The 69,485-nt window shown below is 33.8% G+C and overlaps 9 protein-coding genes across 10 annotated transcripts in view; 5 read left to right on the top strand and 4 right to left on the bottom strand.

Moving 5' to 3' along the window:
• Positions 1–1,986, top strand: part of LOC122606887 (chaperonin CPN60-2, mitochondrial) — a 6,568-nt gene extending 4,582 nt beyond the window's left edge. Inside the window, exons 14-18 of the mRNA XM_043779773.1 lie at positions 1–19; positions 123–226; positions 680–785; positions 1,445–1,523; positions 1,619–1,986. The exon at positions 1–19 is cut by the window's left edge and continues 81 nt beyond it. Coding sequence (XP_043635708.1) covers positions 1–19; positions 123–226; positions 680–785; positions 1,445–1,523; positions 1,619–1,724 — 414 coding nt within the window. The 3' untranslated portion in view covers positions 1,725–1,986. The remainder of the gene's footprint in view (positions 20–122; positions 227–679; positions 786–1,444; positions 1,524–1,618) is intronic.
• Positions 1,987–10,265: 8,279 nt separating this feature from the next.
• On the top strand, positions 10,266–16,534 carry LOC122606892 (transcription factor PIF1-like). 2 transcript variants are annotated; one of them, XM_043779779.1, is made up of 8 exons: positions 10,266–10,777; positions 10,858–11,626; positions 13,978–14,076; positions 14,157–14,222; positions 14,313–14,378; positions 14,750–15,145; positions 16,003–16,053; positions 16,143–16,221. In XM_043779779.1, exons 1-7 carry the CDS (start codon positions 10,689–10,691, stop codon positions 16,003–16,005), a joined length of 1,488 nt encoding a protein of 495 aa, XP_043635714.1. In that variant the 5' UTR covers positions 10,266–10,688; the 3' UTR covers positions 16,006–16,053; positions 16,143–16,221. The 2 variants fall into 2 exon arrangements, with proteins under 2 accessions (XP_043635714.1, XP_043635713.1); XM_043779778.1 differs by lacking the exon at positions 16,003–16,053 and adding an exon at positions 16,300–16,534 and having other exon boundaries at positions 10,271–10,777.
• Positions 16,535–17,700: 1,166 nt separating this feature from the next.
• Positions 17,701–20,644, bottom strand: LOC122608169 (zinc finger HIT domain-containing protein 3). Its single transcript, XM_043781260.1, has 7 exons — positions 20,398–20,644; positions 20,280–20,311; positions 20,115–20,159; positions 18,620–18,709; positions 18,406–18,494; positions 17,999–18,049; positions 17,701–17,910 (listed from the first exon to the last, which is right to left on the bottom strand). The coding sequence occupies exons 1-7, from the start codon at positions 20,481–20,483 to the stop codon at positions 17,875–17,877; spliced, it is 429 nt and encodes a 142-aa protein (XP_043637195.1). The 5' UTR covers positions 20,484–20,644; the 3' UTR covers positions 17,701–17,874.
• Positions 20,645–21,956: 1,312 nt separating this feature from the next.
• On the bottom strand, positions 21,957–27,285 carry LOC122606990 (26S proteasome regulatory subunit 4 homolog A-like). The gene is made up of 6 exons (XM_043779906.1): positions 26,680–27,285; positions 24,174–24,419; positions 23,538–23,707; positions 23,245–23,461; positions 22,673–22,813; positions 21,957–22,306 (listed from the first exon to the last, which is right to left on the bottom strand). The coding sequence occupies exons 1-6, from the start codon at positions 27,175–27,177 to the stop codon at positions 22,223–22,225; spliced, it is 1,356 nt and encodes a 451-aa protein (XP_043635841.1). The 5' UTR covers positions 27,178–27,285; the 3' UTR covers positions 21,957–22,222.
• Positions 27,286–28,396: 1,111 nt separating this feature from the next.
• Positions 28,397–29,092, bottom strand: LOC122608178 (glycine-rich protein 5-like). The gene has a single exon (XM_043781267.1). The coding sequence runs from the start codon at positions 29,032–29,034 to the stop codon at positions 28,612–28,614; it is 423 nt and encodes a 140-aa protein (XP_043637202.1). The 5' UTR covers positions 29,035–29,092; the 3' UTR covers positions 28,397–28,611.
• A 2,251-nt stretch (positions 29,093–31,343) lies between these two features.
• LOC122609357 lies at positions 31,344–31,760 on the top strand. Its single transcript, XM_043782407.1, has one exon. The coding sequence runs from the start codon at positions 31,344–31,346 to the stop codon at positions 31,758–31,760; it is 417 nt and encodes a 138-aa protein (XP_043638342.1).
• A 2,666-nt stretch (positions 31,761–34,426) lies between these two features.
• LOC122609356 (secreted RxLR effector protein 161-like) lies at positions 34,427–34,864 on the top strand. The gene has a single exon (XM_043782406.1). It carries the CDS (start codon positions 34,427–34,429, stop codon positions 34,862–34,864), a length of 438 nt encoding a protein of 145 aa, XP_043638341.1.
• A 16,098-nt stretch (positions 34,865–50,962) lies between these two features.
• LOC122609355 (B3 domain-containing transcription factor ABI3) lies at positions 50,963–54,565 on the top strand. The gene is made up of 6 exons (XM_043782405.1): positions 50,963–52,774; positions 52,873–52,965; positions 53,065–53,165; positions 53,334–53,386; positions 54,120–54,196; positions 54,428–54,565. Exons 1-6 carry the CDS (start codon positions 50,963–50,965, stop codon positions 54,563–54,565), a joined length of 2,274 nt encoding a protein of 757 aa, XP_043638340.1.
• A 3,300-nt stretch (positions 54,566–57,865) lies between these two features.
• On the bottom strand, positions 57,866–62,295 carry LOC122609353 (LRR receptor-like serine/threonine-protein kinase RGI2). The gene is made up of 2 exons (XM_043782404.1): positions 59,409–62,295; positions 57,866–58,402 (listed from the first exon to the last, which is right to left on the bottom strand). Exons 1-2 carry the CDS (start codon positions 62,293–62,295, stop codon positions 57,888–57,890), a joined length of 3,402 nt encoding a protein of 1,133 aa, XP_043638339.1. The 3' UTR covers positions 57,866–57,887.
• Positions 62,296–69,485: the final 7,190 nt, after the last annotated feature.

Genomic DNA, 69,485 nt, shown 5'->3' with positions numbered 1-69,485 from the left:
GAAGAAGGAATTGTACCCGGTATATCAAGTCTATGTGTTATCCCAGTCTATGTTTCTCTATTCGTACCATGCCTAGTTAGTATCTCTTTTGTTTTTTAATTATGTAACTTGTCTATGTGCAGGAGGTGGTGTTGCTCTTCTGTATGCTTCCAAGGAGCTGGACAATCTTCCCACTGCCAATTTTGATCAGAAGATTGGTGTTCAAATAATTCAAAATGCTCTCAAGGTATATGCTTTGTAGTCATCTACCAAAACTCGTGACTTCAGTATGTGCTTTTTTTGTCGTTTGGGCTCTTGAATTTTTAGTTTTCTTGCCGTCATTGGCTAACTTGGTGATAGAACCCAGAATTTAAATAATGATAACTGTATGATAAATCTGGGAATTACAAGATAATAGCCAATTTGAGATGGCAAATCTCCAGTTTTAAGGTAAAATTATCCTAATTTAATATATTAAAACCACACAATACAAAGTAGATGACCAGGATATTTATAAGAAGTCTGCTAAATAACTGCTCCTTGAAAGTAGCTAAAACTGCTTGTCCACTACTTATGTTTTCCTGCCAAAAAATGTGTCAAATAAACATTCCTGGAATAAAATTATTTGATCCTTTTCTGACACGGTTCCTAGCCTTGGGATCCTATCACTTGGTGTTTAACTTTGGTTATCTATTTGAAGGCACCGGTGTACACAATTGCATCCAATGCTGGAGTGGAAGGTGCTGTTATTGTTGGAAAACTATTGGAGCAAGATAACCCTGATCTTGGATATGATGCTGCTAAAGGTCTCTCTCTCTCTCTCTCCACCATGCCCTTATATGAACACGCAAATGTTTTGAGTAGGTTAAAGGGGTTAGTTTTTTTTTTTCTTTCTAAAGTGATTCTGCTTAGGTTAGTGTTTTGTTGGGTGAAAACGGGTTGGTTGGGATTTAGTGTCATTTAAACACTTTTTGTATTGCATTGGAGTTTATGTACAATCAACTCATTAGCACATATAAAACTACAGTAACAAGCTAAGCTAGTGGTACCATCATCAAGTGACCACATGCCCACATAGGCCCATCCGCCCATAGATGAAGACTATAATCTAAAGGTCACAGGTTCGAAACTTGCTAAAGGCAAGTGGAGAAACTATATCTTGTGATCCATGTGTGAGGATGGTGACTTACCGGGCCTAATTTCTATGCGGTGTGCGCTCTAGGTACCAAGACAGTACATGGACCAGAGTGTTCCCACCCATTATTACTTTCATCATATGTTCTTGTTATTAGTGTAACCCATAAAAATACATGATTGAATCAACTCTTTCATGAGTAAATGTGTAGAAATTACCATCCCTGGTAAAAGAGTAAATGCTTGCTCTCTTGATTTCTACTTGACACATCTTTGTTTGCATTCATGCTCTTAATGGGATTTTGACGAGTACTTATTATCTTGGAAATAGGTCAATACGTAGACATGGTCAAGGAAGGAATCATTGACCCCTTGAAAGTGATCAGGACTGCATTAGTGGATGCTGCAAGGTAACTTTATCTTCTAATATTTTACGTCCCTTCATATAATCACACTTTTCCTTTTTCACGTTTAAAACCCGATTTTCTCTTCTTGCTATATGAAGCGTGTCATCTTTATTGACTACAACGGAAGCTGTAATTGTTGAACTTCCAAAGGCCGAGAAGGAAACACCAGAAATGGGTCCAGGAATGGGAATGGGTGACTACTGAAAGGAAGGGTAACTCTTAACGTTGTAACGAGGCCTATCATTTTTTTCCTCATATTTTGAGAAATTAAACTGTACAACGAATCAAAATAGTGTTTGGTAATGGTTGTTTACATCCATTCTCTTTACTGAATTGAGCTATTAGGGTTTTCTTTATTTTATATATATGATCCTTAGCAAATTATCATATAATCATCGACTAGAATTTACAACATTGTAACAGAATTTTTGAACTGGTGATATGAAATGAAATATCCTTCAATAAATTCGATGTTATATACATTACCCTCTGTATTCACAGTCTTGTGCTTGTAGAGATCTATATTTAGCCTAGTGTAATGTGGGCTGATTTTAAGTGGCCGGTTTAATATGGGATTGTTAACTGTTCCACATTATCAAGTTTAAACTGGGCAGGGTTGGCTAGTTTTGATAAGAGGTATACCGGGTAATCTTTAACATAATTATGCTTATTCTTAAGTTATTTGTGGTAACGATGCTTAACGTGGTTTTTGACCTTGATTTGTATGATATCTTTTTACTTCTAATATATATTTCAGTTTTAAACCATTTAGAGTTAGAGCGACTCGGATTTGGTTAAAACTGCAACATCTAATTGAGGGTTTAGTTAGGCGTGCGTCCAATGATTGGTTGTATAACTGGTCCTGCCAGATGTTGACATCAGGTTGTGGTTCTGAGGACTTGGTCAGGGGTACCAAATGTTCTATTGAATTTTATCTGTTATATAATAATATCTACAAATTGGACAGAAAATATTTAACAATGATGAGGGTCTAAGGTGTTACAAATGCTACATACAGGTACGTATAAGATTCATAACTTCTATTCAGGAGACTTGAGTCCATGATGGTTCATCTAAGTGACAAAGATGACAAATTGTATGTTACAAATCTTACAAAGTTTAATGTCGGCTTAGAAGTGTTGGGTCGAGATTATGTGCGACACTACCTGTTAACACCCTAATCTCTCCTGATTGCACAACTAAGATTGTGCTGCCTTTTCTACAATTGTATGAAGAAGATAAGGGTAGTAAAATAAAGTAATGTACACATGAAATTCATATAATTGGCAAAGTAAGGAAGGTTTATGACCTAATATCATGACTTTTCTATATTTGGTGGGGTTGTGGGGAAACATATTGGGAGAAGGTTGAATCTGGGGCACATGCGAAGGATCTGGTGTCCATGTTGTTATGCATATATTATTATATCCACTTCCCACATTCACATAATGCAATTTAAAATCCTTTTTAGCAAAATGATTGTGTTCCCATAAGCACTATTTCCCATAATAGTACATATATTTGGTACATTCTATGCAAAAATTCATCTTGTCTATTTTGGAAACTATTATTAGATTCAACTTTGACCTAATACTATAAGTTTCATCGTTATAACATACAAGATATTTATGGATAGATAGATTTTCCAGAAAGATCCCCCATTATCGAAATACATAGTCATATAGGAAGTTCAAAGTTTTAGGGTAGGATCTACTCTTATGATCATGTGGAAAATCTAGATCGTATTGTTTTGTATCGTTGTACTCCCGATCTTTAGTACCTTGTTAGATTGTTCTTTATCAATAATATCATATTTCTGCTGTTTAAAAAAGAAAAATAGGAAGTTCAATGTGACAAGCATCCAAAAACGGAAATAAATTTGATCGATCAGTCACAATCGTAGACTATGCCCCATTGTTTGAATACATAACGCGCGATTTAGTTAAAATAGCCATCATGATATGAAAAGATCGTCAAAATCGATAAACAAAATGTGCAAAATTATTAAGGGAGATGGTTAGGTCAAGTGGAATTTGGGTTGAATTTTAAGATTACACCGTCAAAATATGTCTTGGTTTTAAACTTGATTTTTATTCAAAATCCTCCCTTGATGGACCAAATTCTTATAGTTACTTTACTCATTAGTTAGAAAAAAATGCTAGATGAAAAGGTAAATAGAAATAATTTTCATATTAAAAACTTACCCCTAAATTTGATGGGATTGCTTAACGAAATCTCATAAGACTTCGACGCTTTGTTTAGCAAAATCTAGTTGGTTATTACGAGTTATTTACCAATAAATCAAATAACATGACTAACCTTTTGAGATATATCTAATAATACTATGATGCCCTTGTTGTCATTGTTTTAAGGTATACATAGCACAAACTTGGACAAAGGGTAATGGAAGGAACCTAACTACTATCTTTTGGTTATTTATACACAGAACTTGGATAATGCCAATGTAGCATATGACAAACCATATGTAGTTCTTATACGTTAATAACAGACCATGTTGGTCGAAAAACCAACATGTTGGGTCCTCATAACATTATTATAAATATTTTGAAAGGTTAATAATCGAATGTCGGTTTGATTACATATTAAATATCATACGATTAGCCTTTTAAATATATCTAATAATACTACGCTGCCCTAATTGTCACTGTTTTAATATATATATATATAGGGTGAGGATCCTGGAAGAAGGGGTGTTAAGGAGAGAAGGTCCTATTGACCAATCAGAACGCGACATGTGTCTAAATAAAAAAGAAGCGCGGTGGTAATTTCGTAAATAATTTAAAGTTTTGTGAAGCTTGGTCAGCTTCAACTCTCAGTGGGTTGGGTCAGCCTGAGTTGGATCAGCTTAGTTTGGGTTAGCTTGATCAGGTTGGGTCAGCTTATGGTTTGAGTGAGTTTGGGTCAGCTTGGGGTTTGGTAAAGTTGGGTCAGTTTGGGTCAGCTTGGGGTTGGGTCTGGGTCAGCTTGGGGTTGGGTCAGTTTGGGGTCTGGGTCAGGGTTGGGTCAGCTTGACACACAATCTACACAAATGTAAATTATGGATTTTGGGTCAGCTTGGGTTCTGGGTTGGGTCAGCTTGGGTTCTGGGTTGGATCAGCTTGGGTCAGGTTGGGTTAGCTTGGGGTCTGGTCAGGTTGGGTCAGCTTGGGGTTGGGTTAGCTTGACACAATTTACACATAATCTACACAAATGTAGATTAATCTACACAAATGTAGATTATGGGTTTTGGGCCAGCTTAGGTTCTGGGTTGGGTCAGCTTGGGGTTGGGTTGGCTTGACACAATTTACACATAATCTACACAAATGTAGATTATGGGTTTTGGGTCAGCTTCGGGTACGTGTCACGTTGCATCAGCTTGGGTTCTGGTCAAGTTGGGTCAGCTTGAGATTGGGTTAGCTTGACACAATTTACACATAATCTACACAAATGTAGATTATGGTCAACTTGGGTCACGTTGGGTCAGCTTCGGGTCTGTGTCAGGTTGAATCAGTTTGGGGTTGGGTTGGGTCAGCTTAGGGTTAGGTTGGGTTAGCTTGGGGTTGACCAAGCTGACCAACCAAGCTGACCTAGAACCTGGGCTGACCAAACTGACCCAAGCTGACCAACCAAGCTGACCACCCAAGCTGACCCAGAACCCAGGCTGACTAAAAGTTTGATTTATTTACAAAAATGCCACCGCGTAATTTTTTTTAAAAACGACGTGTCACACTCTGATTGGTTAATATAACCTTCTCTCCCTTCTCTCCTTAACCTACCTTCTTATTTGATCTCTCTCATATATATATATATAGGGGGACAATCAAATAAGAACAGATTTAAAATAAGAACGGTGAGAACACCTTAAAATCATCATTTTGATGTATTAAAAGTCCATAAAACTGACATAGTGCATAACTAATTATCATTATTTAAGTGTTTAACAACACATTGATTCATCAAAATCGAAAAAATTACGTTTTTTGTTGGATGCATCATTTTGATGAATATGTATCCAAGATGGATGCACAAAACAAAAAACATGATTATTTCGATTTTGACGGATGAATGTGTTGTTAAACACTTAAATAATGATAATTAGTTATGCACTATGTTAGTTTTATGGACTTTTAATGCATCAAAATGATGTTTTTAAGGTGTTCTCACCGTTCTTATTTTAAAAGTGTTCTCACCGGAGTGTTACCCCATATATATATAGATCCTAACTATGACCTTTTGTCTTTAGGGATGCATTGAATTTGGATTCCGCCAACGTAAAATACAACAAACCATATGTAGTTCATATGTACGCTGATAACTAACTATGTTGGCCGAAGAACCATCATGTTATACACTTACACGTAATTCCTTACGATATATAAGTCTGTCATTTTGAGAATCACATCAATAATTCTAACGGAATATGATATAATAGTTCACATTCTATAAATATCACTAACATAATTGATGGTTTAATAGGTTGAATTCTAATGTTGACGACCTAGGAGTCATGTTATGCTAACATCTATCTATTATCATCTTCATAATATAAACTATTTTAATCATATTTTTCTACCATACCTATTTATAATGTTTACGATAAATATATTAAATAAATAGTTGAGTTAATTGCACAAATTATTCTTGTGGTTTACACATTTTTGTAATTTTCATCCCTCAAAGTTATTTTTTAGTAAATTTCATCTTTCATCTTTTTACTTTTTAACACTTTACATCCTTTTGAGGGATAAAAAACACGAAGAGTGTGCAAACTTTTTTAGCACCTTACACTCGTCAAAAAGATGTAATTCACTAAAAATGTAAAGATAAAAGACATAATTCACCAAAAATAGCTTGGAGGGATGAAAACCACGAAAATGTATAAACCACGGGGATGATTTGTGCAATTAACTCTAAATAGTTTTACAATTTTAATTAGGTATATTATATGTATAAAAGCAAAGAAAAAAAGAAAGAAAAAAAAGAAATGCATTCTACATTACTCAAAATATCGTAGCATACTAACAAAAAAAAAAAATGTCGACTTTCATATGGTTATCCAAAAATTAGACTTGGTAGCATTAACAATTCACAACAAATAATTCCAAAATGATAATGATATTGACAATTCAACCCTACAATTTTGATTTTAACTTGAATGGACCCCATTGAATTGACGACTACAAAATTTATGGCCCCTCAATAGTAGAGCTGATAACAATTGATTCCTTCCCTTTCCCCTTGCCATATATTCTATTATAAAATTGATTATTTATGAAATAATTCAATCTATGTAAGTTCTATAACGAGTTAACAACTATGTTATACTCGTATAAGATTCAATGCTTATATGAAAGTTGCCCATACGATAAGATTGAATTAGCCATTCAGCATAAGCATTTAGTTAATTAACAAAAAGAGTGATCAGTAACAAGTAGAAAACTTCTTATCTTTGCATTTAAAAATTAAGAATTAAATTTTAACTTTTACAAAATGATCGAAAGTCTCTCTGGAATCAGCAAAATAAAATTAATATAACTATAAGTAGTGTCTATAACTGTATACATATACATGTTTACTTCCTTTATATCTTAAAAAAGTCGAAATTGAATACGGTTGTCATTTATCCAATGATCAATTTTTACAAAATGATCGAAATGGAATCAGCAGAACAAAATTAATATAACTATAACTGTATACATTTTTACTTCCTTTATATCTCAAAAAAGTCAGAAATTGAATAAGGTTGTCATCTAAATGATAACACAGCTTACCAAATGTTACTAGCGTACCCGCGCGATGCGACGGTGGTTTGGTGGTGACGACGAGTGTTGATGGTGACGCGGTCTTTGTGAACTGTTGTTGGTGGTGGGTGTAGATAATTGATTTAATGTAATTGATGTAAAGAGGTAGTTGAGATATTTTAAAAAAATAAAGAATTTATGATATTAATTAGTTTATCAAGAGTAAAATAGTAATTTTGTGTCTAACACTTTTATGAAAGAGATAATGACAATCATTACTCGTAAAAGATAGTATAGATAAAGAACAACCACACAAACATAATGACAACGTTGCTCTTGTACTAGTACATGTTTTAGATGACACGTGTTGAATAGTTTTCGTTATATCATAGTGAAAAACATAACATATCGCAACCAACTTTATATGTTACTTTTGGAGTTTTGAACACTGAAAATCACTTCTTTGATAGTCTGCTATGCCATTTAATAAAAAATAATTTAAATGTGATTTATCTGTATATAATATATATATATATATATATATATTATATATTACATTCCAGTGAGAACAGTCTTAAAATAAGAACGGTGAGAACACTTAAAAAACATCATTTTGATGCATTAAAAGTCCATAAAACTAACATAGTGCTTAACTAATTATCATTATTTAAGTGTATAACAACACATTGGCTTGTCAAAATCAAGAAAATCATGTTTTTTGTTTTGTACATCCATCTTGGATGCATATTCTTCAAAATAATGCATCCACAAAAAACGTGAGTTTTTCGATTTTGACGGATCAATGTGTTGTTAAACACTTAAATAATGATAATTAGTTAAGCACTATGTTAGTTTTATGGACTTTTAATGCATCAAAATGATGTTTTTTAAGTGTTCTCACCGTTTTTATTTTAAAACTGTTCTTATTTGATTGTCCATATATATATATATATATATATATATATAATAAATGTTATTTATAATTATTTAACACATTTATTTTTATATCGTGATAATGTTTAGCTTTGTGCATTTCAAGAAATTCGAAGTTTGTAATGTTGACATATATATCTCATACGCGTAAACTTTTTTTTTAACAACCTCTATATTTTCATACTACAATGTTTAAAAAAAACAAGGAAACTCAATCACCCGCTAACGATATGTGGACAAACCTATTCGAAACTCCGTTTCCATCAACTGTTAATTTTTCATTTTCACTGCAAACGAGTAACCCATCGGCCATCGCCAAGAGGTTTTGCGTCTTTCTCGGGCGTTAATCCACTATGACAATCTTTTTTTAATCCATCAGGATATCAGCATGTCCAGCTACAATAATGTAAATTTTTTCAATGTTAATTTTTTAAATAAACATAATGTTGTTTATTTATTAATGATTTTTTTTATATAAATTTGTGATTAATATCTATATGTTTTATTAAAATTAAAAAATAATAAAATATTGAGGAAGAAATAAGGAAGAAGTGAAGAAGAGGTATTGTTGGGAAAAGTGTGTCAAGAAATTGAGATGTAAGAAATAAATGATGTGACTATGACGTAGCAACGAGGAAAATGTGAGGAAGTGTTCACAGTTGGAAAAGGCCTACTGCACCATTAAAATTCTTGTACTACTATAATATGGAAATTTTCAAGCACCACATTCTTTTAACGGCCAATAAATAATTATTATTTCGTATGTTTAATAATGGGATTTTGAATATGGATAAGATGATAAAGTACATAAGTAGGAGTCAACTATCTAAACTAATTGACTGTTAATACTATATTAGCTTATTAAGTAGCAATCACCAAGATTTGGTTTGTGTCAGATGAGTATAAATATTATTAAATATTCCTTAACTACTTTTTACATGTAAGTACCTATCATACTATATAATAATAAATAATAAAAAAGCACCTATAAATAGAATAAAGTCGTCAAATTCTAATACCTGTTAACTAGTATTGCTATTAGAAGAAATGTGACATTACTTTATTTGAGATAAACGATAACCTAATATAAAAAGAATTTGACTTTTATAAAATATATCAAACAAAATTCTTGGTACATTTTTCTCAAAAATTCCACTAACAATGTTAAATCCCTATATATCTTGTTTGGTTTTCGGATTATCGGAAAGTATTATTATTTACCATTAGTCGTGATTCATTAATGGGTTCAAAGTAACCCACTTATGCTTTTAAAATCCACACGAATATCAATTACACTTCCCTAATGTAACCAATCTAAAAGTTGTAGCTATGTACATAAACGAGCAGATAAAGTTATTAAAAAACCTCTTAAAAGAGAGAAAAAAAAAAGAATTAATAGATATATATCTTCATCTTCATAACTAAAATACATTAACTGATAGCATTTGCTCACATGATGTTAATACATTCAAATTTTTTAAGTAAAATGTGAGCCAATAAAAGAATTAGTCTACCCATTTCGATTTTCCCAATTAATATCATATACAATATGCAAACAAAACATTTATCTGCAAATATTTACTCGTCAAACCTGAAATACTCGTGAAAACTCGGTATCAATCGGGACAAAATCAAAATACCAATACCAGTACCATATTTATGTAATTGGTACGGTATTCGGTCCTCGGTTTGGATTGTTTTCAGTGTCATACTAGTTAGTACGCTACGTTTCTGGTACCGATCTCATTCTTACACATCTTAAGGATAGGCAACAGCGGTAGTGGCGTGTGTTAGTGGTGGCGACACTGCTGGTTGTTGTAGTGACAATGACCAATAATATAAGTATTGATTTAAAAGAGGATAATGTAAGAAATTCAATATATAAATGTTACTAGAAAAAAAAAGGATGAATTAAGAAGTTTAAACTTTTTATTTATTTTTATAATAGTAGGGGATAAGTCATTTGGTATATGCATAAATTTTGTATTTTTATCTAGGTATTAAGTTATACGATCAAAATATATCAAAATCGAAATGGCATATGTAAAAGTCAATGGTGGCCTCTCTCCAATGATATGTTAAAATGAACAAATGCTAAAGGTGAGAGATAGAGACACACAACACAGCACACATCTTATCTTCTTCCATTCCCTTATTCAACCAACTCCCCTCAATCAACCCAAACTTTGATGTCCTTCTTTTGTACCATCTCACAGTTTTCAAAACATAAAAGCCACAATCATATAATATAAGTACTTATAAAGATATATATCTTTATTTGTTTGTTTGAGGGTTAAGTTGTTTCTCTTATTATATAGTTTTGTAACATAATTTTGTTACAAAAATAAAATCATAAGTTGATTTTGTTTGCCTATATTTGTAGTTGTTCTAGTTTTGTAGAGAATTATTGTTAGGGTGACTATCTTTTTGCTAGCTGGTTAATTAGATCAATTACACAGGGAGGATTAAGATTAAGTAATCTTTTGGGGTTATTATGAGTCATTTTGTTCCTGATTTTGAAACCGAAGACGATTACTTGCTTCCGGCTTCTTCGAATTCGAAAAGGCACAAGAAATCAACAATGTAAAATTCTTTAGTTTTCTATTATAAAAAAAACGAGCTGAACGACGCAGGGTTAAACTGACAAAATTAATATTATGCAGGGCGGATGAAGATATAATGGAATTACTATGGCAAAACGGCCAAGTGGTAATGCAAAGCCAAAGCCAAAGACCGGGTGGTAATAAGAAGGCGGAAACGACCTCGTCTAGAGAAATCCGATCTAGTGTTATGGAAGACGAAACGACGCCGTGTAACTTGTTCATGCAAGAAGATGAAATGGTTTCATGGCTTCATTACCCTAGTGAAGACAATAACTTAGATCTTTATCTTCATAATAATGATATGATGTACCCTGGCCTTCCGTCGTGTAGTCAAGTTCTTAACACGTCTTCTTCTCAACAATTGTCGCCACTTCCTCCTCCACGCCCACCAGTTATTCCTTTAAAGCGCGTGGAGGAGGAACAAATTCCACCCAAGTTTTTAAACTTTTTACATTTTTCAAGAGTAGGCGGTAATAAAGGAAATTTGCCTGGGCCCGGGTCAGCTCCTTTGAATTCAAACAAAGTATCAAAGGAGCTGACGCAGTCCACAGTTGTAGAGTCAAACGGTCGCCCAGAGCAATCTAGGGCGTCCCGCGTGATCGATAGTAGCGCGCTAGTTTCTGGCACGCACATGAGTAGTTTTGGAGGTGCATCATCCGTAGGAAGAGAACCCGAGACTTATGATCTCACGGGTTCTTCTTCACCGGTCACTGGTGGCTCAGGAGCTAGTGCTAGCATTGAACCACTAGCTCAGAAGCCGCCAGCGCCACCAAAAGAAGATAGGAAGCGAAAAGGAAGAGATACCGAAGATACAGAATGTTACAGTGAGGTAAATTTAATGTCTCTAATATCATTACTGCTTTTGCAATCAGTTATTACCAGTACATCCGCATGAGTTTGCACTTCTGCTAGCATTAACAGTATCTGTTATGCACATTGACGGTTGTACTTTTGGTACAAGTCTCATGTGAAAATAATTTTAACCATATAAAAAAAATATAAAAACCCAAATTATTTTTAGACAAATGAATTTTGACAATTTGTTAGAAGTGAATGACTATAGATAATATTTTACATGCTAGAAACCAAAATCCTTTACATTGTCTTTATTGAAAAGTTTGAAGTTCTGTTTCGAAAATATCTTTCAAAAATGTCATACTCTGTTAACTGTTAGTATTATATACTTATATATATGTAAGTTGATTATGTTATACGAGTATTAGTTAGTAACTAATTCATGTGTATATGAACCCATATATGATACGGCGAAACAAACTTAACGTTATACGAGATAAAACATTTAACATTTCATTACATGTATAAAAATATAAAATATTTGTCCTCGTTACGTACTATTGATATATAGTGATATAGTAGTGATCCACATACATGATTTATTAAAATATTGTATTCATACATAAAAAAAAAACCAATATGTATACATACTAGTATATTACGAGTACTTCACTATATCTTTAGTTAAGGTGCGTTTTCATCAATTTCTATGTATGTGGATCCACTCGAGTAGAAAACAAATACTCCGTATTATTATATGGGGTTATATAGATATAGATATATATGATCAAACATATAAGTGGCTAAATCCAATATCTTTGAGCAAATTAAGCTTCTTGTAGTTTCATCTTATTGTGTCGTTTAGTAGCAGCAACTCAACGAACCCATAATGATTCAAGTTTCTATGCACTCTGCGAAAACTGTTTTTGCCACGTCAAACGACTGCTTCACACGTGGCTATAAGTGTTGACACGTGTACTTTTATTGGCCACACAATAGCTTCATACATTTTTGGAGATTACTATTTACACTACACGACAACTTTCTAAACTGAGCCATTAAAATGTTTTAAATTATCACCTTCTGATACTACTATGTTAGTAAAAGAACAAAAATGTGTTATTATATTATATACACTATTTCTTCTATGTCTTGATGTTCTTATCGACATTTCAAATCCTTATTTATGGAGACATAATTACATATTTATAATCTTCTTGTAACCGAGTTTGTCTAGACTTTAAAATAAGACTTTATCCACTTATTTTTAAGGTGGTCGATGATCAAGTGATCGGACTTGATGTCCTTACAAGTGATCTTAATTTGAATTTGTAGTTTACACAAATGAAAAAAACTAAGTTCAAATAATTTCCTTATAATAATATTTATGTTTGAACATCACCAAGAAACATATTAGGGGTTGAATATTCTCGTTAAGTGATGTGCATCTAGCTTACATGCATTTGTTTTCACTGGATAATAGACGGATTTAGCATGGGGCAAATAGCCCAATTTTGGTGAAATGTAATTATTTTTCATTTTAAGGGTATATTTGTAACTTTGTCCTTATAAAAAATGATATATATCCATGTATTACTCATAGATTAAGAGAGTAACATTCATTTATAATTAGTTTACAATTGTAAAATTTCTCATAAGTTAATGACAAGAGGGATGTCTATTGTGGGAATATATAAAAACCTTTTTCTGTCATATTTACCAATATTTGTACTCAATCTTCACTACATACAATAAATGAAAGTATGCTTATGGTTCATATTTCTAGTTTGTGCAAGCTGTACATTTCTAATTTTGTACATGTAATATAACATGTTATTAATGCATTTACACTAAAGAGTAGTATCATAGTGAATGCTTTTATTATAACCCTTTTTGTTTTTGTCACAACCATGTTTAGGATCTTGAATGTCAAGTCTCCTGCCTGCCTCTTTGAAAATTCACAAACATATATGATTAATTTGTCAACTTTATGCAGGTTATTTTTCATGCACTTATATCTAGCTTGTTAGGTGTTAGGAGTACACCATGAGGATGCTTTTACTTTCCAAACATAAAGTATATTTATTTTCATGTTCAATCATTTTGGTCCTAAATCTTAATACAAAAACTAAAATACTAATTCATTACTTGGAATAAAACTTTATAATTGAAGTAATGGACTATACATTGGTACTTGATAAGGTAACATGATTGTTTTATAGGGTGTTCATATGTGCGTTTTGAAAGTGATTATCTGATACTAAATAAGCATATACATAGAATAAGTAGTTTTATACAACATTATATCGTTTTATGACGTGATTTTATAGCTTGAAGTTAGTTTGGTTTTCGTATTAAGATTTCATGTTGTGTTTCATAATGAAGGATGCTGAGTTTGAGTATCCCGAGGCAAAGAAGCAATCACGTGGATCAACATCTACTAAAAGGTCGCGAGCTGCAGAAGTCCACAATCTCTCAGAAAGGGTTTGTTCTTCTCCGAGTTCATTTTATGCTTTCAATTTGGTAACTATATATGCAATTAACAGATATAGATGTACGTGCAGAGACGTCGAGATAGGATAAATGAAAAGATGAAGGCCTTGCAAGAACTAATACCTCGTTGCAACAAGGTCCGTTTTACATGCTTTCTTTGATATTGTGTATGAATGAATATTAGTTAATTCACTAACTAAAACTCGCTTAATGTTTTTGAATTCTAGTCTGACAAAGCTTCGATGCTTGATGAGGCAATTGAGTATTTGAAGTCACTTCAAATGCAAGTACAGGTAATTACAGCTCTACTTGTTCATAGTGAGTCTGTCATATATTGTTTCCATAATAACATCAAGTAGCAAGCACAGCCATACGTTTGTCCAATTTGTTGTCGCTGCTTTTTACCTATTTACCCATCAAATGACCGATTAGGATCTTGTTTTATCTATAACGGGTCAAATTGAAGATTTTATTAAAAGAAAACGGGTCAAATGGGTTGAAAACCTCCAATGTGTATCGAAATGTAAAAACTCACATGGGTTTTCTTCTCTATTTATCTTATGGGAGAACATAATTTATGTACTAATATTTTGGGCATGACTAAATGATTTTTGACCTGTTACCCAACCCGCCTGACATGTCGATATAAATGATCATTATGCAGATGATGTCCATGGGATACAGCATGGTTCCTATGATGTTCCCAGGTGTCCAACGATATATGCCAGCAATGGCTGCTATGGGAATGGGCATGGGAATGGACCAAGTAGGAATGAACCGTCCCATGGTTCCATATCCACCAGTTCTTCCCGGGTCAACCATAATGCCAAATCCAGCAGCAGCTGCTCATCTCACTCAGCGTTTTCCAGTTTCACGATTTCCGATGCCACAAGTTCCTGTCATGGGCCCAGCAAGAAGTCAAGCAGCTAACCCACCAGACCCGATGATGAATGCCTTTCCTATGCAAAATGCAAACCAACCAAGGATTCCGTTTGCAGACCCATATCAACAATACCCTGGTCTTCCCCAAACACAGATGCCAGTCATGCCACAACCCCAGGCACGTATATATAACTAATTTATAGCTGGTTTCATCCAAATTCCATGAATACCAAGGGACACTGGATGTGCGTTATCAAAATGATTATTGCGACTTCAAGTCACAACAAACAGTTTTCACTTTTTTGGATATGATTCTGATTCCGATTATATGAGTATTTAAAGGTCAGATAAGTAGTTCATATGGGTTACTAGAATACTTAATTGTCTAGTGAATACTGATATTACTGGGCACGTAAACGGGCCGAACTGAGCTTGATCACGAGTGAAAAAGCTCAAACTTGACTTGGGATCAGCTCGTTTATATATTTATAACATAATCATATTATGTGTATAACTATTTCCTGCATATATGTAATTATGATTATGATTTCTAAATCGATGATATTGATTATAATTAAGCATATATTTTTTTTCCAACTACTGTGTGAGATTATAAAACTACATAAGGTAATTTGTATTTGATGCAGGCAGACGTAAACGCTATCACTAAGGTGTTATTACATGCTTAAAAAGTTGTGCTATAGTCTCCCTCTAATGCTCCAGATTAGGCTTATGATGCTCGAGCTTGTTCATTAACTAAGCTCAAAGTCAAGCTACTTGAGCTCCTTTAGGGTTGAATCGAGTTTATCATGAATTTAGCTCAAGTAACTCACAAGTAGCTTGGCCTAATTATACCCTATAAACTACTCGTATGGCCTCATTATACATGTATTTCATATATTTGAACAAAATTATTAATTAATCAATGTTGACAATTATTATTATACCAAAACCTTTTAAACCATTTCTGCTACTCAATTAAGTATTTAAAGTTATTCTAACGCTACTAATTGATTATTCCTAAATTTACACTAGTAAGCAAGAAAGAACTAAAAAGACATCCAAAGACTGGTTCCCACAAGCCATGTTAGTGTAGTGTACTTTCTTATTCTAATCATTTGATACCGTAAAATCATTTTCAAAATGACCTTCTCACTGAGCTACACTTTGTGCAGAATCAAACAGGCGTGAGTGCGGTTACAAGTAAGCCAAGCAGCAGCAAAGATGTCAGGGGCCCCGAACATCACCCAACTGGTAAGCCTAGCCATTTTGGGTAGGACCGATATGTATAAACGAAGATGATGTTCATGGTTCATCTTTGTTTATTTGCAGGTTGATATTCAAGGGAGTTCAGGCTACTAGCCAAATAAATTTTGTAGTTATAAAGGCGAGATGAGTATACTATGCATTCTAAAGCGGCTGGCTTACACCATATAATATAGTTGATGTGTAATTATACAATGATAGAGATCCAAAAGCAATTGCTTTGAGCAAGGTATTGTATATATGTTGGACAAAATATGTCTGAGATATTGCCAATTTTTAGCTATCGTGTTTTCCTCGTGAACTTTTTGTTCATATTTTCTTAAACAGGTAACCAATAACCGATAAAACACCTACTGTGTATGCTTTAGAGATCGCAAAATGGGCGGGTCAGGTTGGTTGGATGCTAGGTCAAAATCTTTTCGTTGAATTTATAAAAACTTAAAAACATTTTGAATACAAGTTGGTAGAGTCCAAGCACATAAACTGTAAACTGCATTAAAGTATAAATTTGAGATAAAACTTGTGTTTTATTATTTGTAACTTTGTATAATTTAATTGTTTGTGAGTGTAGGATTTTGACCCCTTTATTTATTAGCCAAGTATGTTTCTTATATCAATCCACCCATTAGGAATAAGAACATATACCGACCGTGCCCATTTACAAGTACACGAACCAAAATTGTCACCTTAGATGACCGCTTTCTACAACCCACTTGCAGATGTGTAGTACATGTTTCTTGATAATCGATAATCAACGCACATCGGGAATCGTTATTATCTACTCTGTACTTGAAAATGAACTTTCTTTCTATTAAGAATGTAGCTTTTTAGCTGTGGACTCTGTTTATGATTTTGTCTTCAAATTGTGCAACTTTATATCTAGAAAGAATTGGGCAATGATTCTGGGTAGAAGATGACAGCTGAGATTCAAAGCATTTATCTTTACATTATTAGCAGATCACCACATGATGTGTTCTGCCTTTTAAAAGACTACTTTTAGTTTAAAGACTACATAAGAAGTAAGGAGAACATGCTTTAAGGTGGTCAAGTGGTAAAAGACCAACTTTTTATATCTAGAAAGCATCAAGCAAAGGTCCGAAAGTGCCTTTTGTTAATCTTCTTTTCATCGACGTAGTAGAGTTTAACCATCAAGTTTAATACTGGTTGCTGAGGGTCCGGTAGCAAAGCCATCAAGCTTTTACCCGGATCGAGTCACCTTAGGGTCTCATTTTATTGTTTAGCAAAAGTTAGATCCAAATACAGTTTAGACAAGCAGGGGCTTGTGTTTGTGCAATTCAATTTGCTTACACACTCATCGTACTTGATACTACAAGGGATGGTTCTCCAATATGAAGAGAGAAGAAAACAAAAATCCTTATGTTTTATAAACAGCACATCTTGATACAAGTGTACAACAAGCAGTTACCATGTTTTATGATCATCTAAAATATGAAAAAAATGATCATCTAAAATATGAAAAAACTGTAAATATTCAAATTAACCACACTGGAAAGATAATAACATAAACCATTAACAAGTTTAAGATATTAACATAACCCTTAACAAAATACATAAAGCAAGCTTTCTATTAAGAGCCAACATTCCTCATCAAACGTCATTTCATAGTTCATATACCTATAGTCATTGATCGACAGGCCGGTTTATCATTGACAAAATCTACAAGCAGAGAACAGTAGAAACTTATTATTTGTTAAGAAAGCACAGAATTTACCAAGCAGTAGATTGGACAACGGAAAAAGCACACCTTTTCGGTAAATAAGTGAAACTCTTCCTGTTCCATTGCTTTATCAAGTTCCTGAAATATTAAGTAGAAATGCAATATTGATTTTGTTCGTTTTGTCTCATTTGTCCTTTGGAAACTATGGAAATAGAATAGAAGTGACAAAATGTGTTGTCTGAAAAATGGATCAAAACAGGCCGACCAAAAATACCTACTGTTTCATGACTTCACATATATTACTTATGTGTTGTGACTTGTGAGCACAGAAACTATTTAATCATTGTAATTCTAAATTCATATATAGTGGCTTATAGGGGGTTAATGCATACTTTTGGGCAAACCTTGACCCATTTGACATATTTCCCTTATTAGTTTTTCATTATCTAGAATAGAAAGAGCATACTGGAAATCTCGAGTGTGATATCACTTACAGTCTCAGCGTTAGCAGAACAATCTATGCTGTGTATGAGTTTCTGTAGATTTTTGTCCTTCAAAGCATCACGTATTTCCGTAGACGAAGCTGTAGTACAACCTTATGATTCAGCTAATGGGTCTTTTCATTAAAAGTAATATGTAATGTTTGTCAGGTAAATAAGGTGGTTAACTTCAGATACATATAACTGCATAGAATTTAAAAAGGCATACCTATGGACTCTAGTTGGGACGCAGGTAGTACATCATCAGCAACATCAACATAGCATGGTCTATTAACATCAACTGGTGGAGCAGTTGTACCTGAAAATTTGTATTGAATACTGTCAGATCATATAAATTCATAAATTATGTAGAGTATAAATTTAGCGTATACCATTATAGAATCAGAGAAGGAATAGAAGGCTCCATTAGGTCAGGATGTAAAAAAAAGTTTAGCCTAACAGAATAGACCAATCATCAAAGGAAGCACACTCCTACCATTTAGCTAATTTTCATTCCATGGAAAACCGTAATTTCTTTTCATATGTAAACAGCTTATTTTAATGTAATGCAGTAACATAAATACCTAAAAAAATCAAATCGTTAACTAAATTAATTTTATTTAGAAAAAACAATGAGAAAAATTTCCTATATTTATCTGATAAGCTAGGCGTATACTTAATTACTTGCATAAACAATCTGAAAACATTTTTTAAATATATAGTAGAGACAATTTTATACAATCTTTATGTACATTTTAAAAATTCATTCCATTTTTCTGTCATTCCATTACTGCCAACCAAAGTGACCCTGTGTTAAAAAGATCTAATTAGTTAAAGACTTTAGCTGAGATTAAGGGAGAAAAAAAGTGTAATGTTATACAGTTAACTTCTTTCTGTCAATAGCTTATAGACTAACAATCTAATACGGGCTCACTAGGTATGGGTGAAAGCATCAAAATATTTGAGCTTTAGTGTGTTTCAACTTTCAGGTAACAACAAAATTTTCTTCTCTTATTGATATCTGTTAACTTGTATTATAACATAGCTTCTGAGTGATTTGGAAAGAGGCAAATAGGATATAAATAAACAACCATGTGAAGTATCACTGGCTTATTGAATCGTAAACCATAAAATGAAAAAAATTCAGAACGAGGTTAGCAGACGCATGGCATCTGATTTAAGCCAACTGGTGCATGACAGATATTACATCCTCAACAGATACATAAGTGCATGAAGTGAATAATAAGATATTGAAGGTGCATCTAGTATTCAAGGTGCATTATCCAAGTTTTCTACTTTTCTTTGATGCCAAAATATTATTGCAACTATGTGTATATGACATACTTTATTCCACAAATTTTCAGCAGATTGGTTTACTTTAACAAATCAATTCACCAATGAGGTGAAACCCACCGCTCCCTAACAAAGAGTTCTAGACAGCTAAAAGGCGCGGGTTCAAATCCTTGCTAAGCAAATTCTCTCCCTCCTAGTTCTTTGGGGAGTCACAGGGCTCTAATCTTTGCGGTAGTGACTCAGGGTACCTATATGGTACATGAGACTAGAGGGTTCCCACCCATTTACCCCTTTTTCAACGGAAGCAAAAAGAAACAATTTATATCCATAAAAGTTAGCAAAGATCTAGTATCATCAAGCAAGTCTACAATTGTATAGAGTTACATATGCCAAAATGTAACACATCATTTCAGTAAGAAATTTAATCTTACTTGTATCGTTCTGGGGCGCAGAAACTGGTTTACCACACGGAATTTCTGCGCAAAATCAGATATTTTATTTAATTCAATAAAAAAAACATTTTCACAATCAATAGACTGGAAATTGATTAATAAATCCGATAATTATTATATCTTGCTATTACGAAATAATTATACCTTTATGTTTCTTAAAACATACTAGCGAACAACTGCGCCAAAATTATCACATGATTAGATTTATGATACATAAATAATGATGATTAAAGTATACAAATAATTGGAGAAAGAATATTACTAAGGGATGAGACAAGTGGGACATTTGTATTTTGAATCTGCTTTTTCACATATTTTACAGCGCTGTGTTTTATTTGGTTTTCTCATTCCGAACAGATATGGCGGATTACGACGGTGAGATAGTAGACTCCGGCCGGCGACGGTGGAGGAAGTGACACACAGAGGGTTTGTCTAGCTAGGGTTTTAGAGAGATTTACTGGTCTATATCAGTCTGGTTAGGGGTCTTCTCTTCTTGGAGCTTTAAAAATACGCACTGTTTAATGTCAATTTTAACTTTGTAAGGTTTACTTTTTTTAAATTAAAAAAAAAAAAAAAACCCTTTAACCTTAAAATACTATGCTATATTAATAAATATTAAAAAATAAAAGATTAATTAGGAGGGAGAATTAGGCTCAAAGAGAAAGATTAGGGGTGTCGAAGTGTACCATCAACTTCCTCTATTATAGATTATAGATTAGGTTGTAAAAATAATTTAAAACGATTTGTAATCTTGCAATGATATTTTGGCTTGAGAGATTTAACTGTTTAAGTCTTAGCAAATATTGGATTTTAACATTAAATCGTCATTGTGTTTGCAGATCGTGGGGTAATCCTTTTGGTAGAGAATTCTTAGCCTTCGTATGTCCGGCTGGTTTGTGAAAATGGAAATGAAATTTGTTGGTAAAATGGTAAGACTTAAAGAAGTTGCTTGATGTTAAAATGATAAAACGATTAACAAGTTTACAATTGTTGTATACTTTAAATTGCGAAACATATGTTGTGTATAAGCTAGAAAGTTTCATACATGTTGAAATTTTGATGTTTTCCGTTTCATCAGTGATATCTACTCAAACTCATGCTTATAAGACCATTTGTAAAGCTTGGGTGAAAGAAAGGTGATTGTGATGAGATGGCAAGTGAAAAAATGGTGAAAGCCTTAAGCTTAGTCGGTCAAATATGTAGGTGAAATGGGACTCGGTGAACATAATCACCGACTAAAACTATGTACCATTGTTTTATTCTTTTTTACATGTGAGCATAGAGTAGGACCATCAATGCAGTGTACATAAAATTCATATATATAGATGGAGTATTACACTTTATAGTTGTAAAAACACTAAAACTATACTAACACACAATGTAATCTATTTTTATTTTCAACTAATTTAGAAGGTAGTACGCTAGCGTACATTTAAATTGAAACTTAATTTTGACCCATTTAAAAGATGAAATATGTTAGTTTTAGTTTATAAGTTAATGAATTTTATGTATCTATTTTTATTTTCAAGTAACTTAATGAAATTTTGATATATATTTAGATGAAATATGTTATTTTTAGTTTAAATGTATTCTGTTTTTAATTAAATAAAATGGGGTCTAAATGGTAGGTGAATGGTTAAGGGTGAAGGAGAATGTGAAAGAGGTGAGAAGGTGATGCTGATGTGGCAACAAAAAGTGTAAGTGAAAGAGGTGAACGGTTACGAATGGTCTAAGCACAAAAAGAAACTATACCATATCCAAAGAGTGATTGTATACAGATCAGTCCATACCAACAAGATTTAAAATATCTGGCAACTGCTATGAAAATTAAACAAGGTAACTGAATGATGAGAACTTATGACATGAATCCAGAAATACACGATCTGAAGTAATTCTACAAAGAGGATGAATATTATCATACACGTCTTTCTGTATAAAAGAAAAGGCCGAAAATGCGACATTCCATCCACCCTCAGTATGAGAGTAATATCACAGTTACATCACCATTAAAAAAAATAATAACATTACACAGCTGAAATAAACGTGTCGTTGAGACTGAAAGAGTTCCACCAAACTTATGCAATATCTCACATATATAGTCCTTCTGGTACACCCTCTTTCTTCTTGAACATGACCTTGTCCTTTGCCTTCTTAAAATCAGGTTGTGTCACCTGATTTACCCACACACAAAAAAGGCCACAATTATAATTGGCAACAATGAAGATAATAAAATAGGACCGACTGGATAAGGGGAAATTTTAATGGGAAGAAGCGAAAACATAATAGCTAGAATAGAAATGGTCGGGTTTAAATGCATAATCGAGAGTTTCACAGCAAGATTGTGGTATGCAAAAAATTCTTATGATAGAATATAATGAAGATTTTTTTCTATTGGGTCAATCCATTACCCAACCTGCCTGCCCCATTTGGTGACCTATAATTGATCCTGCAAACCAACTAGCCAATAGAGTTCAATAATAGACTCGGTGAAAACATCCAGCATTTTGAAGTATTTGCAGGTTGATATATTTACTGACCTTCATCCGGCGTTCTCTTAAAGCTAGTAACCCGGCCTCGGTACATATAGCCTTGATGTCAGCCCCCGAGAACTCATCTTTGGTCATAACGAATTCTTCCAAGTTGACATCATCCGACAAAGTCATTCTTGAAGTGTGAATCTAGATTGACAAATATATCACAACATTTGAAATGTCAATCTCTAGATGTGGCAATTTTAAGCCATTCACATACGAATAAGTCAATCTGAATAAAGCTTTCATATCAAATGTGTCAAACCAAAGCAATAAAGGGAAAAGGTGAAACAGGTTAAAGATGTCTCCCAAAGTCTTTGTTATACAAACAACTTCCTAACCAGCTTATTAAAGATTTCAATTATTATCAGAGTAAGATGATTTTTGTAATAAAAACTAGCACATAAATTATCGACAAAAAGGTGACAACATGTTTACGGGTCAATCCATGAGACCATTTAGAGACATACTAATAATGAACAGCTTAAACTAAACCATTTTGCCTGTTACCCAACCCAATTGACCCGATCATCTTGCAACATCCAAGAATGTTATTGAGATTGTAGTGGACCTATTACCTGGAATATGCGTCTCCTGGTTTTAATGTCAGGGAGGGGAAACTCTATCTTCCTATCAATACGGCCAGGTCGAAGCAAGGCCGGGTCAAGACTTTCAATCTTGTTTGTAGCTAGGATAACTTTAACATCGCCTCTAGAATCAAAACCATCCAACTGGTTCAGAAGCTCCAACATGGTTCTCTGAATTTCACGTTCACCGCCGGAGTGGGCGTCATACCTGCATAACAATAGTGGTTACAGTAAGGTCGTACTTTAATAACATTGGCTGAAGACTCGAATGTCCTTGAACATACCTCTTGGTACCCACGGCATCGATTTCATCGATGAAAACGATAGATGGTGAGAGATCATCTGCAACTCGGAAGAGTTCTCTAACTAATTTAGGGCCATCTCCAAGATACTTCTGGATCAACTCACTTCCAACAACGCGCAAGAAAGTTGCTGATGTGGAGTTTGCCACCGCCTAAAAAACAGCGCAAAGGACTTGAATTATCTGCAGCGTATATCTTGAACCTTATTCTATTTTTAGTATGGCACCAAGGGGTTGTATGTATATGAATTTAAAAAGTGGTCATTATAGAAATAAAATCAGTTCTTTTGCAGCAACTTCTGATATGCTTTTTCAAATCTGATTAACTCTAAATAACCAAAGAAAATATACAATAATCATTTTTATCCAAACAAAAAAAAACTGTTCATTGTGGCCTCGGTAAACAAAATCAGGTTAAAATATGTCCTTACACCCCCTTAATAACCAAGATGAGCAACAGCAACTAGATATAAATAAAAGAAGTTACAAACCAAACAACATGCAATATCCCTCATTCCCTCAAAGTAAAAATAATACAAATAATAAAAGGTCAAAGGCAGTTTTCCATATAAATGAAGAAAAAAAAATAATTCGCAAGGTAAGCATAAAATGTACATACCTTAGCAAGCAAGGTCTTTCCTGTTCCAGGCTCTCCATATAATATAACTCCTTTCGGAGGTTTAATCCCAATGTCCTCATATAGTTCAGGGTGAGTCAAAGGGAGCTCAACTGCCTCCTTTATTTCTTGGATTTGGGCATCTAACCCTCCAATATCAGCATATGATTCCAAAGGAGCCTTCTCAACCTTCATGACAGAAACCATGGGATCGACATCATCTTGAAGAAGCCCAACAACAGAAAGAACCTGGAAGAACAAAAGATTGATGGACCATTAGCACATACATGATGCTTAACTTTCACTTATTGTCAATACACGGTATCATACTTGTGGGTTAGGGAAAAAAGTGCAAACCCCAAAATACAATCTGAGAGGAAAGAAAAGATATTGACAACTTTTAGCCTCACAAATGGGAGTAAAAATGGCAGGAAGAATCACACTACATAGATGTAATTCAGTGACACCCTAAAAGCTTCAGAATCTGAAGAACCAAAAGGCTAAACAAGATTTGACTATAATTTATATGTTGGCGGATTTTGTCTTGGATGCTGAACTGACAAAGAGCAAAATAGCAACACAAGATGCAGGTCATTAATCATGGGATATCATCCATGTATCAAAGACTTAGGTACCCTAACCTGCCTCAAAAATCTTAGAAAGACCATAGGTGAGGATACGAGTTTCGTTAACGCAGTGAAAATTCCACACAGCCTATGTTCCAGGAATCCAAGTTAATATTCTCACTTTCATAACTGACGTGGATAAGGGTGTAAATGTCAAACCCTAAACTAAAATTAAACTAGTAGGCTGGACAAACCCTGTAAGTTGCAAAAATATTTGTCAGACCTAAACAGAGACACAAACAGACCCTTCGTCTTTCCATAAAACTTTGTTAGTCCAACCCACTGCGCTGCAAAGGGCCATTGCTTTCCATGACAACAGATTGCCCCAAAAGCCATCAAATCAACTTCAAACATGGTGAAAAATCATTTATAACTTACAAGTTATAAGCTAGGACTCGTGCAATGCTAACTGGCAACTGTAACCCTCATAAATGACCACTTCATGCATGTCAGTATGAGTTAGGACACCAATGTTTCACTACATAATGTTAAAGCATTGTTTTTACAAGAGTAAAGAGCAAGCACAAAACAATTTTAGCCCTAAGCCGCTGTCTTGATATGTATCACTATCAAGGCTATCCATACATTGAACTTATTCTGTTATTCAGCCCCAAAAGACATGCTAGACTGACTCTGAATCCTAAATATATATTACATCTTATTGCATGTAAACCTACGCCCCAACAAAGCCAAGTCAACACAATAAGAAAAAGAAAACATTTAACTTGTTAATCATCAAACATCAAATACCTACCAACTCAAAAACTCATCAGCCCAGCCTTGGTTTCAAATAAGTATATAACTTTGACCTTATTAAGCATCAAAAACATAACTTTCAAACTTAACCATATCATCATAGCTAAAACCCCTAAAAAGTAAACTTACTAATATGCATCAGACATCAAATACCTACCAATGCAAGAAAATCATTAACCACTATAAGTCTAAAAAAGCAAACAAATTTTAGCATATTATGCATTAAAAACCTAAAAGGCTAAATTTTAACACAATTAAAACCTCAAAAAATTTACTAATTGATATGCATCATATCCACAAATACCTACTAATTCAAAACACTATCAAACCAACCATAATTTCAAGAAAAAGCAAATAAACTTGACCATATCATGTATCAAAAGCCTAAATGTAAGCACAATAAAAGCATATAAAACATAACTTATATATCTATGCATCATATCTTCAACTACCTACCAGTTAAAGAAATCATCAACCCAACCTTAATTTCGAAATAGCAAATAACTTTCACCATGTTATGCATCAAGAATCTAAATTTCAGCAAGCTCATGATAAAAATAGCTTATTGAACACCAAGTGATTCCTCAGATATATCAACCTATTCAAGAAAAACATGAATCCAACCTTAAATTCAAATAAAGCACACAACTTTCACCTTAACCCTAAACTTCAACACACCCACAAATATTCAACTTACTAAGATGCATCAAATTTACCAAAACCATCTGTCACTATCGAAAATAGCATGTAAGCTACACCTTATTATGCATCAAAAACCTACATCTCAACAAACACTTAAGAAACTAACTTATTAAGCCTCAATTAATTCATTATATAAACGGGTAAAGGGATGAGGTTTTCCGGTCCAAGTTACCCGGGGAGGACAAGTCTTTTCGACTCTATAACAAGCTTAATCAGTTTATTGCATAACGAATTAAAAGAAAACATCAATCCAACATTAAATTTCAAAAAAAGCATACAACTTTTACCTTATTATGCATCAAAAACCTAAATTTCAACACACCCACATAAAAATCAACTCACTAACATACATCAAATCAATCAAAAACCATCAATATAACCATAAAATAAATCCGATATCGAAAAAAGCAAGTAAATTTGTATACCTTATTATGCATCAAGATAGCACACCCAGGTTCAAGTTGATCCTTATCAACAAAGGACAAAATTCCAACATAATATTCCGGTCCAATCGAACTCGAAACAATCGCATGATTTTCATCAATCAATTCTTCCAAATTGCCAACACTCATTGGACTTCCTCTCAAATCATCAACTTTACTTCTATCTTCTTCACTCCTTTCTTCTTGCGGTTTCAATCGTTCTTGATTCGACACAAATTCTTCCTCCATTAACAAATAGTCCTTAATTCTTTCGAGCTTTAACAACCTTAATCTACATTTTGAATGTGGTGTAACTGTTGGCAATCTTGCTGATATTTCTGGCCCACTTCCCTTTTGTTTTCTCTGTTTTCTGCCGATTCTTGATGGTGGTGCTGGCGGCTCAAATTTCTTTTCTTTTTTTGATGGGTCATCTTGGTTTTTCCGGTCAGATGGGTTGTTTGATTGCCGGTTTAATCCGCCTCCGGGAGTTCCCTGGCCCATGATTTTTGGTGATTGGTGATGAGATTTGAGGTGGGTTTGAAATCGAAGTGGAGTTTTCTGCAAGAAAAGGTTAGATTCGGAGGGCGAATGAAGATGTATGTATAGGTTATAATGTTATATGCATATGTATAATTGTATATGTGTAGATATTTATAGATCGGGTATAGTGGAATTTGGGTTGGGCTTTTAACCGACTTTGATGGGTATTTGGGTTGTGGGCTTGTAATGAGAGAGACTAATATGGGCCTAGTTTTGTTCAATTTTTTGGAGCCATTTTAATAAAGATCGTTCAAGATCATGTAAAGTCAAGCTAGGATTATAAGGTCGAAAATAAAGGATAATTTGGCTCGTTGAATCTTTTAAAAGAAATTGAAATTTGTTAAAAGGGATTAAAATCATATCTGAAAACATGATGCATTTTATTGAGATCATCAAAATTTGTTTGTGATTCGGTACACTTCTTCAGTCCTTTCCTATATGATAGTACATTTATAATTGTTGTGTATATAAAGAAAAGGGTTTTATCTTTTTTCACTATATGTATACTATACATCAGTTTGATTTGATTTTAATTAATTACATCAAAACAATCTTTTTATATGTGACTTTGACTTATGAGTTGTATTTTTTTCGTGGAGGGTCCTTACTAATTTAAAAGTCTTGCTTTATAATAACAAAAAAAAAAAAAAATTTAAACTTGACATCCACGATTACTCGTAACCATCCATGACACCTATGACCCATCTATGGCACGCCTGAATGAGTTAGATGACTGACATCAAGCTAACTACTCACCTGTGACCCAACTACCTTATCTGCAACTAACACCCGTGAGCCACATACAACACCATCAAATAAGATAGACGATTGACACGTGTCATGAACGCCATGCGTGACCCACTTACCCTACTTGCGACCACCGTGAGTCACTTACCAAAATGGCAAATTTTAAAGTTTCGAAACCCTTTTTTTTACAATATAAAGAGAATAATTCACGAATATAATACGACTCACAAGTTAAAGTTATGGGTCAAAATAATGGGTCAAAGGATTAATTTGATATATTTAAGTTTTATGAGATTAATATGATTCTTCCATGGATGGTCTTGGTGATTTTGTCGGATATAATTTACGAGTTCTGATAGTCTGAACTAGTCATATGATCAGTTGTCACATTGTTGAAAATAGTATTTGGGTATCACAAAATCACATGTCATCATTAGAATTAGAATAACAAACTATATTTAGTTATCTCTATAAGAGTACACAAGTACATTATACCAAATGACATAAATAACCACATAACATAAGAGCAACAATCTCTCTTTAGGTAGAAACCACAAAACATAGTTCATAATGTAACAAACAATACAATGCACTATCAAACACAAACTAGGACTCATTCGTACGTAGCTATGGTTACTACAACGATTTTCAAGGGAATGGAACTGCACCAACGTCACCTGCACCAGGTCCGCCACCACCAATTCCACCACCTCCGAGAGCCGGTAGGCCAGCAAAACCATTAGCAAGCCCTCCAATAGTTCCAATACCACCGGTTGCAGCACCAGGTCCACCATATCCATAACCAGCACCCACACCTCCGATTCCATGGTCAGAGCCAATGCCTGCTCCAATGCCACCCCCACCAATGGGTTGACCCTGGTTATCAAGGCCGGAAAAGCCACCTAGTCCACCAAAAGTAAACACGTTCTTTTGGTCAGTGAGACCAACAACAGTACCTTTGCCAACAACAGTACCTTTGTTGTTGGTCTCACTGCTAGGAATGTCTCTAGCAATAGTAACTTGTGTTGCTACTGCTAGAACGACTAGTAACATGAGACACCATTTAGCCATATTTTTTTCTTGTATGATCGACTTTCTTCGTATATACGCTTATAGCTATAAGTGTATGTGTTGGTGCAAGAATTTGGAATGTGTGCATGCCCTTTTAAAGTCAGAATTGGGGCCTATAGGCCAAGAACGTACAGTTGGGAGGAGTAAATGTCCTTAATCGATCTCTAGGTTGTTTGCCCAAATTGTTGAGGTAGAATACAGTAATATTTCACCCATAAAGCTTCAATGTCATTTAATGCATGTTTTAATTTTTTATTTCTTGTTACAGAAAATTTATTCATAAAATAGTGCTCTGTAACAGATTTACTTATAGATGTATGTCAAAATTAGTGTGTTAAGTAAGTATAATTTAAACTGCTTAATTCCTGTAATCTTATGAAAATAGTTATTCTAAAAACTTTTTAGAATATATAGTAGCTTTTCTTTATTTTTAAAATATACGAGTATATTTTTAGCTTATTATAAACATTAAAAACATTCTTATTAACAATTAAAGATCTTTTTGATATAAATTACTAATTGCATTATACTAACTACTAAGTATGTTTTATATATATATATATATATATATAGGGGTTGGGTATTGTAAAACAAGTATTAAAGTAAAACAAATAAGACATGATCTTGACCCTTAGATCATAGTTAAATTGATGCACGAAGATTCACAAAGCAATTGATGCACAATGATTTTCATGCTGCACGGTGATCTTCAGTGAAAAAAAACCTATTGTTTTATTTGTTTTACTTTAATATTTGTTTTATTTTACCTAAAAACCGAATTCAATTACATCTCAAGTATTTTTAAGTCCGCCCCTAAAATGGATTGATCGATCATGCACTTATTATACTCATGCGAATGCTCTCATGTATATTATATACTGCTACACACCAAACACCATATGCATATAAATTACACCTGCAAATTTGATGTTTCTTATCTGTCTACATTAAATAATAGTAGGGTCCATCTCTGTGCAAATCGATCCTAGCTTATGGGGATTGGGGACAACAAGAGATGGAAGTCACTGCTCAGCCAGCCATTTTTTCAACTTACAAGTCAGTGATTATTCACCATTCAAATCTACCACATGATTTACGTGGACGATAACTAGAATTGTATTCATGTAATGCGTAATTCATAAACGAGTTATCAAAAAATTAAATCGTATATAAAATTCATAAACTTCATTTAGCTAGCTAGTACATGTATCAGTAGATGATTATGATCGATAGCCAGCTTTGCCGATATTTAGTTTTAGATTATCTAGCACAAGCTAGCTGATTTTCGAAGAAAAAATAATGAATAAATCTGAATATCGATCAGCAATGAATGAGATATTCGGTGAATTAATTAAGTATTTATTAACTAATAAGGAGTTTTGTTGTGCCAATAGAATTGTTGGCCTATTGATATATGTTATTTCATCAGAACTTATGTTTCATATTCATAAGAGTGGATTATTGAAGGGTTTAAAATTTTTAAAGTAAAAAAAAATAAATAGATGGTATAGTCGTATACTCGTATAGAATATCGTTATAAAGAATTGAATACAAGTATGAATTAACAATCTTCACGTTATGAGCAACAGATTGATGAAATGTGATCCTAACAGAAAGTTTCTGGCTGCATTGAATAAGTCGTACACATGCTCTGTTTAGTTGTTTTTATTCTCCTAAATAATAGGTTCCACTACTAGTTTAGTGGGGTGATTTAGTCATTAGTTAGTTGAGATTTTCATGTTAGTTTTTTCTCTATTTAAGTCTATGTTGTTGTGTTTCTTTGTACGACATCAAAAAGTAATATTAAGCCATCAGCCTTTAATCACTTCGCTTTTCTTTCTGTTTAATTGCTCTTTTAAGTGTTCTGATTACCAACAGTTTTTGGCATCAGAGACACACTTTGCTTCTTACCTCGTCCATTCTCCTTCACTACTTCAATGGCCGAAACAACTAACACCCATATCTCCACTCCTGCTCCAATCATCCCAGTGTTCAAGGGAGAAGGCTATGAACACTGGAGCCTGCGCATGAAAACTATGCTTCGATCTCATGATCTCTAGGACGTTGTGTATCTTGGCGTAACTGCCCTGAATGACAATGGCGATGCTAATCTTAGGGAAGCCAGGAAGAAAGATGCCATGGCTATGACTCTCATTCAACAGGGGGTCCGTGATCTTCTGTTATCTCGTATTGCTGCTGCTGACTCTGCAAAGGAGACTTGGGATACTCTTCAAGTCGAATTTCAGGGCGACTCCCAAGTTCAGGTAGTCAAGTTACAAAACCTTTGAAGAGAGTTCAAGAATTTCAGTATGAAAGACAACGAGATTGTTGGTGACTATTTCTCCAAAGTTATGGATAATGTAGGACGTCAAAGGTCCTATGGGGAGGATCTTACTGATAAAAAAATTGTCAAAAAGTTTCTTAAGAGTTTATCTCAACGGTTCGACTCCGTTACTTCATCAATAGAGGTAACTTCTAATTTGGCGGCGTTAACCCCGGTGAAGTTGAGAGGGTTGCTTCACTCGCAAGAAGAAAAACTCAACAGCAGAGCCTTCTCAGAAAAAACAGCTAACTCGCAGGTAAGACAAGATGAACAAGCCCTTCAAGTATTTGCTGATCAAAACAGATCTTCAAGGGGCATGGGTCGTGGAAGAGGTACTACACGTGGAAGGGGTCGAAGTAGAAGAACATTTGATCGAAGCAAGGTACCACAATGCATTGTATGAAAAAAATATGGGCAATTGAAGAAAGATTGATGGTACAATGATGAAGAGGACCAAGTTAATGTTGCTGAAAATGAGGAGTCCAATGAAGAAGAACCTATTGACAACTAACAACTGTTGATGGTTGTTTCTCACGAAGAAAATGAGGATGAGCAACGGGTTCTTATGTCTACAACTGGAGGTGATGGAAAAACAAATCATCTCTGGTTCATCGACTCCGGGTGCTCTAATCATATGTCTGGTGACAAGCACAGTTTTACCTCTCTCGATGATACTTTCAAATGCAATGTTCAATTGGGGGACAAGAAAAAGATAGCCGTTGAAGATAAAGGCATGGTGAAAGTGTTTACTGGAGAGAACTCATTCAAGCTTCTAGATGAGGTATACTATGCTCCTACACTTGAATATAATTTCCTTAGTGTTGGTCAGTTAATGAGGAAAGGGTATGGTATCTACTTTGATGATGGAAAGTGTGTGGTTAGAAACAAAAAAACAAAAAAGAATGTATTGGAAGTACGTGTGGCTGCTAATAACATGTTTGTGGTTGACACAACATGTCTTTCATTGCTACATACTCAACCACAAAAGTCTAGCAAACAACTGAGTGATACCCTCAAGTGGCACCATAGGCCTGGTCATCTTCATGCAGAAGGCCTAAAAAAATTGCACGATAATGGCATGGTTGTTGGCCTTCCGAAGATGATACCGAATATAACGTGTGAAACATGCATCGTTGGCAAGCAAACCCGGCAGGCATTTAAGTCTACCTCATGGCGTGCCAAATCTAAATTGGAACTGGTTCATACTGACTTGTGCGGTCCCATGCAAGCTCCGAGTCTCGGTAATAGCCTTTATTATCTTCACTTTGTTGATGATCTAACGCGTATGTGTTGGGTTTATTTCCTATCTAACAAAAATCATGCTTTTGAAAAGTTCAAACACTTTTAAAAAATGGTTGAAAATGAAAGTGGCAAACGTATCAAAGTTCTGCGGTCTGATTGTGGATGGGAGTTTTGCTCTCACGAGTTTAACACCTTCTGTGATCTATCAGGCATCAAACGTGAACTGACCATACCCTATACACCTCAACACAATGGTATATTGAACGAAAGAACCGTACTATTATGAATCTCACACAGAGTATGTTAAAGGAACAAGAGTTGCCATCGTGTTACTAGGCTGAAGTTGTATCAACAGCCATTTATACAATTAATTGGTCTCTAACAAAGGCTCTAGTAAACCAAACTCCTGAGCATGCTTGGACCAGTAAGAAACCCTCTGTTGCTCATATGAAAACTTTTGGTTGTGTAGCCTATGGTTTAATTCCAAGTCAACTACGAAGAAAGCTGGATGATCGGTCAGAAAGAAGTATTTTTATAGGGTATCCCTCGTCAAGCGAGTACTCACCTTCAAGCAATGGGTACAAGTTATACAATCCAGACACCAAAACATTTGCTACAAAAACATAGTGTTATTTTCTTGGAAGAAACAAAGTGGGACTGGAAAAGTAAAAAAGGTACTTCCTCCAATCACTTTATTTTTGTTGACCCATTTCCATGTGAAGCTAGTACTTATACTGATGAGACCACACCTCATATGTCACCTCCTAATCATGACAATTCAATTCCTAGCCTTTCACCAGCCAATTTAGATACTAACTCTACCCCTTAATTACCTGTGTCCACTTTACCTAATGTATCATCACCCTCACATAATTCTCAATCACATATCACTACTTTATCAACCACCAAAAGAGTTTCCAGGCCCCCATATTGGGTCAAAGACTACTATAGTGGGAAGGACTTTCTGATAGTGATAATGACATCTCCACTTGTCAGTTTGCTTTAAGCACATGTAACCCAGTCTCATATTCTCAAGCTGCAGATAGTGAAGAGTGGCAACAAGCTATGCAAAGTGAGTTGCACTCTATCTTTAAAAACCATACATGGGACTCGGTCAATCTGCCACCAGGAAAAAATGTGGTTGGAGTGAAGTGGCTGTTCAAGACAAAAATTGGTCAAGATGGTCATATTTTAAAGCACAAGGCTTGATTGGTTGCCAAGGGATATTCTCAGCAATGTGGCATAGATTTTCAAGAAACTTTTGCTCCAGTTGCTCGTTTTGAAACCATGAGACTCGTCATTGCTGTCGCTGCTCAAATGGGTTGGTTAATTCACCAACTTGATGTGAAATCTGCATTCCTTAATGGTGATTTAACTGAAGAAATTTATGTTGAGCAGCCAGAGGGATTTGTAGTTGTTGGAAAAAAGAACATGGTGTACAAGCTAAGGAAGGCCTTATATGAATTATAGCAGGCCCCAAGGGCATGGTATTCAAAACTTGATGGTTACTTTACTGAGCATGGTTATCACTGAAGTCAAAATGAGCCTACACTTTATGTGAAGTCAAGCAACTCAGGTGATATCATCTACGTTTGTGTTTATGTAGATGATATTATCTATACAGCTTCAAATGACTTCCTCATTCAAGAATTCAAGGAGGGTATGAAAGGCATGTTTGAAATGACCGACATGTGCCTACTTAAGTTCTTTCTAGGACTTGAGGTACTACAAACATCCAAAGGGGCGTTTCTTCATTAAAAGCAATATGCAGAAGGGTTAGTGACCCGATTTGGCCTGTCAAATAGTAGTAGACTAGAGGCTACTCCAATGAACCGAAATGAGAAACTCCAACTTGAAGATGGAACTGGGAAAGTAGATGAAAAAACCTTCAGGAGCATTGTTGGAGGGCTCATTTATCTTACACACACAAGGCCAGACTTGGCCTTTTCTGTCAGTATGGTTTCTCGCTTCATGCACTCTCCATCCAAGACTCATCAAGGAGCGGTTCGTCGTATTTTAAGGTATGTGAGAGGATCCACTGACTTTGGTTTATGGTATCCTAAATCGAAAGATGTCACTTTGTCTGGATTCAGTGATAGTGATTGGGCTAGTTCTCTAGATGATCATAAAAGTTTGTCCGCTTATGTGTTCTCAATTGGCGGAACTGCTATTTCATGGAGCTCAAAACAACAGCACATCGTGGCCTTGTCCAGCACTGAGGCAGAGTATATAGCAGCCACGGGAGCAACATGTCAGGCAATTTAGCTTAGAAAGGTGCTAAATGATTTGGGTTTGGTTCAAAACAAAGCTACTAAAATTAATTGTGACAACAAGTCAGCAATCAATTTATCAAAAAATTCTGTTTTACACAGCCGTTCAAAGCACATCGAGTTAAGGTTTCACTTTATTCGTGAGATGGTGGATCGAAATGAAGTTACTTTGAAATTTTGCGGTACCAATGAGTAGGTTGCAGACGTGCTTACAAAGTCATTGGCTACGTATAAGTTCGTCTATTTTCGAAAGCTACTTGGAATGAGACAGTTAGGATCAAGGGACGCTAATGAAATGTGATCCTAACTGAAAGTTTTTGGCTGCATTGAATAAGTCGTACACGTGCTCTGTTTAGTTGTTTTTATTCTCCTAAATAATAGGTTCCACTACTAGTTTAGTGGGGTTGATTTAGTCATTAGTTAGTTGAGATTTTCATGTTAGTTTTTTCTCTATTTAAGTCTATGTTGTTGTGTTTCTTTGTACGACATCAAAAAGTAATATTAAGCCATCAGCCTTTAATCACTTCGCTTTTCTTCCTGTTTAATTGCTCTCTTAAGTGTTCTGATTACCAACACAGATGTCGGGCTAAGAACGGTTTTGGCTTAGCATAACTAAATCAGCCTAACCGGAAAAATAGAAACCGCATCAGCTTTTTAAGAACTCAAGTACCCAAGCACTAAACCAGAAATCCAAAATCAATGTTCGATAGACATTATCTATGCTATCTAATAATACAAACCCCCTATTTTTTTCATTAAACTTTCTACCTTTGAAAAACCAAAAATACTCTTCTCTTTTATTCACTGATTTAAAAATCTCCATCTATATACTTATAGTACCCTTAATGAAATAATTTAAGGTATAGATCCTTCAACACTTAAAATAACTACGATATCACCATCACCATCAATTACTTTTACATTTACTACCATCAATTACTTTTACATTCACTACCATCGTCACCCCCATCACCGTCCCCACTGCCGCCCCCACCATCGTCACCACCATCACCTCCGTCATCACTACCCCACCGAAGTCTCATTGCGGGGCATAAGTCTAGTTTTACATAGAAGTAAATACCGTATTGTAAGTTTAGCTGGTTAGATTGAAGGATTAATTCAATTTAATGTCAATAATTTAAAACAGTAACCTTTTTTTTTTGTGAACAACAACTATCTATCCTACTAAATTACACCAATTCGTACTAAACTAACCCATTGTCAATAATTGAACTTTGGTCTTTATCCCAAGAGGCAAAAGCTAGCTACCAATTAAGCTAACCCCACATTAGCTAAAACGATAATTTGTGTAATCTTTTTTCTAGCTTGATAGCTATTAATGAAACTCTGCCATACAATGGACAGGACATACTTATAATCTCGTGTATGTCTAGGCATGAGTAAATGACCCGAAAATCCGAGAACTGGCCTAGGCCCGCCCAAATCCGACTCAAAATGACCCGCCCGAGAGTTTAATGGGCCGGGTTTCGGTTCTAATTTTCGTGGATTGCCAGGTTTTAGATTTTTCAGGTCGGGTTGATTATGTCTAGTATCATATATTTAATTTTCAATCATAAGTTTTGCTATAAAACTTCTAATAATTGCGGATGGTATATTTCACATTATAATGATATTAGGCTTAGATATATTTATTGAACGAATGGACATTATGGATGTTCAGGTCAAGAGATAGTTAGCCGTTTGGTTCCCATAAATAAGAACTTGGGTTTTTTTATACATTTTGAGAATCAAACGGTCTCTTACATTCCTAAGAGTATGAATGGCAATGAGTCGGGTTCAGGACGGATAGTGTCAAACCCGAACCCGATAAGGAATATACGACCCGAACCCGACCCGATACCCATTGGGAACCTTATCGGGGACCCCGTCGGGGGTAAAATAATGCCCCAAAACCCGACCCAATAAGAATAGTTATTTTTCAATAATAATTACCAAAATCTTGTTTAATTTGAGAAATGATACTACATGCTCCTGATGTTTTGAGAAATGGATATGCAAGTGTGGAATGTAGATACAAATTATTTGATATAAGTGTGAAACATTGTAATTACAAAGGTGAAATATAAATTTAAAACTAATCACTTATAAGTATATATATAGTTATTGATATCGGGTCGGGTCGGGGTGGACATGCCCCACACCATGCCCCGAACGGGTTCAGGTATCGGGTTTCCCCGTCGGGTCGGTTTTTTTTTGTCATCCCTACCTAAGAGTAGATACTTGTTAAGAGTACGTAGTACCAATTATTTTGGGAATTGTAGTTAAATAATCAATTACTAGCTAATAATCCCGGGTTTAACCCCGGCCCTAAATAAAATTTTAAAATAAAAAAAGTTAAAAAAAAATATATATGTAGTTTTGTAATTGATATATCATAACTTGGTTTGGAGATATTAAATTGGCTAACATAATATATATGTATGAGTATTTATTGCATTAACAAAACATTAAAAAAGAAATTTACAATAAAAAAGTAAGAATTTAATATAAACATTTAATAAGCTAGCTATTTATCTTTTAAAATATTACAATATTAAATATGACATATGACATCATAAATAAAATCAAACCTTTTTGAAGAAAAATATAGACTTGTTACATAATACTTTTTCTAAAAATAGTTTTAGAAAACAATTCTTCTTTATTATATATAAATAAAGATAAAGATTAGAAAGAAGGATGAGGAAAATTTTTTTTTATCGATCTAATTTTGTATCTAGCAACATAAGTCTAAGCCCAAATTTTATCATGGACCTTAATATGTTCAATGTCTTCATCTTGGGCTCAAAACTGCGTGGGCTAATGTTATTGTTTTGACTTTTGAGTCACATAATTCATATTTGTATTTCACATTGGTTAAAGCCTTAAAAAGGAATTCAGCATATTTGTACTTTTACTTTCTCTCTATCTTTATTATCAAAAAATTCCAATGTATCTTAATCTTAATATATACTGAAATATAATTGATCTAACCTTAATTGACCAATCATATCAGGGCGTGTTTGGTTCACAAAATGTTTTTGGAAGAAATGGAATCTATTAAAGGAATTGGAATTTGAAGGAATGAAATTTGACGGAATGCTTTTATTTTTCGCAAATTCAAGTGTGTGGAGAAATGAAATTCCTTCCTCCATCTTTAAGGAATGGAGATTCCATCAAATGATGCAATGTTTACATTCCTACGTAATGAGATTCTTCATTCTTTGAACAACCAAACGCAGTCAGGAATGAAATTCAATTCCAATTCCATTAGATTCCATCAAATTCTATGAACCAAACGCGACTTTAATTTCTTTAAATTGATTAACTCAATACATGTCTAAATTAATTAACACTTTTTGGTTTTCCATCATCAATTACACTTTCAACCCTTTATTAAAAAATTAATACTTGATCGCATAATGTTTATCTAATAGTAAAATATAGCACATTTGGATTAATAATTGTAATCAAACTATAATTAGATTAATCATTGTTGTTATCAGTAATTGAACTCAAACTATATTTAGGATACAAATTCTTCTTATATAAACTTAAACCTACAAATAAATGACAACATACGAAATCATTAAAAACCACACTAACCAGCTGCTAATATTATTGTTCTTAATAGTCGTGGTTAACGAAAACAAAATTACTTTTTAGCAAAACATGAATGAGAACTCGGTCAACTATGTAATAAAGTTAAGATAATGTTTCTCTAGAAGAGTTTGAATAAAAGAAACTCTGCTACACCTTCAGGCTCTAGCTTGATATGATTTAGCATTCAAGTATTAATATTTGAATATTTTAATTCCTTTTTAAGTATATTTTTACATTTAACATATATAATTTTTTTCTCGTTCAATATACTAATTATTCTTATATTGATTATGCTGTAAAGCCCGTGTATTTAACACCGGTCTAAAATCTAGTTACAAAATATATTGGTTGAATTGTCTCATCTAATTTTGTATCGCATTGGGGTTTTTTTCTAACTTTTTTATGAATCGAATTTGATTGTATGAATTTTATTCTATGGTAAGTGATAAATTCACATCTTTAATCAATATATAACAATACTTGCATTATTTTTCGGATGTAGATGGCTAAATTTCTTTTTTTCTTTTTTCAAAGGCATTCTTTTTCTTTCTCCGGACCGATGACTCGCTTGTTATTGTTGTGATTTTGTCACTATTCTTTCCCTTTTTTTTATAGGTGTGGTCTTTGTCTTGTCCCAAAGAGGCAAACAAGCAAGAAATTGAAAAGCTATACAAAGTTAACCAATAATTAATGAAATCGAAAAGTACCATATTTTTGTTTGTATGACGACATGACAAATTTTAACCATCGTCTAACCTGGAAGTTTATGCATAATTTAGATTACTTTTCATTTTTATCCGAAATAAAAAATGTACGACAAAATCTTAGTCACTGCACTTATATATGACGTGACATTTTTTAGTTTGTATCATCATTTTAAATAGGGAAGGATATTAGTATTACAATAGTTGATTTATTTACCACACATATGCTTTTAGTGATTTGTAAAGTGTGTTATAAAAGTTATGTTGTGTGATGAAAAAATCAATATTTGTGGTACCGATATCACTTGCCTCATGGGTAGAACGACAATACACCGAACACAAAATATAGCGTACGATGAGAGATAAATAATTGTTTTAATTAAAGCGAGTTTGACGATTAATTTGCTGATCATTTTTCGTTCCTAAAAAGGAGTATGTTAATTGATTTTTCACCACCAAAATAATTGGTTGAGGATTGACATATTTTTCTAGCCCTTAAATTTAATTTAGATATTAATTATAGAAAAAGATAGGACTAATTTATCACGTACAGTACTAGAAAGAAATATCCAAAAATCTGTTTGATTCGAAAAAGTTAAAAGGGAAAATGGCAGGAGTACTGGCAGCAGCAAGGTTCCAAACCACCCGCACCATGGTTCGGCCCGCATGGTTTTCTAGGATTTTTGGCACCAACCCTACAGCCATCCAGGTCACCCCACTATCTTTATTCTTTAACCTCTTTTTGAGATTTTGAATTTTAAATTATCTCTAATTGGGAATTTATAACACTTTTATTATTAAAAGTTTTGAATTGTTTTATATTGAATTTGATGGTTATGAATTTTTTTAATAGGCACGGTATATGTCTTGTCCCAAAGAGGCAGCCAAGCAAGAAATTGAAGAGCTAAAGAAAGTTACCAACGAAATTAAAGAGAAAGCAGCTTCTCACGCCGATTATGTAAGTATTCGATCTCCATGTAATTACGTGAAGTCTTTGCATCTATTGTGCTACTACATGTACCGTGTGAAATCATCGTTAAAGTGATTACCATTGTAGCTAGATTGCATATATATATATATTAATATAAAAATTAAAAAAGTTGTCATCTTTACATGATCTGAATAGAAAAAACCTCTCCGTTTATTTTTTACAAGTAGGGATGGTTTTATGTACGGAACCGTATCGAATCGTACCGAAGCCAAAAACAACATAAAGTGAGTACCGAATACCGTATCGAAACCGAAAACAACCTAAAGTGAGAACCGAATACCGTACCAATTATATGGGTACGGTACCAGTTTCGGTATTTCGGTTTTTTCCCCATTTAGTACCGAATTTACCCATTTTCCCCTTAAATTTGTACTTGTAGCCTTGATGAGTCGTTTACCAAGATCATTTTTGCCTTCATCTACTTCCGTTTATTTTTAAAGAGAAATCAAGATGAAAGTAAGGGCTAGCTATTAGAAAGCCAACTTTACCGGGCTTGCATGTTACGACTCAGTTAAGAATAAAATTGATAGTAACCATCATTATCGTATTATTAAGAAACTAATTATTAAAAAAAAAAAGAAAAGATGATAAAGTGTCCGTATGTTTTGATGGGTAAAATAATACGAGTAGTATATGTATCGCGCATGGTGATCAGGTATGTAATGAGTAATGACAAATTTATTTTTTATTAATATTTTTTTTTTTTTTTAAAGTTAGTTTCGATTCAGATGCATTGGAAACAATTTTAACCAACAATTTGCTGGACTTCCAACTCGATCCCTTCTCATGGAAAATATCTTGAAACTCAAACCGTGACCTTGAGAAAAACTCACATCTAGGGCCCACATTTATATGTTATTGATAATTTTACAACTTCTAAATTAACTAGGTGCAGATTACTATATACATTATTATACAAAAACGATAAGCTTGTCTATTTACAAAGTTAATAGTCGGTTCCAATTTCGGTTTTACTGATCCCGAACCGTTTAGTATCGAAACCGAATTTCTGATGAAGTTATACGTGCATTCAAATGGCTAAAGAACAATTGATTAATCCAATATCAAAACCATACATGTTTTTCTTAATAGAAAATCAATTTCTTATAAACTCAAATATTCAACTGAAATTTTACAATAACCAAAATCCTTATTTATACTAATTCTAACACCCTTAAAATATGAAACAAATCAATTCATACTTATCATAATAAATAAAAAATATAACTTATAAAAATAGAAATAACTTATTAGAATAGAAGATAATCTAAATATCCGCATTGTGGGTTGGGTTGGGTCACGGGTATCCTGCATCATTCTCTCTTTTTGAAAAAATTCGTCCCCGAGTTTTGACTTCAAACCACGTCCACCCGGATCGAATGAAACATCCATGCGAGTCCTGATCATAATAATGTAGATCTTGATGTCCAAATAAATATTCCCAGCATCACCATTCAATATGACATGTAATAATGATTTACCAGGAAAGTTGGAAAAAGAAAATAAACTTTATGAGGAATAAATTCGGTAACCAAGGAAACACACAAGTTTGCATTTGAATTTAATTGCCAGCCAAAAACCTTTATTCCAATTTGGCAATGCAAATCTCGTACGTAAAAGTGGTGAATATTTTCCCAAATGAATAGAATTATATGATTGTATTTTTTAAACTCTAATACCTCAAAACACGAAACGGATGAATTATAACTTTTGAGTCGAACTTCACCAATACCACCATTAAACCAAAAATACTATTCTTCATCTTCATACTCATCAAATATGGGTGATGATTGATAAAGGGTGTTACAATTTCCAAGATACCCCTCTTTCCCAAAGTTCTCGTCCCAGATGAAAGTCTTTGGGTCGGTTTCTTGAAAGCTGTAACCATCGCCATCTTCAGGATGCTCTTCGATCTCTCCCAATGATCTCATCCCAGATGACATTATATGGGTCAGTTTTCTGGATCTTGCGATCTTGTAAATAGAACACGATTTCTTCGTTGCCTCTTTCGGCAATTCGGCGAGTAAAAAAGTGGTTCTCATCACGCATAGCCATTTGAATTAATCTGAGCTTTGATACCAACTGATGCAGTTTCGCACGCAATCAAATGGCTCAGGGACATTAAATGATCAAATAACTTAAAACCATCACGATTTCTTGACAAAAAGTCAATTTCTTATAAACTCAAATATTCAACTAAATTTTACAATAACCAAATTCCTTATTTATATTAATCCTAGCACCCCTAATTAAAATAGGATACAAATCAATCCATACTTATCATAATAAATAAAAAAATAAATTATAAAAATAAAATATAACTTATTAAAATAGAAGATAATCTAAATATCCGCATTGTGAGTTGGGTCGGGTCACAGGTATCCCTGCATCAATTTCGATACCGGTACTGGTCAGTTTCGGTATATGTTTTTCTTAACAAATGAAGCATGTAATATATCATGTAAACAATAGACCTAAATGATAAATTCCTAATACAATGTGTAGGCATAGAATAATAAGTAGACTTATGTCTGTACAATGCAGCGGCAGTAGGGGTAGTGGTGGCGGAGACGGGTGGCGGAGGTGGTGGCGAGTGGTAACATTTGGCGACGGTAGTGTCAGCAGCGGTGGTGGTGATGGTGGTGGGGGCGGTAGTGGGGACAGTGGTGGGGAGCGTTTGGGTGAATGTAAAAGTTACTGATGTCAAAGGTGGTAGTGTAAATTATTGTGAATTATTTCATTAAGAATATTATAAGTATATCAGGTAAAGATGTTTTAATTGATAAATAAAAGAAAAATGTGTTTTTCGTTTTCAAAAGCCGAAAGTTTAAAAACAAAAGTAGTCATTTGTTCTATTAAATAGCATAGATATAGATCAATGTCTTTCAATGATATTGTTTTTGATACTTTAAATGTTATAATAGCTAAAAAAAAGCTTACTTTTAATGTTTCCAAATACGCAATAATTTTTTATTGTTCTTTTTGTACGTTTCTTATATATCTGGCCATTAATTCCTGATAATTACTAACTTGATCAATACTTGTGAGCCAGTCGAAAGAAGCGACTGGCGTTGCAGAGAACATAGCTGATAAAGCGAAGCAATCGGCGCAAGAAGCTTGGAATGCGACTAGGGATGCTGCCAATAAAGTGCAAAACACGGTGACCGGAGAAGCCAAAGCATCTGCAGCCCACGTCAAAGACAACATGGAAGTTGCAAAGAAAAGCATGAACACCAAAAATATAAAATAATAATAATAAATGAATATATGGAGCAAATTATATATAAATATGGTGAATATTATTTAATATTCTGATTTTTTAAAGCTAATATTACTAGATTGAATTAAAAATGGCATGTGACACTTTTCGATGATGATGTTGTATTGTATGTTATCATCACCTCAATTTTTGTGTATATTTGTAAATACTGATAATATATCATGTTATGAATTATTAATCAATAGCTCGATCTTTATAAATTAAGTTAATTTGCACCAAAATTTGCAAAAATTAATTATTATTGGTCATAACAATATATTCATCTTTTGTACAAGTTCAATCAATTAGCTGATTGAGGAAAGATTATAGTAAAACATTAAAATATAATAACGGCTTAATTTTAAGCAAGCATTTTAATTAGTCGATCTATATATAACACTAAAAGACTTGATTAACATTGTCTGATTTTATTAAAAGAGAGTCATATTGATATAAAAATACTTTGACATGCATCAGTATTTTGATACGAACCAGTTACAAAAATTCGCACAAGAATCAATTCAATAAGATGTATACATGCATATAAATGAAAAATGATGCATCTTTAATTCAAAACTTTTTTGTAAAACTTTATTTTGTACGTGTAAAACTTTATATTGTGTAAACTGACTTTAGTTTTTGTATCATCTCTTACAATAGTTAACCAAAACGTTTTTACGTCTTAATAATATTTAAGTAAATATATATGTACGTATTTTGGAGAAAAGAAATAGGAAAAGAAAAGAATGGCATATATATATATATATATATATTGATTGATAGGATATACTAGAAATAAACACCCGCGTGTTGTCGCGGAACTTTTATAGTAACGTCGTGAACAATGATTCATGAAGTTTAAACACGTTGCCGCAGATTATATTACACACCTTGCGGCGAGACTCAAGTAGATTATCTTTTCAGATGACAATGTTTTGGTACAAATTTGATAAAGTCACCAACAAACATTTATTTGACATTGTAACAATAAAACATTTTATTGATAGGCTAAAATGTAAAAGATAATAACTTTAGGGGGTTAAAAGGTAAAGATGCAAAAGTTGATGGGCTAAACTGTAAAAGGAAAAAACTTTGGGGGTTAAAAAGTAAAGAGAAAACTTTAGGGAGTTAAAATGTAAAGTAGTAAAAGGTGATGGGTTTAAATGTAAAAGGTAAAATCTTTAGGGGGTTAAAAGGTAAAAAGTTCAAAATTACATGTATGTGTAGTTGTACCATATGCATAGAAACTTGTAAAAAACCAGTTGATTTTTAGTATATACTAGCGTTGTACCCTCGCGATGCAGCGGGCTATAAGAAAAAAATGCCGGTGGTTTGATGGTGGTTTGTGGGGCGGCGGCAATGAAAAAGAAAAAAAAAAAGCCGACGGCAGTGGATGGTGGTTTCTGGGGCGGTGGTTATGGGGGATAGAGTATATGGGAGGTGGATTGCGGCGGTGGAGGATGGTATTTATGGGGGAAGAAAATCAGAGAAGGGGGGAGGATGAGAAAATCGGAAATTGGATGAACGTATGTGTGTGTAATGAGCGTGATGGAGAAAAAATAGGGTAGTGTAAATTAGGAGGGCATAAAAAACATTTTAAAGGTAGAGGTGTTAAAAGGAGGTGGGGTAGTTTGCTTATTAATGGAATATAGATATAAATAGGAGATGAATTGAACGTGGTAATAGAGTAGTAGTGAATTGGTTGGAGGGCAGAAGGCCACGATTGCTGCGAGCCGGCTGATTCCCCTCTAATAATCTTGTTCATGCTGCTTCCCCTGCATGCATGCGATTTCCGCCCGCCACGTTGCTTCTTTATATATTTTCATCCTAGCTGTATTTTTCAGATATATAATAATATATTCATAATATATATCTTGTTTATTTTATCATAAATGTATTAACTCTCCAACCACTGCTCTATTGCATAGAAATATGTAGGCATCAAATTGTATATATAAGTTTATCGCATTCAAAATAAGTTGCTTTAGTTCGATAATTAACTATCATTTATTTCTCAACATTTTTGTTAATAGTTTTATATTAAAATATTAAGAACAAAAAATTATTATACGTGTATGTATACTGTTAATTAATATATCTAACGATATACTAAAGTAATAATTGGAGTATTTTTTGATCTAACATGTGCAAATTATCTAAATGATATACATGTCTTTTTAGACTCTATATTAACATATCATTATTTTTAGATCGATATGTATAATTAAAACTATTATTTAAAACTGTTAGTATTAGACAAATATATTTAATATAACAAAAACTTTTTACTCTTCCCATCACATTTTAACTTTTAAGTGTCTTTGTTTTATTTCAATGTTTTTATTTAAACTTTGACCGTAGTTATTTTTTATTCTGTTATATAATACTTGATATAAATATTTAAATGGATTGAATTTTTAATATACTTTTTAATGATTAAATTTAGTCTGCTATTATTATATAATACATATAAAAATATTTATAATTAAAAAGACTTGAAATTCAAAACAAAAAAATTAAAATGAGACAGAAAATACTTCGTATTATAATATTTTTATCGTATTCATCCATGTATATATAATTAAGTGAATCAAAATAAAGTTAGATATTTAATAGTATAATAATGATAATAAATAAAAAGGCTTGTAAAACTAAGGAGTATGATAATTGTCGTTGAAAAATGCGGGCAGACGTGGAATTAAGTTTGTGAGTAAAATGTAAATTGTAAAATACAACTAGCATTCTGACATGGACGTTTTCTATTGGCTAGAAAAAGTGTTGGTAAGACAATTACCAATTTAATTTCTTCAAACGTGGAAAATGGGAAAGGTGAATCGGACGGACGGAAAAGTACGATCTAAGAGTTGCGTCATCATTGGTTTACAAAGTTTGAGAATACAACACGTGGAAGCATAAGAAGAAAGGCACCGTTTGAGAAACGAATCCTGACAAACACACCCCAAAAATCTCACCTCTCCCCCTTATCTCCTGGACTCCTCCTCACCCTTCCTTTGTCCACAGTACCAAGTTACCGTCAAGTGGGCTTACAATTTAGTTCACATATAAATCGGGTTTGGTATTTGAGGGATGAGGTGAACAAATTTAATTTAAAATTAAAATTTACTAATATTTTACTAGTGTGTTTAATTATGGACCACGATTTGTTGGATTTCTCTTAAAATTTGATTAACTTAAAGCGAGTAAGGTTTTATATATATATATATATATATATATATAGCCGGACCAACCAACCAAATAATACTCATTCCGTATCATTTTAAGTGTCCCTATTTTGATTTTTTAAATCTTTTCCTTTCAACTAATTTGATCGTAATAATGTTTAAAACTCAATACGTTTATATATTTTTTATATTAAGTTTTATATAACACAAGAAGAAATATTTACTGTCAAAGTTAAAAAAGAAAACTTAAAAAAGTAAAACTAATTACTTAAAGTGGGACAAACAAAGTAGTGATTTTCACTCGTAGGTCACTCTATATGAAATATATGAATGATTTTTTTTTCTTTAAAAATAACTTTTATTCACGTTATAATTAAAAGAACAGACACAAAAGTGGAGGGGCAACGTACAACATTACACTCAACATACTTAGTATCAAGTTAACACTCAATCTATCTTTCGAGCTAATTAATATCACATTTTTTTTCTACATTCATATCATAAGAAACCGAATGTTCTAAATTCATGATAAAAACCTTGTACGCATATATATCTTTACATTTTCGAATATGATCTTGTTTCCCGCCTTTCAAATAGCCCAACAAGCTACAAGGATAATCACTTTGAACACTTTCCTCTCATTCCTTCCAAGACCCGCATGTTTAATTTGTTGGATATATGAGATATACAATTTGGGGAAAATGAAGGTGGTGCTGTTATGCACCCAAGTTGGATGAAATCCCTCTTACATGTTATTTTTTTAATCTATAAAAACATGAAAGACAATTATTAATTTATTGTACATTAAATATCAAAAAATTATGTTGCAGTTTTAATTAAGGATTTATTTATGTAAAAAGCTTCAACGAATGATGGATGATTGAAAAGAGCATAAGGATGGTTCATGTAATTTATTCTAAAAGTATTTCAATGTATCTTGATCACTCATAAACCGTACGACTTGATTGATTCTAATTACCGTCTTCGTTTTATAATAAAATAAATGTTCATGTTAAATTTGTAAGTAATTATTTTGGGAATGTCAATATTTTTATGTATATTATCATTAATGTTGAAAATTGTTATTAACTATTATATTTATATCAAAAAGTAAAAAAGTTTAATGTGACAAATAAAAAGAGAAAAGATCAAGATGCTTCAAAGTTATAACTTTTTCAAATGCTCTCTAAGTTATAAATTGTATGAGCAAAATATAATACAGTAAAAAATAGTTATTAAACATTTACCACCTAATGTTTTTTTTATTTTTATAGGTTTTCGATATGCTAATATCATCTTCAACATTAACGTATTAAGTAGGTTAAAATATAAATAGTCTTATTTATTGTTACGAATGACTAAATTTTGTTATGAGAATATCATTCTTATTATTATTATTATTATTATTATTATTATTATAAATATTATCATTATTAAAAAAAAATATTATTAGAATTAAGAAATTGAAAAAATTTTATGAAGGTTAATTTTGTTATTTGTTATAGTTTAGATTCAAATTACTCAATTATGTCAACCCATATGAACAACAGATTTTAAAACTTTTGAAGTTTAGATTCAATTTCTTAAACAATATAATGCAAACCAAAATACCCATAAGGTTTAGATTCATAACAATATTTCACAATCTTAGAAATTGAGCATGAACTTAGGTTTAAATCAATAATAATTAAAAAAAAAATATGATTTCGTTATATTTTGAACATCAAAATTCTTATTTTCTGATACAAATTTACTAAGAAACGAAGTTTATTTGATCATGGTGCGTGAGTTCGATTTTTATCTTTTTACTTTAGGTATATATATCATATTCGGAATTCGCATAAACTTGATTAATTAATTTTTATGGCTTCACTGTCGAGTTCAACTATTTTATATATAAACTTATTATATTACGAGCAATGGTACCCGCGTAATGTGGCGTTGAGATGGTGGGGAATTTATAACTTAGAGAGCATTTTTATTTGAAAAAGTTATAACTTTGAATGCCTTAGCCGTACGGGCTCCGGTCTCTGATTTAAAATTTTGTCGAAAGTATATAGACTGACATCTGTAATGAAAGAGCATGAAATTTTATGAACACCCATACAATTTTTATAATTTATCGATATACGGTTTTTGGAATAAAATATTTTGAATAAATTAGAAGAATAAAATGATTTATGCAGGAGAGAAAAAATTGAGTGGTTGAAATTTGAGGAGAGAGAAAAAATGAGTGGTTGGGATTCAAGGGTATTATAGGTATATTAAATAGAGATGTTTAAATTAGTGAATAAAGAAGAAGGGTGTTCAAATCATTTTTTAAAATTTTAAAAAAAGGGCAAAATGTTTATAAGATAGTATAAATATAGAAGTATATAGATAAAACAAATAAGGTTTCAACTTTCAATTTCAACAATATACGCATGATAATGCATGATGTACTATACATCAATGCCCAATAACTTTCAACTTTCATTTTTATATCTCTTTTAAAATCTCAACCACTCATTTTTTTCTTTCTCGTCCATAAATTATTTTATTCATTTAATTCATTAAAAAAATCTTTTATATCAAAACCATACATCGATAAATTATAAAAATTGTATGGGTGTTCTTAAAATTTCATGCTCTTTCATTAGAGATGTCATTCGATACACTTTCGACGAATTTTTAAATCGAGGGTGCCGTACGGCTAAGGCATTTGGCTATCACACTCTATAACCTATCACCTTCTATATGACCTATCACACTCTATGACCTATCACCCCACCATCTCACCGCCATTAACTCCACGACCGCCGCAACGCTCGGGTACCGTTCTCGTATATCTAAAGTGTGTAACAATGCGGAATTTAGATAAAACTAACTTGAATATATAACACTTTAATTAGACTTTATAACTAGATGAACCGGTTATGCATGGGAATCTAGAACACATTAACAACTTCAACTATTATAATACTACAATAATAGCGGATACAAATGAAGAACACAATATTTCTAACTATTGCCTATGAAACATGTACATATTGCATATATAGTTCAAGGCAACAATTCAAAACACATGATTTGCTAGGAGATATATATATAAAGGCACATGTCATAATTGTGGGTCGTATCTGTAATCAATATCTCGAAAGATAATTATATGGCCGTTTGATCGACTTGGCGTCAACAGTATGATGAATTAGAAACGTATCGTAATTTTTCAAAACGTTTATATACGTACGTACCTCGTTAAATTAATTACACGTTTGTTAATTGAAAAGGTAAGTTAATACAAGTAACATTTATCAAAGAACAATCAACTCTAACAATTAAAGTCCCTGCTTTCTATATTTAGCAAGCCTAAATTATCAAAACGTACACTGAATGAATCATAGATTGACAAAGCTACATAACACATTGGTTAAATATAGACTATGTGTAGTGTAAAGGAAAAACAAGTATAGTAAAATAAATCTAAACAAAGGGTATGTAATATATATTAGCTCATGTGGGTGCCATTGCTGATGGTATAATAATAATAATAGTAAGAAGTTGCAGAGAGAGAGAATTGAGGTGCTTACCGTCAACAATTGGGAAAAAAGACTGAGCCACCGCTCCCTAGCCTCCATTCAGAGCTCGCCGCATGGCTTCTTGCTTATAATCCGGATTTCAATTCACCAAAGTATAATGGAAATGAAAAAATAAAACTAAAACTAAAAACCAGCCCATGGTATTCTTTTCATTTCTCTTTCACACTTACTCCTTCCAACAACATTAACAATAAAACAAAGGGGCAAAGTATTTTGTCAAAACATAAACACTTATCTTCAAGAAAACCTCATTTTCATAAAAACACACACACACACAATAAGAACCCAAATATTTCCCCTCAAATTAGTACTTTTAATTTTTCCCATGATCGATATATATCCAATAATGGTTATATAAACTCTCCCATTTTTGCTGGTGACTTGACTACTTTTTAATTTGTAAGTCAAAGGCTTTTTTGGTTTTTTTAATCTAGGGTTTTTGTGTTGTGGTTTTCTTGTTGATTTGCCTTAGCAAATGTGTGTGTAGTGTAGAAGATGGGATTTGTTGTATGAAAGTGAAGTGTGATGTGGATGTAAATTAATATTATTATATTAGTAAGTTGGATATAGATATATAGCAAGTTGTGGGTACTTATTATTAAGGTTAAATCATAAAAGATCCTGATGTTTTATGTTGTTTTTTGTACTACTATACTATCATCTAATTAAGTACAAGATTTGACATATATATATACTATCACCAACCTTTTGTCACCTTTTATTTTTCTTTTTCTAGAAATTAAAGATTTTGTTAATTAATAAAACTGTAAAAAACCATGTTTCCGAAAGAAGAAAAAGTTGATGGGATGGAAGTTTATGACATGAGTGAGCAAGAAAACCGTAAGAGTACTGGTTTTGATGCATTGGGTACAAGTATGATGACAAGCACCGATGATCAAAGAGGGATCTGGGATATCGATGTTAAAGCACCACAACAAAACCTTCTTAATGAAATGAATGATGGATCCATGTTTTATAATGATCATCAGTTTCCTCATATTCCTGATTTTCCATGCATGTCCTCTTCGTCGTCTTCTTCGTCGAACCCTGCACCCGCGAAGCCGATTTCGTCAGCGACTACTAGGTCGTCTGCGTCTTCGGCTTCGTCTTCGACTTCATCCGCCCAGTCGTCCTGGGCGGTTCTGAAGTCGGAGTATACGACGGAAGAGGAAGGTGGTGGGGACCGAAAAGATCGGTTGGGTGAGTTGAGGGTTAATAGGAAAAAGCGAAGTTTTATGGGGGAGGAAAGTGAAAAAGCTGCTCTGATGTCTACGACAACGGCGACGGCGCCGTTGGAGACAACAGATGGGAGTGGGACGGCTGACTGCATGGATGTGATGGAGAATTTTGGGTACATGGATTTGATAGATGGAAATGATGTGTGGGATCCTAGTTCGATTTTCGAACAAGATCCCGTGGATATGCAACAAGATCAAGAACAAGGTTGTTTTACTAATGGAACTAGTAACCGTAGTGAGGTGGTGCAAGAGAGTGATCAAGAGGAAGGAAAGTTGGATGAACTCGGCACGATGTTTTTCGATTGGTTGAAGTCGAACAAGGAATTTATATCCGCCGAAGATATGAAAAACATTAAACTCAAGAAATCTACTGTTGAATGTGCTTCGAAAAGATTGGGATCCTCAAAAGAAGGTAAAAAGCAACTACTCAAGTTGATTCTCGAGTGGGTGCAGCAGCACCAGCTTCAAAGAAAAAATAGCGGATGCGGTGAATTACTCACCGCAGCCGCGACCACCCCCCAATACCCTTTATCGCAATTCCCGAGTTTACCAACCCCACCACCACAAACACAAGTTCCGCCTTTTAGCCGTAGCTCTTGGGTTGCATCAAGTGATCACATAAACCAAGGATTCTCGCAGTCAACTTTTATCCCGCCTGTTGGGCCGTATTCCCAGTACTTGTGCAATGGAGATATCCCAAGTAATGGGATGGCGATGGTGGCGCCACCTTCGTTTTCTTTTATGGGTGGTGACTATAGTTCTTGTTTGAATGGTAATATGAGCCCTTATGGTAATAATCCGGGTTCCCGTGAATACCAAGTTCTTGAATCAGCGCCTTCTTGGAATCCTTCACAGCTTACCATGGCGTCGTCTCCGTATAATAACAACAGTAATAATCAGTATCCTGATGTGGCCAACAACAATTTCTCTCCACAAATGATTATGCCTCTAGTTTCAGTTTATCCGGATCAGGCTCCATACAATCCAACTACTGTTTACGCTGGGGACGAGCAGAATCCGATGAGGTTGGGTTCTTCCGCGACCAAAGAGGCGCGGAAGAAAAGAATGGCGAGACAACGGAGGACTTACTTCCAACATCACCACCACTCGAGACAAAATCACCACAACCATCATAACCACGTGACAAACTCGGATCACCCGACACATCCAATGCTTATAGATAATGATGGTAAATCACATGGAGGAAACTGGATGTACTGGCCATCACCACATTCTACGTCCACCGTCGTCCCACCACCACCAATGGATACGCCTCAACTGCAATCGTCCAGACCGCCTCAGCCTGCTGATCAGCGCCAGTTTAAACCGTCTTCATCCGACAAACAACAGGTGTGCAAAACTAAAATTACTATATATCATCACCTACTTTATTTAATTTTGTTAATGTAGGAAATGCAAGCTTATTTTGTTCACTTTTGTAATATTAGGGACTGAAAACTGAAAAGAACTTGAAGTTTCTACTTCAGAAGGTGTTGAAGCAAAGTGACGTTGGAAGTCTTGGCAGGATTGTGCTGCCAAAGGTATCATATTCGATCAAGTATTACAAATTATAGTTTAACAGTAGAATCTTGCAATAATTTAATTGGGTGATTCAATTGTGAATGAATTCGATTTACCAGAAAGAAGCCGAGTCTCACCTCCCGGATCTTGACTCAAGAGACGGAATTTCTATTGCTATGGAGGACATTGGGACATCTCAAGTTTGGAACATGCGTTATAGGTATATACTGCTGTTAAAGTAATATTTTCACAGTGTTTTTTTTTATTTGCCGGTTTTGATGAACAAAATTGGATGAAGCGTAAATAATGACATGAGATACCAAAAGTGTTGATCGAGTTTAATTGTTAATCATCAAGCTAATTTGTTACGTAATTTTGATTTGAGGAGCCTCAGGTTTTGGCCAAACAACAAAAGCCGGATGTACCTTCTCGAGAACACAGGTTAGCGACTCATTGCATTCAAACTAGCTGATATTGGAATGTGTCCGTCATAATCATATTCTATGTTATGCATTTAATTCCCTGCTAGACATGCAAAATAGTGTGGATCAAAGGAACCATTAAGTTAGGATGGTTTCTTCATTGATAATTAGAATTGATAACCCAAATTATGAAAGACATAGTGTATATGATATGTTGATATTACAATGAAATGAAATTAAGGCTTGCATAGTTGAAAACGCTATAGATATACGTCTCCAGATAATAAGCCAAAGGATGTGTCGATGTGTCGTGAGAGACTGATCCATTGCAAACAACTACATGGATTTTCAATGTATCCGTTCCCTTGATTTATGAAATCATGTTCAAAAGAAAATCTGTCATACTTAATAAGATGTAAAGAAGCCCATATTGAAATTTTTTGTTCCGACTGCGACAATATGGAAAACAAATCTGTCATACTTGTTAAGATGTAATTTAAAAAGCCCACAATGAAAATATATATTTCGACTCCAATTGTTATATTGTCATTTATATTTTTATAATTGTAAGAATGAAATTGAACACTTCTATCAAGGTCTTATTATTTCTAAATGTGCAGTTCTTTTTTAAATTTTTTGCAATGTAATATTTTGGGAGACCACTTGAAATTAGTGGCAAAATCTAGAGAAACTTATGTAGTATATCCTTTGTTTATGCATTGATCTTCTAAATTACGTGCTGTGTTTTATAGGAGATTTCGTTAAAGCAAACGGGCTGCAAGAGGGTGATTTCATTGTGCTGTACTCCGATGTCAAGTGTGGAAAATTTGTATGTGTCTATATCTATATACATCTAATTTCTTGTTGACATATTATTCAAGCTCTTGTAATAATATTGCAAGTTACACCTGAATGCGAGCAACATATGTTATCAGCAAACTCTTTATGGTCAAATTTCAAGTTACTTTATGAAAGTCTTGTTAAACAAATCTTTTATTGCAAAGTGATTTTACATTTGTTCTTTCACATTAGGTTGTAACTGTTACGATTTTGTGTGCAGTTAATTAGGGGAGTAAAGGTACGCCAACCAGCTGCTGGGAAAGCTGAGATCAAGAAACCTGTTAAACGAAGCTATCGTGGTACTTCCCAATCCGTCAGAAGCTCTCCCTCATCACCTGCTAAAATACCCGGGTATTAAGTACCAAAAAGGATCTTGTTATCATCAAAGAAATCATTTCGTTTGCAGTTAATATGACCTTCTGACCGAGTTCGGCTAACAAAGCTGGCGATTAATGTTTCATGGTGATGAGTTATCGTAGGTTTGTCAATGTTGATGTGTTGGTTTAGGCTTTGTTATGCCTAAGGTCTCTATTGAGATCTCTAGTCGATCAACCGCAGTTATGTGTAACTTAATGATATAACTATTACTTATTTTGTATGTGGATTAGTATGTATAGTTGATCATAAAATGCGGTGTGTGATGTACAACGTTAACCGTCGGAGTAACTTGGTTCATTATTTGTGGTATCTTTGTAACTTTGTTCTTGGTTTGTTTTGTATGTTCGATTAGGCATTAAACCTTTGCTAGTTGTAGAAAATCCATTTTTAACTTTTTGGATTAGCTTTTCTGAGTAACGATATATCCTTCTATTTTCACATATCAAAAAGGCCTTCACTTTATTTGAGTATCCTTATAAATATATATGTTGATATATAGTTGATTCCATCAATATTTGATGTTGAAACTATTAGAATATGAGCACATAAACATACATAATCACGAGTAAGCGCAACGGAATAAATCGAAACGTATATGTAATCAAATTAATTAACAAAGACTAGAATTGAGTCGTGTACCTTGTGTAAGCTCCAATAAAGATAATAATAATAAGATGATTATTAATGCTTAGGGTTTAAAGCAAAACGCCTCTACGATCGCACACTAGATACTCCGAATAATGTATGCTAGTACCTGATCACAAACCAAACAAACCTTTTGCTTAAACCTTAACTTCAAAGTCGAACACCCTTAATGAAAAGGGAATTTGGCCACTTCAAAGAAAAAGAGAGAAAAGGAGAGAATTGCTTATATGAAAAATCAAGAATTAAGCTTCTATTTATAGGACTTAATTAGGTTAACATAACTTGGAAAATAAGCCACATCAAGGCCTTCCTAGCCTTTGAAGTGGACGGGCCCCCATCCATTTAGGGTCCAAAATTCATTTTTCAATTTTCAACTTTTAATCATCCTCTTTAATCAATTAAATATAATTAATACTTTAATTATGTTTAATTAATCATTTCGTGATCAAACTAATCAATATATTACTTTAATATATCAATTAATATTATCGAGTTACCGTGTCATTTCGTGTGACCTCGTAGGCTTAAATTATTTTCGGACATGCAATTTATAATAAAATGATCATACTCCGGCAGATATATATTTCTACATTTCAGATATAGTAATTGTTCATGAAATTCTCAGTTTGGTCGCTATCCTGCATACTAAATGCGAACAGTTGTAACAATGTTATTACATTTATCACTTGTAGATGGCGGTCCAACCACGATAAGAGAAAATACGACAAATAGCTAGGACGTATGTACATCACCTCTAAAAACCAAACCCAGATCAGCGAAACGAAAGAAAGCAAAAAAAAAAGGTTACGTTTTGTCTAAATTTAGAAAGAAAAATAGTAAGCACAAGACGTCATTTAAACCCAAAATGAAGGGAGCGAGAAGAAAACTTCCACATAAAAACCATGATGTATTTCGTCACCGCCATCCTCCCTCGTCGATTTTTGACCCATAAGATTATGTTTGCTTTTGAAAGATGGAATCCAATTTTAATTTGTATAATGTAAGTTGTTTTATAACATGCACAATTAAGAAATAAGGCGTATGGGTAGTGATCGATCTGTATATCACAGTTTTTAGCCATACATTACAAACATGTGACAGTCATGAGAGATTATAGAATTTATGCAAATTCTCGACGGCCACGTAATGGGATGTGATTTGTTTATATATAAGGTTAATTACCAAATGTGTCATTGCTCCTGAGAAGTACTAATGAAACCATAAATAGTGAATTTAAAGTATATTTATGACACCAAATATCTATAATTCTTGTTTGACTTATTCAATCCCGTAAAAGATATGCATTGGATTTAATAATAGACTGTAGAAGAGTGACACATTTTGGGACTTGGATAGTTAGATCTAAACATAGAAAACAAATGTGATCCTTTTCATTTGATTACTTCATGGAGTTAATAATTTCTTTTTTCTGGAATGGCACATCATGGAGTTAATATATTATTCAAAATGTCTTGATTTATATATCCGAACCGAGTGTTGACCGGGTTTGGTTACGGGTTGTCTTTCGGGGTCGGTTTCGGTTTTTTTTGTACACGGCTATCTTATCGGTAGGGATGACAATGAGGCGAGTATTATCGGAGATCTCAATCTCTATCTCCGTCTCAATCCCCGTCGGAGAATTAAATTACATCCTCATATTCGTCTCATCGGGTATCTCCGTCGGGTATCGAGATACCTTTTTCGAATAAACCTAAGTAAATCGTAGTAAAAGATAAACAAGAGAATGTGTTGTTCGATCTTTTCTTTTCATGTATAAATACTATTTATACTCCTTTATAAAAATTATCACACCCCTCATTTTTAGAAATGGTTACACAATAGTTTCATACAAAATTACTAAATTACCCTTAATAAACACCCACTATGGAAAAAAATTTTATAATATACCAAATTTGCCCTTAATGATTTAATTTACATTCTAAACTATTATTTTAATAATTAATATTTTAAGCCTTAATCTTTTAAAAATTTCCACTACTGCCACCACCACCAATAGTACCACCACGGACACCACTAGACCGCTTCCACACTACCGCCACTGCATTACGCGAATATCATGCTCGCATATGGTTAAGTAAATATTAAATGAAGTATAACATATAAAAAGCATTAAGCAAAAAGCTTTAAACTTAAAATGATTTTAATATCTAGACAAAACATAAAGCAATTATAATAAATATGTATTTCCGTCCCTGTCTGGGAATAAAACTATATGCACATACCCGTCCTCATCCCCGGTCAATTCAGAGATTCCCTATTCAAATCAGGTCCAGGTATCAAATTCCCTATCAGGTACGGGTATTTTTGCCGTGGGCTTTGATTTCTTTGTGAAGGAAACTTGATCAATTATAAAAAATAATTACTAATTGATCAAATTTCAATAGACAAAGTTGCAGTAAAAGGTAACAAAAAATTCAACTTTTGACAGCTTTTAGTAAGTAAACTCATTTATTTCCAATAAGAATTATAAAAAAAAAATAAAAACTAACTGAAAAACAGGTAGAACAACTTCAAAGCACAAACTTCAGCTACTTATTGCTTTTTTTTTTTACCCTCCAAAGGCATGATATAACAAACTGATCTAATACAACAAACTCTACAATTAAATCCCTGAAGTCAATAACACCATCTACTAATCAAACTCCATTTTTACCAGCATTAGATGATGAAGAGTACAACAATGACGATGCTGAGAAGCTCGAGTTATTGCTTTGAATATACAAACACTTCATTGCATCCGTTGATGGGCCTGCACTTGTCTTACAGGTTTTTTCTTCATTAGCAGCTGCATTAGACCCTTTCAGGGTCATTGTGGATTCCGCTTTTGCACCCTCTTCCCTATCGTGTCTTATTTCCTTCAGCATTGCTTCAATGTCTTTCATGGAAGGCCGGTCATCTGGAATTGGAGCAACACAAAGTAAAGCGACACCTAGTGTTTGCATCATCTCTTCTATCTCAGGGTCGGGTCGGGCCTGTAGACTTGTGTCTAATACTTCAACCCCGCCTCGTTTCTGTCTGACCCAGTCCACAATGTGCAGACCGTCTTCTATGGTTGGGTCGATTGGCTGCTTACCTGTTAGTACTTCTAGCATAACCACACCAAAGCTGTATACATCGCTCTTTTCTGTTACTTTCATCATGTATCCTATCTCTGCAAATTATGATAAGATTTGTCACTAACACAACTAAAATAGAATTTTATTATGACTTCAGCTGCAAAAGGGCCGAGTCAAGATTTCAGTACCTTGTCTAATTGATATTAAATAGCTCAAAAGTTCTATGAGAACTATGTTTAATTCAAGCTTGACCCAGAAATCTATACCAAAGATGATCATAAGCACATACATAGGCTCCAAAACCTTTATTAGTACTTTAGAGATTTCCTTAAGACAAATCGTTGCATATTTCATGGCCACAAAAACACCACAAGCACACTCATAGGGCTTCAAAAGCAAACTGCCGTGTTCAAGTGAAACGGGCTGTTTTTTATTACGGGCTGAATGGGTCAGTGTCGATTTGTATCTCTATCCAACAATATATTAGTTTGCTTATAGATGCTTAATATGGCAGTCATGACTAAACAAAAGAAGATTATTATAAGGGAAAAGAATCTGTGTGTGTATGTAACTTGTCTTCAGCTACTATTATAAGAAAGACTTTGTTTTGGTTCATCGTATGTAAGTAACCTGCTAAAACTAACAGATCGTGTAAATAATCTGCTAAATGCTGATGTGGCAGTCTCTCATTGGGCCACGTATCAGATGTTTGATGGTGCCATGTTAGTATCCGGCCGATTTCTTACACCATTCGTTCAGTTTTGAGACAAACTTACATACAATGAACCAAAACAAAGTTTCTTTCCTACGATAGTAGCGGAAGACAAGTTACATACACACACAGATTCTTTTCCCTTATTATAATAACAATGCAACTATGGTTGTTTGCATAACAGAAGACTTTGGACAACGTTCAATCCCTTTGATCCTATACCCGAATGGCTAGCTATATAACACGACCCATTGAGCTAAAAGGGTCAAACTTGTCCTAATCATATGTTCCAAGCTCATATTTGTATTGGAGATGAAATCATTTGCTTGTTTGTGCCCCTAAATATGATAATAAAAATTTTAAACAAACTTGACAAAAACAGAACCAACCTGGAGCAATATAACCAAAGGAACCAGCAACTGTGCTTGATGATCGAGCAAAATCCCTATCATCGACAAGTTTTGCCAGTCCAAAATCAGCAATGTAAGGTGTAAAATCAAGCCCGATGAGAATATTATTCGCCTTAATATCCCTATGAACAATGGGAGGCACACAATCATGATGCAAATACGCCAATCCTTGAGCTGAACCTAATATTATCTGATACCTTAAATTCCATTCTAAACAGCACCCACTAGTTCCATGAAGAAGACTCCCTAAGCTTCCATTAGGCATGTAGTCATACATAAGCAATCTCGTGTTTCGGTTCCAACAACAACCCAAGAACCGAACAATGTTTTTGTGACGGATTAGTCCCAAGGTTTTCACTTCCGTCGAGAAAGAATCACGAACTGCACTTGAAGGTACACCCTTATCCTGACTATATGCGGATGCCATTGCTGTTGGCCATAGTTTTTTCACAGCAATCACTTCACCATGATCAAGATTTGCACGATATACTACACCTGAACACCCCTTTCCAATCACATTGGTTTCGATCAAAGATCTTAATATTTGATCTATTGTGAAACTAAGCTTTTGAAATGGTGTGAATTTCCAATTTGATGAACTCCAGTTCCCAGATTCAGAATCAGTATCTTGAGGTTTAGCTTTCTGAACTCGAAAAACAGCTATTATCCCGAGAATTACCAATGCCACAGCTGCAACTGCTAATAAAGCTATAGCAACTTGGAGCCTCTTTGAATCCCCAATACCCCTTTTGTTAGACTTGCCCATTTGGCCCGTCTGACCAAGGAAACAAGACTTATGACCCAACGGGCATAACCCATTGTTTCCAGCAAATTCTTGGACTGATAACTGATGAAAAAGTTTGCTGTCAGGGAGAAAACCAGTGAAATTGTTGTAAGAAACGTTTAACGAGACAAGATTCACGAGCCTAGAAAGTGCCATTAAGTCTCCAGTTAACATGTTATGAGAAAGATCTAGTGCTGAAAGCTTGTTCAAAGATGATATCTCTGGTGGGATTATTCCGTTTAACAAATTACAGCTCAAATTCAAAGCGATATCTAACGACACTAAGCTGAAAAGCTCAACCGGAATGTTACCAGAAAGCCTGTTACTACTAAGATCAAGAAACTGCAGATTTGAACAATGACCAAGCGTTATAGGAATTGGGCCTGAAAATGAATTTCCACTAACTGCAAGTCTGTTAATCAAAGAAAGTTCACCTAAACTATTGGGAATTCGACCCGAAAACTGATTATTTGAAACATCTAAAGCTTGAAGGTTGGTTAAAGAAACTAGTGAGCTAGGCAAAGTGCCAGAAAGAGTGTTATTGCTGAGATTCAGCATTTGCAGATGTGTGCAATTTCCTATTTCATCCGGGATTACTCCTGTGAGAAGATTGTCAGATATATCTAGAAAATCTATCTCTACAAGAAACCCGATTTCTTTAGGAATCGGTCCACTAATTTTGTTATTTACTAGCCTTAATCTAAGCAGTGAACTACAATTCCCTATCGACGATGGGATTGAACCCGAAATGGAATTTGAAATCAAAAGAAGTTTTGTTAAGTTCTTCAAATCAAATAAACCAGAAGGTAAGCTGCCAGTGAGATAGTTATGAGACAAATCAAGAGACTGCAGACTCTTCAAACCTGCCATTGGTGAAGGTATGCTTCCTTCAAGTTTATTCTGCCACGCAAAGAACACCGATAACTCTCCTAACATCCCAAGCTCACTCGGTATCGAACCCGTCAACCTGTTTTGATCAAGCTGTAGTTGGACTAAATGAGTACAATTCGAAAGAACCGGTGGGATTGAGCCCGAAATGTTGTTGTTACTTAACATTAACTCTTCAAGATCAACAAGATTTCCAAATGAAGTAGGAATGTCACCAGATAAAAAATTCAAAGACAGATCAATAACCTTCAAACTTCTACAATTTCCTATCTCCATAGGTATAAACCCCACAAGATTATTTTGCCACAATAACATCCTTTCTAGCTTTTGAAGATTTCCTAACTCAAATGGAAGTGACCCAGAAAGATCATTTTCATATAGATACAAATCAACTAGCTCACTACAATTTCCGATTTCTTTCGGTATTTCTCCTGTAAGCATTGTTGTATATATAGATAAAGTTTGAAGCTTTGTTAAACTACCTAAGGAGCTAGGAATAGTACCTGAAATCTTTGTAACAGCCAGGCCTAAAATTTCCAAATTTTGACATTTCCCCAACTCAAAAGGGATCTTTCCTGTTATATCTTTATTCCCACCAGCTCTAACAGTTTCCAATTTGCCAAGATTTCCTAGCTCAACAGGAAGCTCACCACTCAACAAATTATCAAACAAAACAAGATTTTTCAAACTTAAACAATTACCAATCTGTTTTGGGATAACCCCACTAAGTTGATTAGAGTTCAACACCAAATCTTGAAGTTTCATAAGCTTACCTATAGATATAGGTATATCACCTACAAGACTATTATAACTCACATCAAAAACTTGTAATGTACTAATATCACCAATTTCATCTGGGATCTTTCCAGTCAAATTAGTTCCAGAAATAACAACACTTTCTAACTCTTTAAGCAAGGAAAGATTAGCAGGAAAAGGCAGAGCTAGTTCAACATTCTTGATACTAATTTGTGTAACATATTTCTGTGATGAACATGTAATATAAGTCCATGCACATGGGTTATCATCAGATTGATTCCAAGTTGAAAAAAGTTGTAAACTTGATGATACCCATGAAAGCAGAACAACACCTTCATTGTTTAAACCATTAACAAGAAAAACAAGAAGAAATGAAATAAGCAAGAAAAAGATATAGTGGTAATGTTTATGTTTGTGCCTAATTCTAAACATTGGCATTTGCAAATATGTGTGAGTATGAGTGTGTGTGAGGGGACTAATTCCTAGATACAAATTATTTCTGGGGTTTTGTTGCAGCATGAAATTGGACAAAACACAAAAAAATTTGCTTAAAAGGAAAGCAAGGAAATGAGAGACATAGAGAACTTGGGAACAGGAACAATTTGTTTATAATTTCGTAGTTAAGTATTATTATGAGCATCATTTTTTGCATTGGGGTTCTGTAAATTTTCTTGATATGTGTTAAGGTACAAATAGGGATGGAAAATGTACAAGTGATTGACCTTAATATCGGGAACAATGAGGGAATCATGTGCGAGGATAGTGGGTTTTGCTTGGTTTTCTTCAATGGTGATGTAGGGGTTACTTTGGCATTGAAGTTCAACGTTTGTAGAGTGTCTGTGTGTTGAGAGTAGCGCCATTTTTTTGAATTTAAAGGGATGGTCTTTAAATAAGGGATGGTCGTACGATCCGGTAGTATAACATACTCGTCGACTTGTATATAAATAGATACATGGTTGTCGATTTGTAATTTAACTCGATTTAAACCTATGTTTTTTTATCGGTAAAGGATTCCTTCGTAACATAGTATGATTATACATGTGATACTTTTATAAATAAAATATAATTTGATTATCTTAATACATTTACTAAAATATTAAATATTCGATAATTTTGATTCATAAAGTTACCGTATATCTACAAATTCACACTAAGAGGATAAAAAAAATACATAATAACACACAAAATAATGTAGTCATAAATATAATATATAATCATATTATCAAATTACAATAATTATTTTATGGCACGCATTGAATCAGTCTAAGTTAACACAGCGACTCGTAAGAGTATAAACAAAAGAGACACTTAGCAACTCAATTCATTTTTAGTATAAATATAGGCTAATAGGTGGATACTCACTTTTTGCTATAGGTAGATATTCACTTTTTGCTCATATATTTATTTATATTATAGCTTGTTGAATACAGTATTAAATCGAATCTATTTGTACTCTTAGGATAGATGGTATACATTGGTAAAGGAGTGATGACCGGGGTGTAACACAACTCTGACCAGTGATCAGCTGCGTGGTGGGGGAAAAAGTGACCATCGCATCCATGTTCGCTCCCACCTTCTTATCTTTTTATTTAATTGAAAGTTGATTTTTATTTGATGTTACAAAAATAAAAAATATGTATAAAAAAAAAGCGGGGAAAAGTGATGAAGTAATTTTTGTTAATGGGAAATGGGTAGTGAGATATCTGCAAGTGGGAAAAGGTTGGGGATGATTGAAAAGATGCAGAAAAGTGGGGCCGACGGGGAGGAGTGAGGAGTAAGGATGAGTAAAAAATCTCAAGTCTCGAGTCCCGTCTGGCGTCCCTATCTTGATATAGGGAAGTGGTACCAAGTCCCAAGTAGGATCGGCACCAATATTGGTTTTTGATGATTTTCAGGATTGTGACGAATCAGGATAATCCCACAAACAACGAGATTTTTCGATCCCGTCTCGATCTCACCTTATGCAGTACCGGTGCCATATTTTCATGATTTTTGAGACTGGTACCATCGGCATCAATACCGTCCCATCCCTAGTGGGGAGAGGTAGCTAAGGTTTCAACCTTAATTTTTTCTTCAATAGGCATAAATTTAACAGATGAGCTAACCTCATATTGGCAAAATAACTCCAAATGTCGAACACTTGAAGAAGGTCTTCAAAGGCACCTCTATCATTTCCTTTTAACAAGGTTTTTTCATGATACGTTGCAAGTTTTTTTTCATTAGATAAAACTAATAAAAATACGATAAATTTGGGCTTAACTTTCTTGTCTCTTCTTATACCCAACTAGTTCAAAATATTTCTCGTTTCCAAAAAATCTTTGTTTTCGATTGAGAAGAATTTTGCTCATACTAAATTTAAACACAAAACCTTGGAGTCTCATGTTCCCTCAAATATCAATACATCATATATATTCTTCTTACATTGATACACATATACTATATCTATATTTATACATCTTCCTTTGAAGAAAATAGTTGTTTCTCACTACATGTATTTCATACATACACATACATATATTAAATATGGTTATTTTCATGTATATTCGAAATTAAAAAATAATAATAATAAACCCAACCAATCCATGCGAGCTTGCCTTCACCTATTCTTCCACACGAGGGCATGCTTCACAACACGGGACACGACATGGTTGTCCAACAGCGTCCTCTACGATATAGCCGACGACTAGCTACAATGTGGTTATTGGTTGTGGTTTAAAAGGACCGAACACTTTTTTCATGATGTGTTTATTAATTTAAAAAATGCTGGTCTCTGTATATAATACATTTTTTTAACAACAAATTTTAAACTAACACTACCTTATTTAAATATACCAAGAAACACCATTACCAAAGTTTGAACCTTGATTTAAAAAATGTTGGCCTCTGTGTATAATACATGGACATGATTTTATTTGATACTTTTATATGTTATTAAAGAAATTAGGTACTAAAGACTAATTAACTAAATGGGTAAAAAAATTGTAGGTATCCACATTTAAAAATATATATAGCTTTAAAAAATATTTCATACTACTATAGCATCCATCTTTTATAACAAAAGAAAAATCATTCCATGTTTCCAACTATGCTCATGTTTTTCAAAAGTAGTTGCTAGCATTCGAGGTAGTGCATTGTATTTCAATTGTGATCCTACACCACAATATAAGGCATACATATTGGATACGTATTCAAAATGGTATTTTTGAATGAGTGTTGATCGTTTGTTTGTTTGTCTGTCAAAATTCGTTACTAGTCGAGATTTAGTACCAAAATTCTAGTCTCGTATCTATTCGGTAATGGTACCGTCCCATATGTGGTCGGGATCGGTACCAATATTTGGAGATTTTCGAGACCATTGTACCATATCCTGGATGGTCTATGCTCATCCTTAATACCTCTACATTGTATGAAGGAGGTTAAGATATAGACAACTTTATCTCTACTATGACTGTGTAAAGAGACTGCTTACAAGTTTTATTTAGGATAGAAAAAAATCTCTAACCTTATAAAAACATGAAGATAAAATCATTGATTTCAGTCTCTAAAAACAAAAATATTAACCACTTAATGCTAGTTAATACCCATATATGAAACTTGAATTTGAAAGAGCATGCGATAATAATGAGTAAGTAAGTAACGCCCAATGCCGTCTTTCACGGGTTTTCAATACTTCGACGGTGTATGGGGGAGCTTACGATGTAGACAACCTTACCCCTACCACGACGGTGTAAAGAGACTACTTCTAGTATCTAGCTAAAAATAGAAAAGAATCTTCAGCCTTACAAAGGATGATGATAGAACCTGACCTTTATCTCTAAAAAACAAGGGTGTTAACCACTTGATCTAACGTTGTTATTTAAGAGCATGGGATAATGTTAGAGTTAAAAAAAGATGAGTTCACATATTACAAGACTAAAAGACCATGTGATCCGTTATGGAATCATTTTCTTGAAAAGATATCAAAACGTTACTCACTTATGACATCGGTGTGCCTTGTACTACACTACTACCTCTCATGTGCATTTGATTCTTTTCATTTCAATAATAATAAGACCATCTCCATGATTATATAAATTTTTTGACACTAAAGTGTCACATATCATAGTATTAAGTATTAACATAATTACATAACATTGAAGTCACTTTTTCATTTTTAACTTTAATGGTTTATTTTTATAATATCAATTTACATATATACACAAACAAAGCGAATAAAATAATTAAAAAGCTTATGTTATAACCATAAAATTGAAACCCAGCACCAACCATGCATAACATTGAGACCCGACGCTATGAGTCATAAAATCTGACATTGGAGATAGCTTAAATATGAATGATATATTATTTTTTTTTTCCAAAAGAAATGGTTATTATATCTATATTTATTTATACTATCTTATAAAGCATGTTGTCTTTTTTTAAAATCTCAAAAGAGGATTTGAACTACCAAATTATCTTTCTTTCTTTTTCACTAATTTAAACATCTCTACCTAATATACTTATAATACCCTTAAATCTCAACCACTCATTTTTTTCTCTCTCCTTAAATCTCAACACTAATTTTTTTTTCTCTCTTCCATAGATCATTTTATTCCTCTAATTCATTCAAAATCGTTTATCGATAAGTTATAAAAATTGTATGGTTTTTCCTAAAATTTCATGCTCTTTCATTACAGATGTCATTTGATATACTTTCGACGAATTTTTAAATTCGAGGACGAAGCCTGTACGGCTAAGGCATTTAGTTATCACACTTTATGACTTATTGTAACAACCGTCTTAGAAATGTTCTTATTAAGTTCTTAAAAACTTACATTTGCCATTAGAACGGTCAGACAGTTCAATTTGAATAAGTTCTTGACGTACTTTAGACCTCAATTATGTGCTTATATGAAGGTCAATTTGATCTTAAATCTTGATTGATATGATGAGTTCATATCTATGTACAATGAAATATTAAAGTTTGATTTATAAACGTTCATGTTCATTAAAGTTCTAGTTCAAAATGTTCGCAAATGGTCCTTGCAATTATTGGGTTCATTTAATATGGGAAAGGTATATAAAGAAATAAGATGGAAACCTAGAGAGAGAAACATTCATACTTCATCTTCTTCTTCTTTCTTCTTTTCTCACACTAAAACACATAGTGCAGCCACATTTTCACACACAAAATTCATCATTTGATTTTGGAACCGATCTAGATATATGTTCTAACATATATGTTCATTAGTGTTGATTTTCACATATATGTTCTAACATATATTTTCACACACAAAATTCTTCTTCTTCTTCTTTCTTCTTTAGTGTTGATTTTCAACACTAAAGTGTGCCACACCTTGTTCATGTTATTGAGGGTCTTGAAATCGTTAAAAATGTTAATGGTTGGTGTTATTATACATATATGTTCTAACAAGTCCCGGAACCGATCTAGATCTTTGTGTGATGTTCATGTTCATGTTCAGCCCGTTCAGGACCTTGGGACGATTCTGGAGGGACGATCTTGAGCCCAAGATCGTCCTGGCCAGCCTCCTTAGTTCATAGTTCATGCTTGTTCAATCTCGTGTGGTGTGTGGTGTTGTTGGTACGTTTAATGGGTAACCGATCCTTTGGATTGGTTTAGCTCAAACAACTTGTTCTTGAATTGACCTTGAGACTTGTTCTTGTTCAATGGATCATAGGACGATCCTGATCTAAGTCCTTTAGGACGATCTTGAGGTATTGTGCACCTAGAACGATCTTGGTTAAACTAAGAAACTAAGATGACCTTGAACCTTAACTTGTGAAACGATCTTGTACAATAAGGCAACTGGAACGATCTGGTCTAAGGCCCTGTAGGACGATCTTGAGTCACCTAGGACGATCTTGCATCCAAAACCCTAGGACGACTTTGTGCAACTTTGAACCGACACGTACTTGTTCTATATCATACCACACTCGATCCTTAATCACATAATCAGTTCATAACAACATCATTACTTGATTAAACATCTCAAGGGCTGTCCATTAACACAAAAACTAGATCATGGTTCGATCTAAGACAACGTACAAAGTACAAACCCTAATTAAGTGCAAATAAAACATGTTCTATCTTGATTATCAAAGTACGAGTGTTATGATCGATTAAAATGAGTTCTAAAGACTAAAAGTTCATCATTAAAGACATGTTCAACTCATTAACACGATAAGTACTTAAGTGTGAGTTCAAAGATGTTCAGTTCGAGTCCAGTTCATGTACTTAAAGTTCATTTAAAACTCTTTCGAGTCAAAACGTTCAAAGATCTTCAACGGACCAAATCATCAGTTCATCAAGGACATTTCAGTGATTGAATAATCACATGAACTAACATGCGTACTTAATTATGATCTATGACATGTACTTAGGCATCCATCAAGACATGCTTGGATTTCGATAGATATACTTATCTATCTTTGTGCTTATTCTCTGTGCTAATACTACTAGTGCTTGTACCAGATCACTGTGAGTTCACTAATCCCCCCTCTCGTACATTTGTTCAAAGTTCTTTATTGGGGACTGAAAAGCATGAAAACTATTTTCGTACTTGTACATATGTTCGTGAACTATTTTACGTACTATATTATGAGCTTGATCTTGAACTACTTATGAAATGATTCCTAAACTATTTGAAGGAGTATTTAAGTCTTGAATGGGCAGGAGCTTAAATACATTCATACTACCGTACTTGATCTTTATTATGTTCTAGTTCGTACATGTACTTGTTTAGTTCTTGTTCACTGCTATCAATTCATATCCCACAGTTCATGGAATGAACCGTAGTAATTATGGACAGCGCTGTTTAGGGTAGACCCACCCTCATTCTCCACGGTTTAGGAGAATGCATATTACTTGTTCTTGTACATGTCATCTGTTCTGACATAGATCTTACTATCATATGAGCACACTATTACACTAAAGTTCAGTTCTGGCCAATCGGTTTAGCAGTGATTTTTTTCAACTTATGCCTAAGGTTCATTATATGTTCTTATTCAGTTCTTCCTATTATAACGTATTTATGTTCAAAGTGCAGTTCTTGACCTAGTTCTTCCTATCATAAAGTATTTATGTTCAAAGTGCAGATCTTGACCTAGTCCTTATTATTGCAAAATACATTGGTTCGACGTACAAAACTTATGATCTTGTTCTTATTATACATATATACGTATATGTGAACTAAAAGTACATTATGTGAATCTCACCAACTACTTTTGTAGTTGACCTTTTGAACTTACATGCTTTTCAGGCTAGGATAAAGTAGATCTTGTAGCATAGGAGCCTTCCTCTCTTAAGCTCATCCTTTGGCGATTGTTCGAGCATCCAAGATCGGGAGTTGTGAAGATCTTTCCTTTGCTGTTCAGTTCAAGTACTGGTTCTTAAAGACAATTGTTCTGTCTTTGTCCATTGACTGAGTTTGAGTACTTCTTATGATCTGTAATAACTACTGTACTTTTGTTCTTTGATTAATCTTAATGGCTGTGTTGGAACTTGTACTATGTGCAATTGTGCTTATCTGTGCATCCCGTATATTCCGCTTTAGCGGGGTGTTACACTTATCACCTCCTCTGACCTATCACCACACCATCTCACCGGCGCAATGCGCCGTCACTTTCCC

The sequence above is a fragment of the Erigeron canadensis genome, chromosome 7, assembly GCF_010389155.1.
Source record: "Erigeron canadensis isolate Cc75 chromosome 7, C_canadensis_v1, whole genome shotgun sequence".
In the NCBI taxonomy this organism is placed as follows: domain Eukaryota; kingdom Viridiplantae; phylum Streptophyta; class Magnoliopsida; order Asterales; family Asteraceae; genus Erigeron; species Erigeron canadensis.
The sequence above is the reverse complement of the archived record's forward strand: the minus strand, read 5'-3'. Positions and strand labels throughout refer to the sequence as shown.

Bases quoted from the DNA above. Each gene is read 5' to 3' on its own strand.
- LOC122606892 (XM_043779778.1), top strand. From the start codon at position 10,689: ATGAGTCATTTTGTTCCTGATTTTGAAACCGAAGACGATTACTTGCTT. The intron at 11,627-13,977 runs GTAAATTTAATG...TTCATAATGAAG, and splicing joins ATACAGAATGTTACAGTGAG to GATGCTGAGTTTGAGTATCC. The intron at 14,379-14,749 runs GTAATTACAGCT...ATCATTATGCAG, and splicing joins CACTTCAAATGCAAGTACAG to ATGATGTCCATGGGATACAG.
- LOC122608169 (XM_043781260.1), bottom strand. From the start codon at position 20,483: ATGAGAAAACCAAATAAAACACAGCGCTGTAAAATATGTGAAAAAGCA. The intron at 18,495-18,619 runs GTATGCCTTTTT...GTTGTACTACAG, and splicing joins GTCCCAACTAGAGTCCATAG to CTTCGTCTACGGAAATACGT. The intron at 17,911-17,998 runs GTGTGCTTTTTC...CTCTGCTTGTAG, and splicing joins TTCACTTATTTACCGAAAAG to ATTTTGTCAATGATAAACCG.
- LOC122606990 (XM_043779906.1), bottom strand. From the start codon at position 27,177: ATGGGCCAGGGAACTCCCGGAGGCGGATTAAACCGGCAATCAAACAAC. The intron at 24,420-26,679 runs GTATACAAATTT...TTGTTCTTCCAG, and splicing joins CTATCTTGATGCATAATAAG to GTTCTTTCTGTTGTTGGGCT. The intron at 23,462-23,537 runs GTATGTTCAAGG...ATTGTTATGCAG, and splicing joins GATGCCGTGGGTACCAAGAG to GTATGACGCCCACTCCGGCG.
- LOC122608178 (XM_043781267.1), bottom strand. From the start codon at position 29,034: ATGGCTAAATGGTGTCTCATGTTACTAGTCGTTCTAGCAGTAGCAACA.
- LOC122609357 (XM_043782407.1), top strand. From the start codon at position 31,344: ATGAAAGACAACGAGATTGTTGGTGACTATTTCTCCAAAGTTATGGAT.
- LOC122609356 (XM_043782406.1), top strand. From the start codon at position 34,427: ATGAACCGAAATGAGAAACTCCAACTTGAAGATGGAACTGGGAAAGTA.
- LOC122609355 (XM_043782405.1), top strand. From the start codon at position 50,963: ATGTTTCCGAAAGAAGAAAAAGTTGATGGGATGGAAGTTTATGACATG. The intron at 52,775-52,872 runs GTGTGCAAAACT...TTGTAATATTAG, and splicing joins CTTCATCCGACAAACAACAG to GGACTGAAAACTGAAAAGAA. The intron at 53,166-53,333 runs GTATATACTGCT...TGATTTGAGGAG, and splicing joins GTTTGGAACATGCGTTATAG to CCTCAGGTTTTGGCCAAACA.
- LOC122609353 (XM_043782404.1), bottom strand. From the start codon at position 62,295: ATGCCAATGTTTAGAATTAGGCACAAACATAAACATTACCACTATATC. The intron at 58,403-59,408 runs GTTGGTTCTGTT...CATAATTTGCAG, and splicing joins CTTTGGTTATATTGCTCCAG to AGATAGGATACATGATGAAA.